The sequence below is a fragment of the Amblyomma maculatum genome, unplaced genomic scaffold, assembly GCF_055883805.1.
Source record: "Amblyomma maculatum isolate TAMU_Amacu unplaced genomic scaffold, ASM5588380v1 scaffold_15, whole genome shotgun sequence".
Lineage (NCBI taxonomy): Eukaryota > Metazoa > Arthropoda > Arachnida > Ixodida > Ixodidae > Amblyomma > Amblyomma maculatum.
In genome coordinates, this window is record NW_028146740.1 from 7,007,853 (window position 1) to 7,071,487 (window position 63,635).

The window sequence follows — 63,635 nt, forward strand, 5'->3', positions numbered from 1 at the left end:
CCCTGGTAGGCGACACGTTTCTTTTTATTTTCCTGTGAAACCTTTACCTCCCACTTCTTCCACCTTTCCTGACACACTGTGTTCCGTTATTCAGTAGCCAGTTGACGTGGTGTCGTTGGTTTTTCATGTCCTTACTTTACTGTATCTCTACTTCCATTCCAGACGGCCACTGACGTCCGACGGACAACCGAACTCGGCCGCAACTCGGCGGCCGATTTCGGACGTCCGCCGGAATTCCGGCGTACGTACGAAAGCGGATGGTCGAATCCGTTCGCCCAGCGGACAGCCGCCGTACGTCCGCCACTGGATTTGCTTTTACACAGCTATGATATAGTTTGTAGTCGTCGTGCTCGTCTGAACTGCGTATAAATCAGTAATGCCGTCAAGTCTGCAATATATGATACCAGAGCGAATCGATGCGATAGAAAGCGTTTCCATTAAACAGTTTTTTTTATTTTCCGCATGTTTCATCGTTGAATTCTTCCATCAAAAATTTTTGATTAAAAGTTAAATGACCATTAAACATTTTTCTATCATGATGCTTCGGTGAAATTTTAATCAGTGGCTGAATAGACGCAGCAAGCAGCAAGCTCAAAAAGAACGAAACCGAACCTATCCTCAAAAAAATCTGAAATGAGCCAATCCAATCCACCTGACAAGTTGAAGCTTAGTCATAGAAGATGGCTTCACGTTTCCGTGTTCTGCGTTTTCTGCGCAGTTACAAATACCTACGGCTGTAATGCACTGCTAGCATCGTTTTTGCTGTGGCTTGGTGCGGCTGGCACACTTTGTTCACCCGCCGATCCCAAAGTAAGTATTTCACCGAACTTTTGTTTCTTTAGTGGAACTTTTCGATGCACCGATAGAGGTGAGCTTTTGGGTAAGGAAACAGCTCTGTACAGCTGCCGAACGGTCGAGTGTTTTAGGCGAGACTGACAGGATGGCTCCGCGCCGACTAACTAAAGTGCAGCCTCAAGTCTGAGGGCCATCTTTCTCGGCATTACTGGACGCTGCGCCAGTAAGCCGCGCAACTTCTCTGTCTCTGATAAAGTAGTGCCTGCCCGAGCTTTAAAGGAGTTAATTTGTTAACCATGCGCAACGTGCTGAGTTGTAAAAGCTATACGAGAAAACTTTTGCACTCCTCAAGCCTATCGTGCGACATGCCTACACTTGTGAAAACGTCGCGTTTTTTTTTTGTTTTTTTTTTTATGGACAGCCGCTGATCTTTCTCTCTCGAGCTTTACGGCAACTACAGTTTCTAGAAGGAACGGCTGCAGCTACTAAGTAACTAAAGGTTTAGTACTCTCCTTCAGCTTTGACAAACCAGGACAGCACCTTGCGCATGTTGGTTAGGCATGTGGGACCGAACCGCGCAGAACAACCGGACAAGGAGATGAAAGAAAAAAAAAAGTCAGCACTTGTCTTTTTCTTGACCCGTTGTTCTGCGATGTTCTGGCACGAATTTGACATACCGCCGCCGCGATACAGTTGGGCTGTGAGCTCTGGTGCCTGCAACGCCTTCTTTTATGCAAAACAGGCATACTGGGAGGCCATGCAAGCCGCGGGCTCAAAAAAAAAAAAAACACGAGTTGAGCAAAAGTGAGATGAAAACAAAATTGTTGTTGCTTTGTCCTTACAGATATTAAAAGGCTCCTCAGAACTTCACTGCATTATTGACAGCGAGATAATGCCAAAGCTACACTAGAGCCATGCAGCACCTTATAGTGCATGATACTGAGCTTATGTCTCGCACTGAAAGCTCTTACCATGTTCTTAGATTATCATATTAAAGTAGCTTTAAACCCATGCTTGTTAATACAGTGATAGCCATAAATTGAATCTAGAGCATCATGCTCACATACAAGGCTTCTGATAACCGCTGGTCACATGATGTGGGCTATAGCAGAAACCTGTACCTGGTCATCTTACAAGCATTTGTGCAATTGATGCTTTTAATGTGTTGTAAAAGTTTTTGTGTTCTGTTTCTGTATGGGAATGCTTTCCTTATTGAAGGCTAACATTTGGCTTGCTACAGCAAAACCTCTACCTAGTCATCCTAAAAACAGCACCGCAGTTGGTGATTTTAGTGTGTTGTAAAAGTATTTGTGTTCTGCTTCTGTATGGCAATGCTTTTCTCGCTGAAGACTAGCATAAGGCTTCCAAAAATTTTTCAGATGCCATTTGCTGTAGCCGATTTCGTAGGCCAACAGGAAGCAGCATTTTGAACGTGGAAAACTGTCATCCACGGGGGAAAAACAGCAACATCACTTTGCATTCTCATTTCTTTGGTATGGCTAAAAGTGAGTATTGTATCATTATCTATATTATTAATATTGAATCATGATTGTCAGTGTTGAAGTTGTTTGAGCGTGATGATTTTAAACACACAGGACATCCCTTCAACATTAAGGTTTTAGATTGTTTACATGTAGGATGTAGAACTGGTTTCAACAAACTTTATGCAGCAAATTATTTTTACATTGTCCACCATGTTACTTTTTGTCATTGTCCATTGAAGTAAATAACCAGTATTTTAAGTTTACACAGTCGTCCACTCTTAGCTTGAATGGGAATGTGTGGCATGCAGTTTGCAAAATAGCAATGCATCCGTCACAGCCATGCATCAAGGCTAAGTGGCTTGTGCGTAGAGGGACCAGCCGCTCCAGATTCACGTCATCTGCCTCTTTGCTCCGGTGTGCAGACGTGCATTGAGGCAAAGTGGTTTATGTGTAGAGAAACCAGGAGCTTCTTTGTCACATCTGGCTGTTTGTTACGGTGTGCAGATGCGCATCGAGGCAAAATGGCTGATGTGTAGAGGGACCAGGAGCTGCTGCTTAACGTCCTTCGCCTCTTTACTACAGTGCACAGCCGTGCATTGATGCTAAGTGGCTTGTGCATGGAGGGCCCAGGAGCTATAGCTTCACGTCTGCCTCTTCGCTCAGGTACGCAGGTGCGTATTGAGGCAAGATGGCTTATGCATAGAGGGACCAGGAGCTGCTGTGTGGCGTAGTCTGTATATTTGCTATGGTGCGTATCGAAGTACAATGGGGGGGCTCATGTGTAAAGGTACCATGAGCTGCTGCGTCATGTCGTCTGCCTATTTACTATGGTGCGCAAGCATGCATCAAGGCAAAGTGGCTTATGCATAGGAGGACCAGGAGCTGTTGCTTCACATCTGCTATGATGCGCAGCTGCGTATTGTGGGTGGTGGTGGAAAACATTGCCATCAGATACAAATACAGGAGGTTACTCACTAGCTGACCCTGAGGGGGCCTGTCCTGACAAAAACAAGGGGTCCCTAGTTTGGGACCCCAGTGGTGGTGGAGGGACTAGAGGCTGGTACTTCACGCTGTCTGCCTCTTCGCTACGGTGTGCAGCTGCGATGGATGCAGTGGCATCTCAAAACGTGCATGCCACGCACTCGCATGTTCAGCCTGAGTGGACGACTGTGTACCTGCTATAGCTTTGCTATTCATAGAATAAACCTAGGCCAAGTTGGATAAATTATAGCTCACCTCATATGTGGTCAGAAAAGAAAAGCCACTCCAGAAAATCTGATGCATTTACTGTCATAGGATTCTTATTCATATACATGCTACTGACAAGTCAGATTCTTCACCCTCAGAAATGCCAGAAAAATAATCAAGGGTGCGTCTGTAATAGTCTAGCTTGCTCTTTCTCTGCAGACTTGTGTCAGATGTGTGTTCCATTGCTGTGGGTGGGACAGGTGTGAATCTTTGATTTTAAGCTTGCAACAAGTATGTTATTGTAGTTTAAAGGCAAAACTGTACTAATAATCGTAGCTCCCCGTGGCCTTTATCCCCTTTTAATAGTGTTGCTAGACACTGAATTATTAGTTTACTCTGCACTGTTTCTGTCTAGTTAATGTGCGGAGATGTACAGCCTCGTCCACTTCTAGCTATAACACGCTCACCGCCTTCAAAACGCTGTTGCGTTCGAACCGGCCACACAATAAAGCTAAGTGGCAGGCCATGTGAAGCAGCACATCCGGGTCCCTGTGTGTGTGCATCGATTTGCATCGATATGTGGCTGTTTCATACGTAATGTTGATTTGAAAGCAGTGTCTGTGTTATAGCTAGAAGTGGACGACCCTGTACATATATTTATATGACTTGGAGTTGTCGACTTTGCACTTAGAAACATTGTAGCGTTATCTGATGTGTTGCTTTCATTTCTTTAATGATTTCTGTAAGGGATCGGTGGGTATGCTAGGCACCATTATTAGTCTGCTCTTTTTGGGTCACCTGTTCAATGCCCAGCTGCGGCCGTCTCCCACTTGCCCTCGGACAGGAGGCAGAGAGACTCGCACAGAGAGGCAGCTACAGCAGCTACAGTGCTTAACGGAAACGTAGGCAGAGAGGGAAAGAAGTCCCCTCTTCCGAGGACTTTGCTGTCGCACTCGAAGACGCGGGGACAGGCAGTTTGTTCTCGTTGCTGTGTCATGTAGGGGGCTCATTTTTATTTAAGGAGCTTTACGAACAGTATACAACTAAGGGGTCCTTAGTACTAAGCGTACTAAGGGGTCCTTAGTACTCTGACTGGACCCATCACCCGGAGGCAGCTCAGCTTTGAAACGAGCACCTCTTTCGGAAGAACTGCTTATCGTTCAAAGAAAAAACACTGTCAGGTTGAAGCGTGTAAGGCCCTCTTCCTTGTTGGGGAGCCCATAAAAGTGACAATTATTCAGTGCGGGCGCGCTGAGTGGGGTCTCGTTGAGAATTCCAACCCTGGATGTCAACAATAGTGGGAGATGGCGGCGTTGAAAAAGGGCAAGTGTGTAACAGTGACGGTATGATGCGGAGCGGGAGGATGTGGGTTGGCTCTTCTGATGTGGTCCGCAATGGTGCTGACTCGGACGCCAATAATTGCAATAATTGCCCTGTAAAAGGAGCCGCCAAGGATGCAAGCTTTGGGCAATGGTTGCGCACGTGGGACACCGTTTTGACGGGTTCTAATTTTTTTATCATTTTCTTTTTCCTAGGGGAGAGAGTTTGGCATGTGACCTAGTGAGCCAATCATTCCGAGGTCCATTCTCTAAATTCCGTTTGTTGTGAAACGAATTTGTTGTCCCTTTTGCATTGCTTGTATTAGGGAGAGGATGAAGAACTTATGAAAGTGGAAAGACATGCCAAAATGTTTGTTAGCCAGTCAGGTGTGAGTTCGTTGTCATTGGGGATGAGAAATGTGGGCGGAGTCCCGAAGTTAATGAAACGGCCCCGCGGCCTGGAGAACTCGTTCTGAGCTAGATTTTGATCTCTTTCCTTTTCGGCATAGATCATGGTCATTGTTTCACCTGTTGTAAATACGTACATTCATGTATAAAATTTTCAGTTCATCTTCCTCTCCGTGTGCAAGTTGTTGTGGCCAGATGCAGTAAATTCACTATTTTCATTTCTATATAACGTGCCTTTCTGAAGATGGTGAGCTCTTTTGTCCAATCCTGTAAGAAAGCAGCAAAGCGCTCCCAAATCTTCCACAAAACTGTGTGATATCTTTAATACTAACTGCGGCTTGGTGTCACTCAAAACATGTAGTTGAGGTAGATTTCTTCCCCCTCCCCTCTTTTTGTTCGTTCAAATGAGGACCAGTGGACACTAACTCTTGCTTTTGTAATGCCCTAGGCCCCGCCGTAAGGCAGTACTCCAATGTCAATACCATTTTTATAGCTATGGCTGTCCAACAGCACTAATGTCTTTTATACACTTCTTTTACTAATCTCTTACCCAAGTGGTGGCTTATACTGCGGGGGCGAAAGTCTCTGGACAGTATGTCTGGAGATTTTGGACTAGAATCGCGATGTAAACGAATTGTGACCTTATTTCTCTTGCACACATGAAAGAACTAACATTCAACTTTCACATCGATAAGTATGGCCAGTTTCCTGGTCGATGTGAAAGTTATGTGCTTTGATTACAGTTTGTGTAGTCCACACACTTTTGTCCCCGATATTACATAGGGGCAAAAGTTATGTGCTTTGATTGCAGTTTGTGTAGTCCACACACTTGTCCCCGATATTACATAGGGGCAAATTAGGTGCCTTTACAGGGGCAGTTTCTTTGGCGCCCACTACCTTCCCCATAAAAAAGCTACAGTGTTTCTTGTGAACAGCTGGCTGCATTTATAAATACCATTATTTTTTTGTAATTTGTTGTGCGCAGTTGAGAAATCCATAACATACATGCACAGCTGGTTGCCAGAACTATGCAACCATATTTCAGTAACTAACATCCATGCTGCATGCTGCCAGTAATACATCAGGAGCTTGTGGTTGTCAGCTTTTTGTGTTTTGTGTAACTATAAGCCTTGCTATTGTAATGTCACATATAGCGCTGTGGGTAAACAAATAACTACTTTTAGCTCTTGTAGAAGCATGAACACTGCGCAATCACTGCGGCGGGCTATGCTTCCACATTGGGCTTTAGCCACATGTCAAATGTCTATCTTTATTCTGCTGCAGCAGCTTGCATGTTATCAGATAAGTTACTTCGTCGCAGCTGCTCTAAGGAGACGCTTTCTAGACGCTTGTAGCCTAGATGTTGATGTCGATATACCCCCGACACGCCCAGGGAATGTCTTTGGTAGAGGGTACATGGAAACCAGTGAAATGTGCAGTTTACAGAACAAAAAGGTAACAATTTTAAATGATGTTATTATTGATCACTTCTTTTCAGAGCAGGAACAATGACTTTAGAAATCTGCCTGTTAAACCGCTCAAAATGCAGGTTTCTGCCGCCAATGCGTACCTGTGTAATACTGCAATGCTCTGGCTGTGCTTTATGTTCATATACAGCATCCTTTATGCTTAGTTTCTCTGCATGTGCACTCCATGTCTTGGGCACTGCTGAGGGCGCATAGCAGCAAGCATAACATGCCATGTTTGGTCAGAGTGGCATGTTCAAAGAGACGACATAAAAACATAAAAATACTGAATGCCAGGTTCTGGTCAAACTATGTTTGTATCTTTTGTTATTCTGCATGGGTTTTGCTGCAGTTATATGACCTTTCTATATAGTATGTGACAGTTCTGAATGGAGATGCATGTGTACAGTGCCATCTGGAAAAAGCGATTGAGAGAAACTGGCAGTTGCCCTTGGAGATGTGTAATCAAAGTTCAGCACAGATAACTTGAATTTCATTTTCCCTTCTATTGCAGGAGGAGCCCAGCCTGCTCTTTCCATCTTAGGCCTGAAAGACCAGCAATAGCTGATCGAGCAAATGCACAGGATAGTAACTGCTCCTGGAATCCCGGCATGCGGAGGCGCCCACAGAGAACTTGATCATCTACTCGCTAATTCCGAAATATTAGGTTTCAATAAATACCTTTTCCTTCACCACCTCCCCAAGGGAAAAGCTGTCACAGCCAAGGATAATTAAAAAAAAATTATTCAAGTAGATTCTTAATACTCCAGTTGGCCTGCATTTTACCATGCCATTCCTTAACATCGATTTTTAGTGTAGACTATTTATGCATGCAGTTTTGCAATAACGCTAAAAAAATGCTTTTTTTTACAACCTCGCATGCTGGTATGCCTATGCACTTAGCATGTTTTCAGGAATGGTGCATTTGTGTAAAGCTCAGCTAGCATATGTGCCTCTTTGATGGAAGTTTTAATTACACACTACTGTTCAGTGCTTTGTGTGTGAAAGTAAAGCAGACAACAGGAAACTTGAACCTGTTGCATATTCTGTTGTCTGCTTTACTCTCACGACAAAGGCATTGAGCACTAGTATGTGACTGAAATTTGCATGGCACATGCTTGCTGAGCTTTACACGAATGTTATTGCCAAGTTTTTACACCAATAGCGGGCCCTGCAAGCATGTTCCGGGAAACGTCCGAATGGCCGCCTCCGGCTGCCCGTCGGACGTCCGTGGGACGCGATCCGGATCCACGAACGATAGTCCGACGGACGTCCGCTGTACGTATATCGAACATAACCGGACTTCCGTCGGATGTCCGAAGGTCCGAAAACGGACGTCCGTCGGTCGACCGTCGGACGTCTATGGCCGTCTGGGCATGCGGGGTAGTCCACATTTAATTCATATCCAACTGAATGCCGAATTCTCTAGTGGCTTCAGTGACGTGCTGTAGTCGGCATAGTTGGCATGAAAAACAACGGAATATACCATTTTGGACTGTTTTGATAATGGGGTGACTGTGACCAGTTTTAGACAGCGCTCAAACGCACGTGTTGTATGTTTCACTTCTTCATACATCCTGCCACCACACAGCCCTCTTTTCAAAACGACTACATTTCTGGACGTGAATTATGTGCTTTAGGAATGCTAAAGCAAGTTGTACGGCGAGTGAAGCGTGCTGTGCGAGTCGTACGCCGGCCCTCTCCAAGCTTTTTTCTTCGGAGCCAACTCCTGTCATGTTACTTCCCCGAGGTGTTGCCGACGGCCAAAATGGAAAATAAATTAGGTGATTGCTAAGAGTACTGAGCACCGGTAACCAGCATATTTGTAAAATCTTGGCGCGAACAGCTCGAGACGACGCACAAGCAAACAAGAACGTACAGTCCGCGCGGTATCCGCCCCGCCGCACAGCGCGCATACGCATGGAGGAAGAACGCATACGCGGGCGCCCGGACGGCTGACACACCAGTTGCTGGTGGCGTCCTCTGCGCTGCGGCGCCTCCGTCATCGCAAAAGCGGCCCCTCGCTCCCATGCATTTCGCGGCGCGGTCGACACACTGCCCAATCTTCTAGAGCACTATAGCATCATTCTCACAGCCGGCTTTTCTCTCCTCCGTCGCCTCCGTCGCGCCGGCGCTCGCCCGAGAAGGGGAGTTGTGCCAGTACTCCCCGAAATCGGGTGGCCGGCGCCTTGGGGTTGTGCTCCAAGGCCTCATTCTCACAGCCAGCGCTCCTCTCCGTCGTGGCGGCACCGGCGGGGGACACCGCACGACGGATGGAGCGGCGCGATGTTCAAACAGAAAGGGGTGCCGGACGCCGTCAAACTTGTTTGGGCGGGGCCTCGCCACTCACACGCGAGCGGTTTTTTTTTCTCCTGCAAAAAAAAATGCGGAGGGCGGCTGCCCTCCCTGCAGCGGTGGAAGTCGTGTGCTCCGCGTCTGTACAGAAAAAAGAAAAAAAAAAGAAGCGTGCGGTCTCACGTGCTCTAACAGCAGTTTGGAGCTAGAGCGCGTTTTCATCTCAGCTTCGGCAACGGTACAAACACCACGCGTACTGCGCCAAAGCAATGAGTGTAATTATAGCAACCATGTATTAAACCGCAGAAAATTATGCTCACTCCAATAACATTATTCTTCACAATCAGCGAAATTATTCTTCTCAATCAGCACAATCATAGAAAGCATAATGAACTATTCTATCAATAAAAGAATTGTTCGCGACAACATGGCAATATGGTTTCGATACAAACATAAAAAATCAAGTTAGAATGGCACCGACTGAAATAATATTTCACGCAAATCTGTCGGAAGTCGGCGTTAGCTGTGCCGTCCTGCATATTGCAAAATGAAATAAAATCGGCATTTGTTGTCTGTCTCTTGTGCTTTGGGGCTAAAAGGCATTGCCATCTTAGCTTCAGTAGCTGTACGCAACTCCACAGTTTACTGCAAAGCGCCGCGCGTACAGCACGGAAGCAAATGGGTACGAATATAAGCAGCGAGTACTAAAACGTAGTGTAAATGCACACTCTAGTTATATTACTTTTGATAAGCAGTTTCGTCAACTTTCATAAAAGGGGTCCTCTGCCTGGCAGGTAGACTGCGGCTTTTTCTTGAATTTTTAATTTTTTTTCCCATTGGTATGTTTTTTCTTTATTTCTTTCCTTAGACCTCCTCCCATTCATGATGTTTTCTTGCCGCGCCATTCACCCATTGTTTGCTTTTTTTTTCTCCTTTTTGTGTTCCGTTTTCTCCTCTGCTCCTTTCCTCACCTCACCCATTACCTTTCTCTTTTCCTTCACCTGTGCGGCAGTCATTTTGACTTCTTCGCCTGCCTAGCCAATAGATTTTCCGCCCGTCCGAATCTTTACTGTCCCTCCGAACCTTGTTTGCTATGCCGTACTTGTTTTTGTTTCTGGTGGTGTCTATATAATGGATCTTAGCTCAAATTATGAGCCACATACTTTATATGATTTAAGCTTGCCAAGCACCTGTTCTGCGTTTTGATCGGCTTAGGTTTGCGAGAAAAACTACCCGCTTAACTGTTTGCAACGAGGTATCGTTTGCGTAGCTCCGGAATGGAAGGGAGTGAAATTCCAAATATACTACTTGAGAATAGTACTGTTACTTCAGCACCCCTGATAAAAAAAAAAATTCCCGTCTCTTATGTTCCACATTTAGTGTCGCGACTTCTCGCAGCAGTTCGGAGTTGGAACGCCTTCTTATCTCAGCCTCAGTACAAACACCCCGCGTACTACGAAACAACAAATGGGTACGAATATATATCAAGGCAGTATCCAAGCTCAGCATAAATGCGCACTCCTATAATATTTATAATATTATTCATGGCAGTCAGCGAAATCGAAGAAATCTATAGGTACATATAAATAACTCTGTCATCAATAAAGGAATGGGTCGCCAGAACTTGCAAGATTTCATTTGATAAACCCATTCAAATATACAACTGAAACATCGTAAAGTTTTGCAGAAGGTCATGTTTAGCTGCGACACCCGGTGCATTGAGAAATGAAAAAAAAAAGGAACAGCATTTGTTGTCTCTTGTCAGAGCGCGCTTCGCGGGGCACCGGACGGGAGGGCAACCCCCGCTTTTTTTTTTCTCTGTGCTCGCGCACCGCCGTCTGCTCGCGCGGCCGCTCCGCCAGCGCTCGCTTGGTCGCGACACGCAAGCCGTGACGTAGAGTCACGTGAGAGAAGCGAGCGCGCTCACTGGTCCGTCTTTCGTGGGGCGGAGTCCGCCGCTCGCCGGACCGGCGGCGCCTTGGAGCAAACCCCACGGCGCCGGCCACCCGATTTCGGGGAGTACTGGCACCATTAACTCCCCTTCTGAGCATGATAGCTACTGCTACCATCCCGTTTCAAAGGGGACGCTCCTATATTCCATCTATCCATGCATACAGTGACATCAAAACATATTTGATCGGTTGCGCTGACACGTGCACGATGCCACGGCGGCGAGGGAATTTGCCAGCGACGTCGTCCGAAGCTAAGTGCGCTTTTATATTTATTGTTTAGTTTTGAAAGCGTATTCTCCTGCATGCGTTAAAGCACTAATTTCAAATCATAGGACCAGGGAAAGCGGAGGTAACCGATTTTCCCTAGATAGGTGGGCGGGCTGCCTATGGGTCGTAAAGTTAAGGAAGACATGGGGGCGAGGAGCCGGTGCAATGTGACGAGTGCAGGCGCTGGTGCTACATGGATGAAACTGGTTTTGATAGCTTAGATGACGCGGGGGAAACTAGTTTCTCGTGCAAGTTGTGCGTTAGGTTTAAGGAGACCATTCTGAGGCTGGAGGGTGAATGGGCCGTAAAGATTCAGGAGCTCGGGAGGGACCTGAAGGTTGAGAGGGAGAAAAGTATGGCGCTGGAGGCACAGGCAGTAGAGCTGGTTAGGATGGAAGGGGCAAAGACCGACCAGCTAGAGGAGATAGGGTCTCAGTTCAGGGAAGAACAAAAAAAGCGAGCCGAGCTGGAAGGTCAGGTGAAGGCGCTTATGGCGCGGGCAGCTAAAGACCCCGGGTCGGAGCAAAGTCAGGGGGTGGATGAGACCAGCGTGAAGTCCCCTCAGGATGAAGGAGATGGAAAGGAGGCGGGCAGAGAAAATCACCCGGTGGCGGTGGAGTCGCAAGAGGCGGCTACACGATGCTACAGCGAAGTAGCAAAACAGTTCGCGGGAGGGCTAGCGACAAGCCCGGAATCGCGCGAGAAAGGTGAAACGCCGCTACGACAAGAGAACCAACGAGAGCGAACCGGGCGGCAGTTGGCGTAAGCTGGAGATGAAAGGCTAGATCGTAGGAGAGTCCTGGTGGTGGGGGACTCAAATGTAGCAAGGTTTGAGAGGCTGTCCTAGCAACAGTGAAGGGTGACAGGCGTTTGAAGGTGGAGGCCCAATCGGGGAAAGGTATGGTTAAAGCGATGACCAAAGCCCGGGAGGTGGTAGGGAACAACAGGGATGTAGAAACCCTGGTCATCATCCATGCTGGACTCAATGATGTCTTGAAGGGGACGAGCCGGAATCTCGGGAGGCAGTTAGAAGTAGGTATATATAACATAAAGGAGGCCTCTGAGAAAGTACACGTGACTGTATGCACAATCCCAGAAGTAGAAGGGCAGTCCAGCAGAACAGAGGGGAGAGTAGTCGAGGCCAACCGGGTTATTAGGAGCCTAAGCCGACGACTTTGGTAAACCGCAATGGAGGTTAACAGGGATGTGTACGAGGTCGGCCTCCACCCGTTTGCACGAGAAGGCATCCACTACAGCCGGGCCACCGGTAGGAGGGTAGGAGGCAGGATAGGCCGCCAGGCAACAGCTTTTTTAGGAGGGCCCAGGGCCCTGAAGCCACCAGTGTAAACAAAAACGACCAAGAGGACGAACATAGACTAGGGAAACATATAAGCCATAGGAGAAGCAATAGGCATAAGCGCAAGAGCCAGATTAATTCAGACATAGGGTATATTAACATGCAAGGAGGCAGGAATAGGCTCCTTGCATGGTCACGACGTCGCAGCCGCCATGCGCTCACCGCTGTTTCTTGCTCAGGTGCTGTCCTGCGTCCTCTTCTCTTGGTCTCCCGTGCATTCATCATCACTGGATGAGGCATTCAAGCATGCGCCTATCCATTTCAACCTCAGCTCGATTGTTGCCGATGATGCTTCGATAGCAAGTTGCTGCGTCCCGCCTCTGCATCTGCCTCCCAGTTTGACTCCGATTGCGCTGGTGATCTGGCAACACGGATGCACGTGCAGCACTATCTTCGAGGGGCGGCTATTTATTCGTCAGTTTCAAGCCAGCCAGCTGGGGCACGACATCGCAGCCGCCATGCGCTCACCGCTGTTTCTTGCTCAGGTTGGTTACCGATTTCCCGCTGTATGCTACTGCAGTTCCAATCGATGTATTATTGCGGTGTCGTGCCCCGACGGCCTGCTTTGCGGTATGAAAAAGTGTGCTTCTATGTGGAAGTATGGTCATGGTCTCCTATGTCAAATTTTACTGTTATTATCTGGTGACGTTGAGAGCAACCCCGGTCCCGATTACGATGCTCCTCAGTTTAGTTCGGATAGCGAAGCTATTGCTGGGATTTACGCAGTATTGAAACGTCTAGAACTACGTCAGACGCAGTTTCTTCAGGAACTCCACATGCTCAAACAACAGCAGAGCGCTACAAGTGCGTCTTTGCAAAGCTTCCTGGGCAGTGTGTCTGCACTATAGAGACCGACTTGCATTCCTTACGGCAGACTGCAAATGCTCGTACTCCGAATGCATTACCCTGTGTTGACACCTTATCCAGCGCTATTGCGCATCTTAAGGCTTGTTTTGAAGATGTGTCCAATAGGTCCCGCAGAAATAACCTGCTTATTCTAGGTCTAAAAGATTCCGCAACAGAGAGTTGGTCTGAATCTGAAAAAAATGTGCGCGCTTTCTTTTCCTCTTTTCTTCTCCAAGATGTTCCTTCTGAAAGTATCGAAAGGGCTCAACGAATAGGTCGCTTTGTTGAAGGCAAAACCCGACCTATTGTCGTTAAATTTTGCAGTTATAAGGTCAAGGACAATATCTTATGTGGTTTTAGGCTCAAGGATACTAAGTTCGCCTTGCGCGAAGACTTCACGCCTGCGGTTAGAAAGGCACGTTTCAAGCTTTCACAATACGCTCGTGATCAGGCTTTTCCTTCGAAGTTGCGATTTGATAAGCTTTTCGTAAATAAAAAGTGCTTTGTCTATGATTGTGAACATGACCGAGTTGTTGAGCTTAGGGAATAGCAAAAAGGGAGGCAACTGCCCGCTCACCAGCATGGGCCTGATCTTCATTCTACGCCTTTGGCATCATCAAATTTTGAATTGACAATTCTCATCGTGAATTGCAGGAGTATAAAAAATAAAACTGATGAATTTGCTGCCCATGTTTCCTCCGTTAAGCCTCATGTTATAATTGGCACTGAATCGTGGCTGTATGATTCCGTTCTGAGCCCGGAAGTTTTCCCAACTGGTTATAACGTGTATCGTCGAGACCGACACTTGCATGGTGGAGGGGTATTTCTGCTGGTTGAGGTATGCTTTCGCTCTTCAGCAATAACAGCGCCCCTAGTTGGCTGCGAATCAGTGTGGTGTAACCTACGCCTAAGCAATGGAAGGGACCTGACTATTGGTTCCGTCTACCGTCCCCCTTCCGCTACCAACCCTGACATTTTCAGGTCACTGTCTGATTTCTTGCTTGGCTTAAAAAATGACTTTTTGTTTGGCGGGGATTTCAATATGCCTGATTTCAAATGGGTTGACTACAAGCCTCTTCGTACGAATCAATCTTCATTGTCTTTGGCTTTTTGTGAATTAATTACTACTAATGATCTATATCAGTACGTCACTGAGCCTACTCGGGAAACTCAGCACTCATATTCAGTGTTAGATTCACTCTTCTGTAACCGACCATCGGTAGTGCGCGGCACTGTTATCATACCAGGAATAAGTGATCACAGTTGTGTTGTTGCTAATGTTAGGCATTTTCCTTATTTAATTCCAAAAGGTCTCCCTAGGAAAGTCTTTGTCTTTACCAGGGGCGATTATACATCAATGAATAAAGAACTTGCTTCCTTCCTTCCCAATTTTATTACTCTAAGTCAGAGTTTAGACTGCATTTCACTCTGGGAGGTATTCAAAAATAAATTGGGCAGCCTAATTGATAAATACATCCCAACAAAACTTCTTTCTGGTAAGCGGCGCCGCGACAAACCATGGATCACGCGACAAATCAGACGGCTTGTCAGGAAAAAACATCGCCTTCTTCAATCGTATAAAAAGAATCGTTGCCCTGCTGTATTGCAGTCAATTCGGGCCCTTGGCAGTACACTAAAAACTGAAATTAAAGCTCATAAGGATAACTTCTTTAATAATCTGGGTTCTAAACTGCGTAGTAATCCCAAGGAATTGTGGAAGTTTCTGAAACACAACGGACGCGAACCAGTCGGAATCCCAAACTTAGACGTCGATGGTTACCTTGTTAGTACTAATGGTGATAAAGCCTGCCGCTTTTATGCATATTTTCAGTCTGCCTTTGCGCCAGCGTACATCGGTGAACTTCCGAACACTCGTGAATCTATTACCGAAACCATGCCTGAAATTGTTTTTACTTACCAGGATGTTTTAAAACTGCTTAATAACAACAGGGCCGCCTCCGCCAGCGGCCCTGATTTGTTTTAAAATCATGTGCGAACGAAATTGCTCAATATTTAGTCACCTTGTTCCAAACATCGCTTAACTCGGCATGTTTGCCAAATGACTGGAAAAATGCTAATGTTGTCCCAGTGCATAAAAGCGGTTCGAAAATGTCTGTTGTTAATTACCGACCCATTTCTCTGACTAGCGTGTGTTGTAAAACATTTGAACATATAATTTACAGTGCAGTCATGAAACACCTTGACTCTCATGACTTCTTTACGCCAGTTCAGCATGGCTTTAGAATGGATTTTTCCTGTACCACCCAGTTACTTGAGTTCAGTAATGATCTGTTTTCCTCTTTTGACCACGGATATCAAATTGATTGTGTATTTCTGGATTTTAAAAAAGCCTTTGATTCTGTACCTCATGTGCTATTATTACATAAGTTACGTTGTCTTGGTCTGCATCCCAATATCCTCGACTGGCTTCATTCGTATCTCTAGGACCGCATGCAGCGTGTTGTAATTAACGGTTGTCGCTCCGATTCCGTAAACGTCTCCTGAGGTGTGCCGCAGGGGTCTGTCCTTGGAGCCCTTCTTTTTCTCATTTTTATTAATGATATTGTTCTTGACCTCACCTGCCAAGTTCGGCTATATGCTGACGACTGTGTGCTTTACCATGTTGTGGAAAGTTCTTCTGACGCATTAAAACTTCAGCGAGACTTAAATTTTATCCAGTACTGGTGCTCAAAATGGCAAATGTCTTTGAACATTTCAAAATGCAAACTTGTCTAGTTCACTCGTAAGCGTTCCCCTCTACCGACCTGCTACTCAATAAATAATGTTCCCCTGAAAAAAGTTTCTGAATATAAGTATCTCGGCGTATATTTCAACTCTAACCTTACGTGGACGAGACAAGTTGAGCATATTACATCGAAAGCCTGCAGAATCTTTAATTTTTTAAAGCGTAATTTCAGCAAAGCGCAGTCAAATGTCAAGCAGCTCCTGTATTTCACTTACATAAGGCCAATACTTGAATATGCATGCACTGTAGGGATCCCCAGTTTATATACTTATCAGACATGCTCGAACGCGTCCAAAATAATGCTGCCAGATTTGTGTCTAACAATTATAATTTTTTATCTAGTGTCACGTCTATTAAACATCATCTTGGTTGGGTGGTGGTGGTGAACTCTTTTATTGCGCCCAAAAACAGGGAACCAGTCAAAGGGCCGGTTGCGCTGACTTAGAGGAGGTCGGCGGGGATCCTTTGGGATGCCGCGGCCTCCACCGCGCGTTGGATAAGCCAGCGTTGGTCTGCTGGCTCGGAAGTACACAGGAGAGACTCCCACGTCTGGGTGTTTGTGTTGTCTGTGTTGTAATGTGTACAAGTCCACACCATGTGTATGAGTGTGGCCGGAGTTGAGCAGTGTTTACACATGGGGGCTATCTGATCCGGAAAATCCTGCTGTATAAGAGGGGGTGTGGAAAGCTGCCAGTTTGTAATTTGCGCCATTGGATGGCCTCGCGTCTTGTTAGATCGCGGTGTGCGGGAGGATATGTGCACCTTTGGAGTCGGTAGTGCTGGAGTATGTCCGTGTAAGTGGTGAGTAGAGAAGTGCGTGATATATTAGTGTCAGCGGAAGCAGGGTGGCTGATGATACTCTCGGCTCGGCAGCTGAGATCTCGAGCGAGAGTGTTTGCCTGGGCGTTTCCGCTGAGCTACTCGTGGGCTGGAGCCCAAAGAAATAAGCGAGGTGTGGAAGAGGGTGCTGTAGAACGTAGAATGTGTAACGTAACGCCTGGCAAGAGATACGGCCAGCATCGTAATCGCGAATAGCCTGTTGAGAGTCACTGATGACGACTTTGGTATTAGGGTCGGCTAGCGCAATGGCAACCTCCTCAGCTGCGGTGACTGTTTCTGCATTGCGAACGCTGCAGGCTGTGTACCAGCTGCGGCGAGGGGCTACCGCCACCATCGCTGGCCTCGATAGGTGGTAAGAGGCGTTCGTATAAGTGACGGACGTCCACTGAAGCGTTTCTCGAATTGACGAGCCCGGTCGTGGTGTTCCGGGTGCATCCGTTTGGGAATGGGAGGAATGCGGAGATTTAGGCGATATTCCGGTGTAAGTTCAGCGTAACACGGGGCCGATCTCGGCGGGGAGATCCCAACTTGCTGCAGTACTGCTCGGCCAGCGTGTGTGAGTGAGAGCCGCTCATACTGGGCGATGAGGGTTGCCTCGACCAGTTCGCTCACGGTATTGGAGATTCCGAGAGCCATGAGCTTATGGGTAGCTGTGGACATGGGAAGACCTAGGGCCGTCTTGTATGCTTTTCGAAGTGATGCCTCCAGCCGTTCGCTTTCGGCACGAGTGAGACGTAAGTAGGGTCCAGAGTAGGTGATGCGGGAGCAGATGAAAGCTTGAACGAGGCGCAGGAGGTTGGACTCTCGCATGCCATGATGTTTGTTGGAGATTCGATTAAGGAGGCGTCCGATCTGTACAACCGACTGGTCGATGCGTTGGATCGTGATGTTGTTGCTGCCGTTGGCCTGTAGATGCAAGCCCAAGATCCTGATGTTGTCTGTTCGAGGAACCGGGTTTCCTTGCACCTGGAGGTTGATGTCAGGAAGTATATTTGAAGGGCGTCGTCCCGGGGATGGGATGATGATATACTCGGACTTTGTCGCCGAGCAAGTGAGGCCAACTGTACTTAGATAATCTCCAATCCGTTCGATCACGGTCTGTAAAGTCTCTTCAATCTGGCCGTCACTGCCGCGCGTGATCCAAAGTGTGAGGTCGTCAGCATAAATGCTGTGATGCAGGTGGGGGATGTCGGCCAGTAGCTTCAGCAGGCCTATCAGTGCGACGTTAAAAAGCATCGGCGAAAGTACGGCGCCTTGCGGCGTGCCACGGTTTGCCGGAGAGATGATGGAAGGATCTCCAGTGCCGGCTTTAAGTTGCACTGTGTGGTCGGTGAGAAAGTTTCGGATGTACGCATACATGCGATGTCCAACACCGAGAGCCTGAAGTTGTTGAAGAATCGCTTCATGGAGGACGTTGTCGAATGCCTTGGCAACATCGAGGCCGACGATGACTTTGGTGTATAGTGTACGTCTCATGACTACCTGATGATGGAGAAGAAGCATAATGTCCGGGGCCGCTAAATGAGGGCGGAAGCCGAACATTGTGTCTGGTAGAAGATGGTTGTCTACAAGGTATCGTGAGAGTCTGGTCTGGATAACGTGTCCCATCAGCTTCCCAACGCAGGACGTGAGAGAGATGGGACGGAGGTTGGCCAAGGTTGGTGGTTTGCCCGGCTTGGGGATGAGGACTAGATTGGCGCATTTCCACTCTTGAGGGATGGTACCGCTGGCCCAACATTCTTCAAAATAGTCGGTAAGAGCTTGAATGGATGCGTCGTCTAGATTTCTAAGCATTTTATTTGAAATGCGGTCAGGGCCGGCCGCCGAAGTCGTCTTGAGGCGATTGAGTTCTGCTCGGACCTCCGCAAAAGTGATTGGAGCGTCTAGACAGAGATTGTCCGCGCCCTGATAGAAGGGGAGGTTGGTTGTTGGTTCAGGGCGGATGTAAGTATTTATAAGCTCTTGTTTGAGCTCATCAGACGTGCCAGGATACTGGTGGAAGATTCGCTCGAGCTGTTGGCGTGTCTGGAGCTTGCCTCCTGCTGGGTCGAGTAAATGTCGAAGGAGGTTCCACGTCTTACGAGCGTTTGGAGTCTTGTTCGTCTGGTCACATATGTTGTGCCAGCTCTGTCGAGTGAGTTCTATTGCATAGTTCTCGATATTCGTATGTGCGCGCGGCAGTCTACGCCGAACATTGCGGTCCCATTTCCGAGTGGCAAGTAGAGCTTCGAGCGACTTCTTGCGCTCCCACAGATGGGCGTAGTAGCGGTCGCAGTGTGGGATACTGTCCTCTAACTCGACGGTTTGAGTGGCGTCGGCCACTTGTTTGACAATTTCGGTTGTCCACACCTTGATATCAGTAATAGCGGGAGGTTTGTCTTGCTGTTTCCTGTGCGTCCGGAAGGAGTCCCAGTCAATCACCTGAGCCGGCCGCGTACATTGCCTGGTGGGCTCGTGTACTACGATTTCGAGTACGAAGTGATCACTCCCAAAGTTTTCGTGAGTGTGACACCAAGTCGCTTTAACTCCGGAGGTCGTAAAGGCAAGATCCGGCGTTGTATCACGCTGTAGGCCCGTACCGTGTCTAGTGGGGTAGGACACGTCCGTGATAAGGGTCAGCTGGTGCGTATGCCAGTCATTCCAAAGGCGTCGACCTTTAGCAGAGTCATAGTGGTAGCCCCAAGCGCGGTGATGCGCATTAAAGTCACCGAGAATGAGGAGGGGTTGCCTCTCCGCCAGCTGCTGGGCTTTGAGGAAAAGCAAACTTTAGCTCACCGCAGAAAACATTTCAGACTGCAGATCATGTATCGCATTTATTTTGGAAAGTTCAGCCTTGACAAAGACCGGTACCTGCTTCAACCTCACTTTTTGTCTAGACGACTTGATCATCAGTGGAAGATTCGCGAAATAAAATGCCGGACAGATGTGTATGAAACCTCGGTTTTTCCACTGACGATCAATGAGTGGAACCGGCTGCCAGCTGGCATCACTGAGTGTTGCACTGAAAATTTATTTCGGGCTTTTTTATCGGATGTGTGACGTGGCGCCCAGTTCTCTTGCGTGTGTTTCCTTCATTACTTTGTTTTTGAGTGTTTTCATCACTTTGTTCGTCGCGCTGTTGCCCCCTTTAGATGCATGTTTTTCATTCTGCATTATCACTTGTGTCGTGTTAGTTTCTTCATTTTTATGTTTTTGGCACTGGCGTTCCCAGCAAGATTACTTGTCATCTCCCCCCTGCAATAATGCCTTCGGGCGCCGCAGGAACTTGTAATAAATAAATAAATAATAAATAAAATGGGAGGAAATAAAAGAGCAGCTTAGGCAGGAGAAGTTAATGGTTTATGGATTTGTGGAGACGCATCTTTGGGACATGGAGCAACCACCCTGTAACCCTGATTATGCATGGGAATACTGCAACAGAACAGAGGGCAGCAGAAAGGGAGGGGGAATTGGGGCATTCATTCATAAAAGTACAAATTGGCAAAGAGTCAAACAGGAATGTAAGGAACATTTATGGCTAAAAGGAAAAGTGGCAGGGGAGCAAACACTCCTTGGCTTTGTATACCTGTGGACAGGTATACAAAGAGGAAAAAAAAAATGGTAGAATGTATAGCAAGTGACATTAATGAGCTAGGAAAAGGATGCGAAATAATTATAGTAGGGGACATGAATGCTCATATAGAAGATATAGATGGATACACAGCAAAGATACACAGACTCGACAGGTACCATGCTGCTGGATATGTGTGAAAGACACGGCTTAGTTGTCTGTAACAGTACTGAGAAGTGTGACGGGGTCATAGCGTGGGAGGCAGGGAGTCTGCATTCAACAATAGATTATGCGATAATGTCACACAGGATGTACGATAGGCTAAGGGTCATGAACATAGATGAACATGGTGCCAGGAGTCTAGGCAGTGATCATAAACGTATCAAGATGAGTTTTGGAATAAAAACTAATTCAGGAATGAAACATGATGACCAGCCCGATGGGATCTTTTACTCAGAGCAGCAAATATAAACAGCCAGCACCCAAATTGAAGCAGTAATCTCTAAGGATAATAAAGCAGAGTGGACATAACAAAGTTAATGGGACTGTTTGGGCTAGAGTTGGCTAAGGTGCGAGTCAAGAAAAAAAGGACAAGACGAAAACCAAAGAGCTGGTGGGATGGGGAGGTGAAGGAGGCCATAGAGAAACGTCAGGAAGCCTCCAGGGAACACAGATATTCTAAGCATAGGGGAGACCCAAAAGCAGACATTGAGAGAAAATGGGATAAATACATAAATTGTAGAAGGGAGGCATCCTACTTAATCAATGAGACAATTAGAAGACAAGGGTCCCAGTGGCTGTCAGAAGTAAACAAAAGGGATAAAAATGCAGCTAAGAAATTCTGGCAAACATCTGAATTTCCTTAGTAATCAGACTAGCCTAGAGCAGGTCTATTGTTACAGATCAAGGTATTCGGCTAGAAGGGGAAAAGGCAATAGAGCATATACGACTAACGGTATGTCACAAATGTTTAAAGAACAAAGAAATGTCGTAGGTTCCTTAGTAGAGGACGATAGACCGGTTAGTGCAATTGTTCCAATTGGACAAAGCGAGTGGGAAAGGGCTGAGAAGAGAGTACCAAGTAGCACATCAGCAGGCCCAGATCGTATTCCTATTAGGTTATTAAAGATGTTGGGCCCAAAGTCTAAGGAAACGTTAAGAGAGGTGGTGAGCAAAATGTTAATGGATGGCAAGGTTCCTGATGAATGGAGACTAAGTGGAATGAGCATGATATATAAAGGAAAGGGGGACAAAGCTGACATAGGCAACTACCGTCCCATAACAGTAGCATCAGTGGTCTACAGGGTGGTGATGCAGATTATAAAGAGCAGACTGCAGGCATGGGTAGAGAGCAAGGGGGTGCTGGGAGAGCTGCAGAATGGCTTCCGGAAACAAAGGAGGTTAGAGGACAATCTGTTCTCATTGACACAGTGTATCGAGGTTGCAGAAAAGGAACACAGACCCCTATGGCTAGCTTTTCTAGATATCAAAGGAGCCTATGACAGTGTACTTCAAGAAGACTTATGGAGTATTCTGGATGTGTTAGGTGTGGAAAGCGGAGTAACCAATCTTTTAAAAGATATTTATAAGGATAACCAGGTGCTAATAAAATGGGAAAAAAGGTATCAAAGCCTGTAGAGGTAAAGAAGGGGCTTAGACAAGGATGTCCCCACACCTTTGTTGTTCATGCTGTACCTGCAAGGATTAGAGGCTAAACTAGAGGGGAGTGGACTTGGCTTCAACCTTTCTTTATTCAAGCAAGGAGAATTTATCCCACAGTCATTACCAGGACTAATGTATGCAGATGATATAGTACTGATGGCTGACAACAGGGTAGATTTGCAGGACTTGATGGATATCTGCGGTACAGAGGGAGATAAGTTAGGTATGCAGTTTAGCAAGGAAAAATCGGCAGTCATGATTTTTAATGATAATGAGGCCGGCGAACATAGGATACAGGAGGACATGCTGGAAGTAGTGGATAAGTACAAGTATCTTGGGGTGTGGATAAATACTAGAGCTGAATACCTAACGGAGCATGAAAAATATGTGGCAGCTAAGGGAAGTAGAAACGCAGCCGTCATGAAAAACAGGGCGCTGTGGAATTACAATAGGTATGAAGTGGTGCGAGGGATTTGGAAAGAGGTGATGGTTCCTAATCTGACTTTTGCCAATGCAGTCCTGTGTATGAGATCAGAGGTCCGAGCACGGTTGGAAATTAAGCAGCGCAGGGTGGGTAGGCTTGCTTTGGGAGCTCATGGGAATACGCCAAACCAGGGTGTGCAGGGTGACCTGGGATGGTCTTCTTTTGAGAGCAGGGAAGCTGGCAGCAAGATAGCGTTTGAGCAACGATTGAGAAAAATGGGATAAACGCGGTGGGCTAGGAAAGTCTTCAGCTACCTCTACATGAGGAATGTTGACCCAAGATTGAGAAGGTTGACAAGAAAATTGGCAAGCAAATATTTGGACAGCAGTAGGGGGACCAGCCAGGAATTATCAATTAAGAAAAAGGTTAAGGAAACAGTGAGGGGTCTGTGGAAAACAGTTATGGAGACTAAATCAGCATTAGAAACGTACCGAACTTTCAAGCAGGAAATAGCCAAAGAAAACATCTACGATAATTCTAGGGGCAGCCCATTGTTGTTCGAGGCTAGGACAGGAGTATTGCGGACTAAGACGTACCGAGTCAAGTACCAAGAGATAGACACGCTGTGCAGGGTGTGTGGGGAGGATGAGGGAACGCCTGAACACTTAATAATTTCCTGTAAAGGGCTCCGCCCTATAGTTCAAGGCAATGGGCCAGATTTAGCCAATACATTGGGGTTTAAGGATAATGAAGGGAAAATAGACTTTAAAAGGGTTGAAATAACCAAACGAAGGATGGCTGATTGGTGGCTGAAAGGAAGGCAAGAATAGGTCCACACTATATATTACTATTCACAACTAGGCGGCCTGTGGCGCCGCCGCCCGATTCAAAGGGTTGAGCCTTATCCATCCATCCATCCATCCATCGCAGCGCCGCCCAGCGATGCTTTGGGAGCCTATAAGCAAAATACGAGACAATTTTGCGCAATTTATACTTACCTTGACGGTGCTTGCGAACTCCCGCAGGTCGTCGCCATTATCAACGTCATTCCGCCCAACGTACAGCACGGATCGGTGTGCCGAAAGCGCATTCAAGCAAACGCGCAGACCCGCCATCGTCGAGCACCTCGGAGACCGAACGCGCCGCAATATTCTAGTTCACTGTACCGCAACTATGCAGCAGCGAGATCAACGAACCGAATGCCGGAATCGCGAGCGTTGCCAGAGCAGGGGGGCACCTAGCGATTCCCTAGAGTACAGTGAACTAGTAGATCTAGATAAAGAAAAAGCAATTAAACTGTGATTTCCCCAGCAATTCGTGTGGTGTGACAAGCTGGTTCGGAAACCTCTTCGCGGCTCGAAGCGTGCATATGTTATTTGACGTCGCTGCCGTTTCCACGGTGTCCGCACCGCACGCAAGCTAGGCCTCGCGCCTCTCCGCCGACGGCCATCGGCTGGGCAGGTGCCGTTTGCTTGAGGCACTCTAGGGAGGCACTCAAGCAAACGGCACTTGAGGTGCCGTTTGCTTGAGGCTTGAGGCGCGCTAGGGACTCTAGCACCGCCGACACCGCCGGCCATGCCATAGAGCCATGCCGCCGGGTCGCGTCCGGGCGCTCTGAAAAGCATGGGGAATCCAGGGACAGTCTAGGGAAAACACGGGCGCCCTACATCCGGGCATGACATCATAAAATATCACGTGACCCATGTGAAATGTGGATTTAATAGATGGCCTGAACGTCTAGCGCTGGCAGTAACTCGGGCACAGAGGGATCGGAATACCAGCCGCAGGGAACAGCTTCAGCGCGAGAGAGATGGGCGCCGGAGACCAGCGATGGTGGCGATGGTGATGCCGCAGGGTTGTTTCTTCTTCGTCTTCTTTACATTTCCCCCGCGTGAAGAAGTCGCCATCCTGGCGACTCACGGGGAAGGGACAACCAGAGGGTTGTAATACGGCTTGAGGCGGCTAACATGGACAACCTCACGGCCGCGGCGGCGGTGGTCGGAAGAAGGGGTGACTGGCTCGATGATGTAATTAACAGGGGATGTGCGTTCCAAGACGCGATAAGGTCCGTGGTACTTCGTTTCTAGTTTGCTGGTGGCAGGAACGCATAGCCAAACGAAGCTGTCGGCCAGGAACGTCGGAACAGGGGTATCGCTATCATGCTGATCTTTGCGATAGCCTTGAGTGTTGGAGGTAAACGTGCGAGCTAGCTGACGGCAGTCCTCAGCCTTCTGTACAATATCGGACAAAGCACTGTACTCAGAGGCATCTGGATGGTATGGCAAAATTGTGTCCAGAGTACAAGATGGTTCGCGGCCGTATAAGAGAAAGAAGGGCGAAAAACCAGTTGTTGCCTGGGTGGCAGTGTTGTACGCGAATGTTACGAATGGCAGTACCTGGTCCCAGTTGGAGCTCCCAGATTCGGATGTAACATACATTGCGAGCATGTCCCCAAGCGTACGGTTGAAACGCTCCGTGAGGCCGTTGGTTTGCGGGTGGTACGCGGCTGTAGTCCGATGTATCGATTTGCAAGGCGACAGAAGCTCTTGGACTACTTCGGAAAGAAAGGCACGACCTCTATCGCTCAGTAGTTCGCAAGGGGCGCCGTGTCGAAGAATGAAGTCGTGCAGGAGAAAATGGGCTACCTCTCGGGCTGTCGCCGCGGGAAGTGCAGCAGTCTCCGCATAACGGGTCAGGTGGTCGACGGCGGAGATGACCCATCGATTACCAGCGGCACTGCATGGTAGTGGACCACAGAGGTCGATTCCCACACGATCAAACGGGCGAGCTGGACACGGTAAAGGCTGGAGAGGGCCAGCGGGGTGGCGAGAAATCTTGCGTTGTTGGCAGGCGGTACAAGAGCGAATGTAACGACGTACGAAATTGTACATTGCCCGCCAGATACCTCTGACGAATTCGATCATAGGTTTTTAGGAGGCCGGCATGAGCGCTTTGTGGGTCAGTGTGATGGTGGGCACAAACCTCGGAGCGGAGGTGGCGCGGAATGACAAGAAGCCATTTTCTGCCATCTGAGTTGTAGTTCTTGCGGTAGAGCAGGCCGTCCCGAATGGTAAAATGGGAGGCCTGTCGGTGGAGTGCCCGAGGATGCATAGCCGCGGAAGGAGTGCCAAGGACATCTAGCAGGTCAGAAACCCAAGGATCTTGTCGTTGCTCGAAAGGCATATCCTCAATGGTGAGTGCTGACAAAGAGGCTTCAGGAGGGGATGATGAGTTAGGCGAACACACCGGTGACCGAGAAAGAGCATCGGCGTCAGAGTGCTTGCGGCCAGAGCGGTACACAACACGGATGTCGTATTCCTGAAGCCTGAGAGCCCAGCGCCCGAGACGGCCAGACGGATCCTTGAGAGACGCGAGCCAGCAGAGCGCGTGGTGATCTGTAACTACATCGAAAGAGTGGCCATATAAGCAAGGGCGGAACTTCGTTATAGCCCACACGATTGCTAAGCACTCCTTTTCGGTAACGGAGTAGTTGGTCTCGGCTTTGGTAAGAGCACGGCTTGCGTAGGCGACAACGTATTCGGAGAAGCCAGGCTTGCGCTGGGCGAGGACGGCGCCGAGGCCGACACCACTGGCATCGGTGTGAAGTTCTGTACGTGCAGTAGGGTCGTAATGGCGAAGGATTGGCGGTGACGTCAGAACATTGCGCAGCGTCGCGAATGCATCATCGCAGGCTGGCGACCAAGAGGGGAGGTTAGGGGCGCCTTTCAAGAGCTGTGTAAGGGGGGCTATGATGGTCGCGAAATTGCGAACAAAACGACGAAAGTACGAGCAGAGGCCCACGAAGCTTCGCAGTTGTTTCAAAGTGGTCGGTTTCGGAAAGTCAGCAACGGCGCGGAGCTTCTCAGGATCAGGCAGAACTCCATCTTTGCACACAACATGTCCGAGTATTGTGAGCTGGCGGGCACCGAAGCGGCACTTTTTGAGGTTCAGTTGAAGACCGGCGCGGGTTAGGCAGGTGAAGACCTGGCGAAGTCGAGTCAGGTGGGTCGGGAAGTCTGTTGAAAATACGACGATATCATCGAGGTAGCATAAACAGATGTTCCATTTCAGGCCGCGCAGTACAGTGTCCATCATTCTTTCAAATGTGGCTGGGGCGTTACAGAGTCCGAACGGCATAACATTAAATTCGTATAGTCCGTCTGGAGTAATAAAGGCGGTCTTAGCGCGATACTCCTCTGCCATGGGCACCTGCCAATATCCAGAGCGCAAATCGAGTGAGGAAAAGAATTCTGCGCCTTGCAAGCAGTCTAGAGCATCGTCGATTCTTGGCAGGGGATACACATCACGACGAGTAATTTTGTTTAGGCGGCGATAATCAACACAAAATCGTATGGATCCATCCTTCTTCTTAACTAGGACCACAGGAGACGACCATGGACTACAGGGTTCTCTAATTACTCCGCGTTGCAGCATGTCATCGACTTGTTGGGCAATAACACGGCGCTCAGTCGGGGACACCCAATACGGCCGCTGATGGAGAGGTGGGTGAGCGCCAGTGTCAATGAGGTGAGTAACGGTCGTCGTGCGGCCCAAGGAAGATTGCGGGATGTCGAAGGAGGAGCGGAATTGGTGTAGAAGGTCAAGAAGTTGTTCTCGGTGGCGCGGCTCTAGAGCGCTGTCCACAGAATGGTCAAAAAGATCCCGCTGTAGCGGATCTGAAGCCACACGAGTTGGAGTCAAGGCGTCAACTTGGCAGACAGGGAATGACAAATCATCAAAGGCGAACAGAAGGTCCACGGGCTCGATGCGGCCGAGGCACTCCCCTTCGATCAACATAGCGGGAGACGCAAGAGGATTGGCTACCAGAAGTGTGCTAGCGCCGTTGTTCATGTCAAGGACGGCAAACGGCAGCGGTAAGTGCGGCGGCGGCAGACAACGTTAGAGGGCACAAAGAGGACTGTCGCGGCGGTGGTAAAAGGGGCAGTGAGGGGAACCAGAACAGCGCTAACGGGTGGGATGGTTGTGTCATGAGCTGCGAGGAGTTTGGCCGCAAAACGAGGACGCGGCTCGTGGAGCAGGGCATCAGACGGTGCATCACTCGATTCAATGAGCTCTACTTGATGACTGGCGCAGTCAATGATAGCATGATACTTGGGCAGGAAATCCCAGCCGAGAATGACGTCATGAGAACATGTGGGGAGGACGACGAATTCGATGATGTACAAGGCTGCAGCAATGACGACGCGAGCAGTGCAGACAGCTGTCGGCTGTATACTGTGAGCGGATGCGGTACAAAGCGATAGTCCCTCGAGGGGCGTAGTCACTTTTCGGAGGGAGCGGCAGAGTTTTTGGCTGATAACTGATACAGCGGCACCGGTGTCGACGAGCGCAAGAGTATAAACACCTTCAACGATGACAGCAGTAACATTCGCGGGATTAAGACGAGGACTTTGAAATTCTGTCGAATACGCAGTTCGTGCCTCGCGAACTGCGGCGGTTAGTTTTCCGGCTGAGTAGCGGGTCGTCGGCGCATTGGCGAAATGGAGCGGCGACGTGGTGATGGCGAACGACGAGGCAGGAAGTCCGGAGGATCGGGGGATGCTGTTGGAGGACACGATGGAACGGGGAACTGAGGGGCCAAATAAGGTGGCGCAGGCCGTGCAGCAAAGGCCCTATTTATTCGGCGCCGGCAGTAGCGTGTAGTGTGTCCAGAGATGCCGCAGTGGTAGCAAATAGGCCTGTTGTCTGAAGTGCGCCATGGAGATCGTGTCTGAAGCAAGGGGGGAGCGAAAGCTGTTGGTGCCGACCGCATGGGGGGCGAAGCATAGGCATATGCTGGCTCAGGGGGTGAACTTGAAGTGACTTCGGCATACGTGTGACGCAATACTTGAGGAGGAGCCGGCGCGAATGCTGGAGCGTAGCTCAGTGGCGCAACGCCGGACGATGACATTGTGGGCGTGGGGAACGGCATTGAGGGTGCGACCGGAGCTGATTGAGGGACAGGATTAGGGACGACTTCAAACACATGCTGCTGGATTGCACGGCGAAGCTCCGGAACAAGGCCAGTTGGTGCCGACTCCTTAATATATGGCTGCAGAGACAGTTGTCGCGCGACCTCCTGATGTACAAAAGCCTTGATGTCTTCAGAGAGGCTAGATGACTCCCTCTCCGCGGCAAGTTCAGCAAGTGATGCTTGAGACTGGCGAATCAAAACACGCTCCTTGCGGAGTTCGTCGTAGCTTTGACAGAGGTCGTATATTTCCTTGACCGTAGTGGGGCTTTTGGCGACGAGCATGTTGAAAGCGCCGTCATTAACTCCTGTGAGGGCATGACGTATTTTAACGGCCTCGGTCATGGTCGGGTCAACGCAGCGACACAAATCAACAATGTCCTCAATGTAACTGGTGAACGATTCACCGGGCAGCTGTAGTCGCGATCGAAGACGCTGTTCCGCGCGGAGTTTTCGGACGGTGGGGCGGCCAAAGACATCAGAAAATTTCGTCTTGAAATGCGCCCAGGTGGTAAAGTCGGACTCGCGGTTTCGAAACCACAGATTAGCGACGTCGCTCAAGTAAAAAATGACATTATTAAGCTTACGATTGTCGTCCCAGTTATTGTGGCGGCTGACCCGTTCGTAAGTGGACAGCCAATCGTCGACGTCGTCATCACTGCTTCCACTGAAGGTAGCGGGGTCCCGTTGGCGAAGGGAACCTGTGCAGGTGACTGGCGGATGTAGGTGCGATGAAGTAGGCTCCGTCATTGGGGTACTCAACGTTCTGCTTCGAAGTTCCAGGGCGAGATGGGTACAGGGAACCTCAGCTTGACCTCCACCAAGTGAAATGTGGGTTTAATAGATGGCCTGAACTTCTAGCGCTGGCAGTAACTCGGGCACAGAGGGATCGGAATACCAGCCGCAGGGAACAGCTTCAGCGCGAGAGAGATGGGCGCCGGAGACCAGCGATGGTGGCGATGGTGATGCCGCAGGGTTGTTTCTTCTTCGTCTTCTTTACACATGACGTTGTTTGTGACGTCATATATGACGTCACCAATTTTGGGTTAATCAGCGTTTCCACCCGAGCTACCCCGAATCGCTTGTCTCTAGCTAGCCCTAAAGTCCAGTGACTTCAGCTAGCCCGTCTCTCGCTCCTGGTATGACGTCAGAGGTCTAGCGCGCAGCGCCTATAGCGGAAGGAGCGCGGCGCACCGTGGCTGCCGGCCGCCGCTACGCGACGACTGGACTTGCAAACACGTCTCTCGCCTTGGTATGACGTCAAGGTCATTCTAAAGGTCAAACGTGGCTATCGGCCGCCACTACGCGAAAAGCCGTTCATGAGCATAATAAAAGAAGACAGTACTCAGCGGCAGTCTGCGGTCGCGCGCGTATTCCAAACAGAAAGAAGAATTTACGATTTATGAGCGTTTCCATTAAGTTGCATTGACGGAAGCGACTTGCTTGACACAGCGAACAGGAACTGCGAAACAAACCGTGAACACTACTCTTGTACACGCCGCACGCGTGCACGTAAATCACTGCTGGCTGGCACACGACGCGAACGCGCATCCACACCGAGTAGGGTTCGCCGCTGCGCCACAAGGTGGCGACTCTGCTCGATCTCGAGGACAGTGCAACTACGGACGGTGCGTGCCGATGCCGACCGCTCTTGAGAGTATCTGGCGATATCCCGGCTGCGACTACCTAGTTGAAGCAGCCGTCTGGATGCATAACAGATCATCCGCATTTACTGCAGATGCTTCTTCATCATGGACTGCTCGTCGAGAATACAAGGTAAGAACCTTGAATGGAAGGCGACATAGCTTTAACAAGCGGAAAAAGCAGCGCACCTGCACAGCAAACTTGAGGGAGGAAAAGACGAGGCACAGCGCTAACAACTGAATATTTTATTCACAGCGACTCAGTTTAAGTACAACTAGCCACTTCTGAAAACCGGAGCTGAAAAAACTCGCCCATCAATCTACGCTTTCCAACAAGCGACCGCCTGTTTTTCATTTTCTTGAGCAAGAAGCGCTGTAGTCAAAACTATTGTTCAGAGCAGCGCTAATAAACGAAGGCTTCCCCTTTAACGTTACCTGCTTGCTGAGATCTACACTGTCTCTTAGGAAAATGTGAAAAGAAAAAACGCTGATATTCTGTTTACGCTGTGTTTCAGTGTCGAGTCGACATTGCGCCACGTTAGCGTGAACCATGTGAACACAACATCGCTGGTTTTCTTATTTTTCTTGATTTCGTAGGTATGCATGAGCACATTCACCATGCAGATTACTGGTTTGCTTAATTTCATGCACGAGTAAACGAGAAAACACGCATCTTCTGACAGTGTGAACTTGCTAAGTGAGAAGGGCATGCACATTGATGTGAAGTAATGGCAAAAAAATGCTGTCCAGACACATTTGCTTGTTTTATTAGCCAGGTATGACTGTCAGCAAACGCAACACTTCAAAACTGGAATACATAAGGAAGGCCACAAGAAATACAGTAAATAAGTACAAAAACAGTCGCATTTCGGAGGAGTCTGCTAAGTGAAATTGCATGTAGCGAAGTAGCCCGTCCTCTGCAGAAGCCGTGGGAAAATGCATCAAAAAACGACAGAGAAGATAAAAACACACAGAGTAGGACTGGATTCTGCAGACGATCACTAACTAGCCCGACAACTCTTGTTATAGCCTGCCCCACTTGCTACCAAAACAATCACCATACCACTCAAAGCTTTAATTGCTAGTTGTTGTTTTTTTACCCACTTGAATTAGGTGACAGTGTTGTATAGTGTGCAAATATAATTTTAAAAAATTACCTGACTTCATTGATACCATCATCAACACTTCTACTGATCTGTGGATGGTTTTGGCAGAGCATGGTACATATGTACCATGCTCTGCCAAAACCATCCAGCTGCAGCTGAGCAGCCACATAGTAAATCTCAACAAAATGCTCTGAGACTGACATCTTAGGTGTGCTGAAGTGTGGGAACTAAAAAAAAGACATTCTTTCAAAGGCCAGTACAACCTAAGCAAACTTCCACAGCTTGAGTAAGTGCTGGACATTTTAAATTTAGCAAATGAAGTTGACAAAAAATAACATCATAGAGTAGTTCTACAGTACTTGCAGAAATTTGGCACCATAAACTAGCACTTTCACTGCTGCCTCCTTATGTGGTGGTGATGTTTTGTCTAATCAAGTCAGTACGGTGCGTTGCGGGGAAACAACTGAGAGCCGTTGACACATGTGGAGAGAGAGAGAGAGAGAGAAAACTTTATTGTTCACTGGTGTGGGCCACAAGCCCGGGCCAGGCACGGCCTAACTGCACTAGATGTGTGACAGTCCATGTCGCTGTAGAACATCCGCGGCCCGCATGATGGCGGTCTTCTGCCGATGGAGGTCTGTCGCACGCAGTAAGGCCTCCCATTTCTCCCAGGTGGAAAGCCCAGAGCCCGGCGGGGGAGGATCACCCGGGCCCTCCATCAGGATATGTGTTAATGTAGCGGTGGATGAAAGCACAAGGCACAAAATGGGGTTAACGCACCAGGGTGCATGCACCTGGGGATAGTAGGTGGGGCGTGGGAAGGGTTCGGGTCTGCAGATGGCGCCATAAGATTTGGTGGTGCATAGTAAGGGATGGGTGGGGTGGGGAAGAGCTTACGTTCGACTCGATAGGCCTGCGTCAGCTCACTGAAGGTATGCATATACGCTCTCTCGAGTCGTCCAGGCCCGAGTCCGCCGCCGCCCGGTTTAAAAGTTCTCGGGCGTGGACATTGGCGGCTTTGTTGCCAGGATTTCCCGAGTGCGCAGGCACCCTGATCAGCTCCATTTGGCGGGATGGTTCAGGAGAAACCGATTCTAGCATGCCAATGCGGTTTCATTGATCCTGCCTCTGACGAAATTTAGCAACGCAGTTTTAGAATCGGAAATAATGTACCGAACTTCATTGTGGGCAATGGCAGCAGCTATTGCAGCCTTTTCTGCTGATTCCGGAGTGGAGCAGGGTGGAAGGGATACAGAGATTAGTGGGCGCCCCGTGTTGTCCACAACCGCCACTGCAGAGCACGTATAAGCTGCGTCCACACATAGGGCGTCCTCCTCGGAACCGTATTTGTGGAGGGTGCTTGCGCGGGCCGCTCTGCGTGCGGTGTGGTAATCGGGATGTGTTGCGTGGGAGGGATTTGACTAGGAAGCTACAGAAATATGGGTTTAGGTTTAATACCGTAGCAGTCTGGGCGTGTTGGTTATTCATGATGGAAAAATACAGCGCAGAGAAGGACGAGGACAAAATGAAGACACATACGACACACGAGCGCTGACTTGCAACAGTTTATTTCGAGCCTCAGAGCCTTATTATACAGATGAGACCCCCAATATCATACATGCGCAGTAGGCGATACATTCATATCTTGTCTTAAGTATATCAACTCCTTACGAGTAAGAGCGATAGAAGGCTTGACTACGCAAAACCCACCCAACCGATCTATCATTTCAGCTTCTATAATCTCACGAGTCAGTTGACATCGGTTTTTTGCGATAACATGGCATTGTTGGTGGTCAGGATGGCACACGGACATTTCATCTGGATCGTGTTGGTTTACATTTTCGTCATTACAGTTTAGTTTACATTTCCTGCAGTGTACATCCAAGTTTTTATAGAAGCTGAAATGATAGATCGGTTGGGTGGGTCTTGCGTAGCCAAGCCTTCTATCGCTGTTACTCGTAAGGAGTTGATATACTTAAGACAAGATATGAATGTATCGCCTACTGCGCATGTGTGATGTTGGGGGTTTCATCTTTATAATAAGGCTCTGAGGCTCGAAATAAACTGCTGCAAGTCAGCGCTCGTGTGTCCTATGTGTCTTCATTTTGTCCTCGTCCTTCTCTGCGCTGTATTTTTCCATCATGTTTAGGGAGGGGAGAAGCTGGGGGTTGTTGGCGGGTATTCGGATACGCAGTCAAGTATGTGCCTACCCGTAGCAGTTTTAGTGAGCCGTAGGTATTGAACTTGTCTGTGAGCTTCAACTATCTCATGTGCAGTGTTGTGGAGTCCTAGTTGTAGGAGTTTTGAGGTTTGTGTATGAGGGAGAAGTTGGAGAGCGGTTGTGTATGCTTTCCTGAGGAGGGCTTCTAAGGTGTCTACTTCCCTACGGTATAGTTTTAGGTATGGAACCGTATACAAAAAGCGGCTCAGTAAGAAGGCATGGATGAGGCGGCAGATGTCATCTTCTTTAAGCCCACAATGTTTAGTGGAGACGCGCCAGATGAGATGTACCAATGCAGTTTTTTGATAGTGAAACTATTGTGTCCGGTGTTTTGCAAATGAAGTCCAAGGATGCGTATGGTGTTTACCTCTGGTATATGCTGGTCCTCCAAGTGGTCTGTTGATGGATGTTGTAGGGAGGGTGCGAGGTTTTAGGCGTATAATTAGGAGTTCTGATGTGGTTAGGGAGCAGGTGAGGCCAATAGTGCGAGCGTAGTGTTGTATGTGGGTGGCTGCCTGATGGAAAGTGTCTTCTATTTGCCCATCGTTTCTCGTGGTGATCCATATAGGGTGATGTCATCGGCGTATAGTGTGTCGGAGGTTGAGAGAAGCAGCGAGTGGAATGAGGGCGGCGTTGAATACAAATGGCGATAGTACAGAGCCTTGCAGGGTACCGATTCCTTGAAGGCTGTAGGGGGAGGAAGAGTGGGGGCCTATGTGAACCTCTGCGGCACGGTTGGTAAGGAAGGCGCGGATTAAGAATACATATTTATGTCCATATATATAATACATATTATGCAGTGTGGTGGATGTTGTCAAAGGTCTCGGAGACGTCTAAGGCGAGCATAGCATTAGTGTGGGCTGGGATAGTGGGGTCGAGGACGTCGTGCGTGATATGCAGCACGGCTTCTTGTGAGTTTAGGTGGGGACGGAAACCGATCATGGTGTGTGGATAGAGGTTGCGCTCGGTCATGTGATCTTTAAGTCGGTTCAGTGCTACGTGTTCCAGAAGTTTACCCAGGCAAGAGGTGAGGGAGATGGATCTGAGGTTTGCAATTGAGACAGGTTTGTTAGATTTGAGGATGAAAATAATTTTATCATCCCGCCATGACTGGGGGAGTGTGCCTGTCTGCCAGCAATCATTGAAATATTCTGTAATCTGCGCGATGGATACATCGTCTAGATTGCGTATCATTGTGTTAGTGATTTTGTCGACACACGGTGCGAGGATTTGTGCAGGGATTGTATGGCGGAGCGAACTTCTTGTTCTGTGATATCTGCGTCGAGGTCCACGTTATGTGTACCTGTATATGCTGGGAGGGGGTTGTTGGTACCCGGTACACTATCTGTAATTTTGAGTTAATAGATCAAGTCCGTGGGTGTGAGTGGTGTGTTGTGAATGAGCGGAGTGATGTGTTGCTGTGTGGCTAATCTGGATTTACTAGGGTCGAGAAGGTGGCGGAGGAGCTGCCAATGTTTTTTGTTGCGAAGCTTACCAAACAATCCGTTGCAGATATGGCCCCATTTAAAGCAGTTAAGAGTTTCCCAGTGAGAGTTGAGTTGAGCTCGTAGTGCCACGAGATGTTCACGCAGTTTCCGGTTGTGTTTCCCTCTCTTCCACCGGGTTTGGAGGCTGTTGTGTGCCTCCCAGATGTGTGTCAGTCGACTGGAGGCACTTTATTTTTCCTTACTTTTCGCCTGCCTCACCATAGTCGTCATCATCATCACCCTGACTATACCCACTGCAAGGCGAAGGCCTCTCCCATATTGCTCCAATTAAATCGTTTCTGTGCTAGCTGCATCCACTTGACCCCTGCGAACTCCTTAACCTCATCCGCCCACCTAATTTTCTGCCGCCCCCTGCTATGCTTTCCTTCCCTTAGAATCCAGTTTGTTACCCTTAGCGACCATCGGTTATCCACTCTTCGCACTACATGTCCTAGCCATGCCCATTTCTTCCTAGTTTCCACTAGAATGTAAGTAACGTGAGTTATTGCTCTGACCCACTCTGCACGCTTCCTATCTCTTAATGTTACCCCTACCATTTTTCGTTCCATAGCCCTCTGAGTTGTCCTGAACTTAAGTAGAACACTCTTGGTTAGCCTCCACGTTTCAGCCCCGTAGGTGAGTACAGGTAAGATGAAACTGTTGCATACTTTCCTCTTGAGCGATACCAGTAAGCTGCTAGTCATAATCTGCGAGTGCTTACCAAATGCGCTCCATCCCAATCTTATTCTTGTTATTTCCTTTTCATGGTCCGGACCTGCGGTTACTACCTGTCCTAAGTAGACATATTCGCCAACTACTTTCAGTGCTTCGCTACCTAACGTAAACTGCTGTTCCTTCCCGAGGCTGTTGCACATTACCTTAGTCTTTTGCATATTTATTTTTAAGCCTACCTTTCTACTTTCCCTGTCTAGGTCATCAATCATTATTTGCAGTTTATCCCCCGAGTTACTTAGCAAGGCAATGTCATCAGCAAATCGCAAATTACTGAGGTATTCTCCATCTACCCTTATCCCTAACTGCTCCCATTCCAAGTCTCTAAATACTTCCTCTAAGCAAGCTGTGAATAGTACTGGGGAGATCTTGTCCCCTTGCCTAACACCTTTCTTTATGAGAATTTTGTTACTTTCTTTATGCAGAACTACGGTTACTGCGCAGCCACTAGGTATATCTTCCAGCGCTTTCACGTACGGCTCGTCTACCCCCTGATTTCGCAATGCCTGCATCACCACCGAGGTTTCAAATGAATCAAATGCTTTTTTGTAATCAATGAATGCTATGTATAAGGGCTGGTTATATTCCGAGCACTTTTCTATCACCTGGTTGATGATATGGATATGATCGATAGTAGAGTACCATTTCCGAAAACCTGCTTTATCCTTTGCTTGAATGCAGTCTAAGGTTGTCCTGATTCTATTAGCGATTACTTTAGCAAATACCTTATATGTAACAGACAGTAAGCTGATTGGTCTATAATTTTTGAGGTCCTTATGAAGGAGGATAATGTTTGCATTCTTCCATGGTTCCGGTACCATCGATGACACCAGGCACTGCGTATACAGGGTGGCCAGTTTTTCTAGCATGATATCCCCCCGTCCTTTAACAAATCTGTAGTTATCTGCTCCTCTCCAGCTGATTTCCCCCTTTTCATAGTTCCTAACGCTTTCTTGACCTCGCCCTTCGTCACTGGTGGAATGTCTGACTCTTTTTCCCTACCGCCAATCTCATTACCGTCCTGACTACTTTGGCTACTGTAGAGATCTGTATAGAACTCCTCGGCTACTTTGACTATTTTGTCCATGTTCGTGATGGCGTTGCCCGCCTTGTCCCTTATCGCATACATCTGGTTGTTGTTGCTTTTCCTATGCCCAATTTACTTTTTACCGCTTTAAGGCTTCCCCCGTTCTTTACAGCATGCTCAATTTTCTCCATGTTATGCTTCCTTATATCGGCCACCTTGCGCTTATTGATTAGCTTTGATATCTCGGCCAATTCTATCTGGTTTGTTGGATTGGAAGCTTTTATACTCTGGCGTTTCTTAATCAAATCTTTCGTCTTCTTAGACAGCTTCTTAGACAGATATATGTCTCACCATAGTATATGTCTGTTTTGTGTGGCACACCTCTGGGAACCCACAACAGCCTCCAAACCAAATCGACTGTCTATTTCGTGTACCCGCGATACATTAGTGGTGCGGGAGGAGTTTGTCTTTGAACTCCATCTTACCCTATGTCTATTTCGTGTATGAACGGATGTGTGTCTATGTTCTGTGCGACATCGTTGAGGAGGGTCGAATCCATCCGTCGATGTCCTGAATGTGCATGTTGGGGAGGTTCCCTCTCGTAATTAATTCGAAGGTCATCCCATTTGTTTTGTAAATGTCTGCGGGTGATTTTGCGTGGTGCGTGAGAGGGAAGTGTGATCAGAATGAGGTAATGATCACTTCCCATGGTTTGGGTGGTACGTTCCCATGTCACGTTTCGAATGGCATGGCTTAGCGTGAGGTCGGGAGTGGTGTCCAGTTGCACACTGGTACCGATGCGCATGGGAAAAAGGAAGTTGTATGTAATGAGCTGGAGAGCCAGAGACGCCTGCTCCTGGGTGTCATGTAGCGGTATCCCCAGTCAATGTGCTGTGAATTTAGATCGCCGCCAATAAGTAGAGAGTGTGAGCCTGCTGCTTGGCGAATGTGGCATAGGAGGGCAATGAGCGTGTGTATGGGTTGTATAGTGGGTGTTGTGCCTCTGTTGTGCATCTCTTGTGTGTTTCGTCTTTTCGCGCTTTTCCACCCACTATGCAATTGTACCAACTCGCCCAACTGTCCACCCTACTTTTATGGGATGTGACGGGGTGTGATGAATATTGGCGATGTAGAGGAGCTATTGCTGGGGTGAACGGGGTATGAGTTGTGTTATTATACACGGTACTGGAGAAGTGATGGAAATTTGCTGTGCAGCGAGTGTTCTGTGGACGAGTGTTGTGATGCGTGGATTGTCCGTGTCATCGGAGTGTTGGGCGTTATAGCTGGGGAAGTTGGCTTTGCACAGCGTATCCTGGAGGAGGATAATGGGGGGCGGGGGGTTAGGGTAGGTAAGAATTGCTGCAGCTGCGCTCGCTTACCCCTGAAGCCGCGGCAATTCGTTTGTAGTAGCGTGAGATTGGTGTGATCATTGCCCCGTCCCGCCATATTGAAGCATGAGTGGGCTGAGGATAAGAGGTGCAGGAGCTTGGGGGGGGGGGGGGGGTCCTGAAGGTATTGTGAAGATGAAGTTGGGTATATGACAGTGCAGGGCAGGGATGAGGGCCTCCTTTGTTTGTTTCGTGCACTGAAGGCGGAGGCCAAGCTGTGTGATTTTAGTTTCCAGAGAGCTCATGATTCTAGTGAAGATGGACTCCATTTGAATCTCGAGGCACTTTATCATTGTTTCTGCAAATTTCGCGAGTTTGGCGTCAATTCGCGACTCGAATTCGACTACCTTAGTCTCCAACTGAGCCTCGGATTTGGCATCGAGTTTTGCCTCCAGCGCTGGGAGGTCATCAGAGGTAACGGAGGATTGCGTGACGCAGTGGATGCGAGGGTAAGAGGAGGTAGGGTAGAGGCGGCAGTAGGTAATGTGGGTCGGGGAGATGGCGTAAGGTAGGGTTAGTAAGCATGGTGGTGAGCCGACTTACCTCCTCCATAAGGGCCGGGAGCTCCACGTCCCGGGGGATCTGGGTCCCTGACTCGGTCCGACCATGTGAGGTTGGTAGCTGGCTTTTCTGCAGCATGGCGGTTTCTGGATCTGCTTGACGACCGGCCTCATCTGTCCGATGTTTCCTTGGTAGGCTTGTGCGAAGTGCGGCTGTCTATTTTCCTTGGTTGTCGATTGATGAAGCGGTACTTTCAGGTTCGGTACCCAGTTTGATGAAGGCCATTGCAGATGCATGAGGGTATGCAAGCTTGCAAGGCATCCTTGGGGTGTTGGGTGCCACACTTCGGGCATCGGTGGGTTCTGGCTTCAGGGCAAATATCAGTTTGGTGGCCGACCTTCCTACAATTGGTGCATGTCTCAAGTTTAGGCCTATACGGGGTGCAAGTGTGGAGTCCACCGCCATATACAATCTGACGTGGGACGTATGGTTGACCGAAGGTGATGAGGGGCAGCCCAGTCAAAGAAGGCCCTTGGAACCAATTGGAATTTCCAACTGGAACCAATTGTGTTTTCGGACACAATTCCATCCAATGGGTCACACCAATTGCGTGCAATGGGTCCAACAGAATATACCAATGGGGTTCAATAGGCCACACCTATTGCGTACAATCAGTCCAATTGGGACAAAAGAAAGACTGACTGAGGATTTGCATGTTTACTAGGCATGTGGAAACTGATAATTACATGCTTGATGGAAATGGAGCACAGGCAAGCACACATCTCGCATAAGAACAATATATACAGTTGCATATAACAAAATGCATACCATTGTTGTTAAGAGCTGTAGTTTTCGAACGATGTAGGGGGCCCCTACTCCCCGCCCCCGGCACGCAGGCCTATAGGACGGAGGCCTGGACCTCCGCGACTAAATGCCAGGTTTCGTTGATGACGCACGCTACAACCGCACAGTGCTTGCACACCACGACATCCGTAGCGGGTACCGCACCATGCCTCCTGTAACCTCCGCAGCACTGTCGAAAGCTGCACCACGAAGAAAAGTGTTCGTCATGGAGTCGCTGGAGAAAGATTTGATGTTGGGAAAGGTTGAGGGTCGCCGGAGAAGGGGTAGACAGCGAACGCGTTGGTTAGATGGCATCCTCGAGGCACTGCAGATGAAGTTATGTGATGTTAGGAAGATAGTGAGAGACCGGAAAGCGTGGCGTGACATGGTCCATAGGGTCACGAAGAGTCGGACACGACTGAACGACTAAACTGAACTGAATCAAACAGCAAGAACAAAAAAGAATTAACTGCGATCAATCTCTTCTGCAGGCTCTCTCTGCGCTTTGAATGTTTGGGTATGAGGTGTGAACACAACAGATAAATGAAAAGCTACGTTTACAACATTTTTCATTCATTTAATGATTTCTTAATTCATCATCACATATCCGACTGATGCCCTGAGACAATGAATTTCGTTACAAAAAAAATTGTCTACTCACGCGAAATTCAAAGTTGTGCGTGCGGGTGTTCTGTCGCGAGCGGCGGGGACTTCGCGGTGACATCGACACCGTTCACGTTCTAAACATGACCATTCTCAAACAGGCGGTGTCCTTTCGCCGGTATTGGTTTTCGGAAGTAGCTCTGAAGACATTTGATTGCCTTAAAACCGCAGAAAATGAGAGCCGAGATGCTTCCCGCCGTACAACGTGAACGTAACCCGACCGCGCCGGCCGCCTCAGATTACTCAGCGCCGCCGTTGGCGGCACTGAACGCTGCAGTCCACTACGCCGCCGGGCCACTGCAGGTTGCCTATAGAGTTTGCACAAGTAGCAGATCGAATTGGCCTATCCAACTGGAACCAATTGGAATGCTAGAATTCCAAATGGAACCAACTTAACTATCCATTTGGAATGTGGCTTTCAAATGGACTTTGCAATGGGTTCCAGATGGAATGGGAATTCCATCAAGCTCCAGCTGGAAAATTTCCTCCTGGAATAACTCCAGCTAGAAAATCCTTTCTTTCCAGCTGGAAAAGACAATCCAGCGAGAAATTCAGCTGAAAATGTGCTTTTCCAGCTGAAATGGGTATGCAAGCATGTATTCTCATGAAGGTGCCCATTTGGAAAAAATTTCCAATAGGAACCTATTGAGTCCAATTGGTACCCACTGAGATTCCAATTGGTTCCAACGGTTTTTTTTTTTTTTTGGCTGGGGACGATACCGACGCCGCTTCTAACAGCCATCGCCCAGGCTGCAGGCACGACCGATCTGTCCCGAAATCAGTTACACCTCAGAACGCACCCTAACAACATGTGCACCGTCTTCACGGAAAAACAAGAACTTGCTCTCTGGCTGGTGCAGCTCACAAGCATTACGCACGAGCAAAAAGCATACGATATGGCTGCATACATCGCTCCCCCGGACGGGTAATCTCGGGGAGTCATCACGAACGCCTTCTGGAATGATGCGCTACAAGAAATCATTGCAGATCTCATACATCCAAAAGCCAACGTCATCGACGCACGACGAATGGGCCTCTCCGGTAGAAAGAGTCCTCCTCGGGATTGAAAAATCACCTTATACCCTCCTAGTGGTAAAGCTGGAATTTGTTTAATCTTGTAGGCAGTTGCACGAAGTTCTTGTAGCTGTGCGGATCATGGTTGAGGAACACAGGTGTTGACTTGCGACGCAGTGACTGTCGCTGGCGTCTGCGAGACTTGTGCGTTCTGATGGTTGCCTGCGGCGGCGTTCGGTGAGCATCGTGGCGGCGTTCAGGTTGCAAATGACGAGTCAGCGCCCGACGACGTGGTTCTTCTTTTGCAAGGACGTGAGTCCAGTCCCTGAGTTTGTAGTCTCGAGGGTTCAAGTCTCTTCCGGGCATGGTTACCGCCATAGTTATTCTTGCGAGGCGGGAGACCTGCGCAGACCTAGCGCTGGGCGGCGCAAGGCCTAGCGTGGCGGGGGCTCGGCGAAATCCGTGTTAGGTCCGGGTGGCCCTATCAGGGGCAGTCCTGGCTCAAAAGTGGACTTGAGATGAAGCGCACACCTTAACGGGTTCGGCGATGGTGATTTCGGCGCTGTGGAGGCTGGTGATCGGCATAAAAAACAGCCTTGGTGAGGAGCCGATGTGAAGTACCGATACAAGTGGACTTGTCGTTTATGGCTCCTTCAAATAGAACGACTCCATGCACACGGCTGCTTAACGGATAAGTCGCATGCTTAACATCTTCATGTTATGCCGATGTCAGCGTGCACATTGACATGGGCCACAACACTAGTGTACGGGGTGTGAGACGACTAAAAGGTTTCATCAGTCAAAAGATGCATTGCCTTCAGGTATTATCCTGCTGCAGTAGCGAATTGTGATTGCACTGCAGTTCTAATATTTGGTGGGTCTCATTCTCTCAATCACGTGCAGCAGAATTCAACGTTCGTCATACTTCCAGGGAGAATTAATTGTACAGATACTGGCAACAGAAATAACTTTCAGATTTGTAAAATAATCAAACCACATTTTCGTTTTGCTACGCTGAAGAGTTAATATTACTCTTTCTCTTGTTAACAGGAGGCACCGCTACATCAGCTACAGCCAGCTTGCGCACTGGCTTTGAGAATGCCTCGGCAGACATCACAGTAAAGCCTCATTTGCATCTGTTTGTGCTGTAAGCCAAATAAGGGAAAGGCTTCCACCTGACAGTACATTGGTTTCCAGAGAGAGAGAGAGAGAGTAAACTTTAATTGTTTAACGGAATAGCGTGGGTGGTTTCCTCAGTCCAGGATACCATTGGCCTGGGCTGTCTCCCGGGCCCTGGTTAGCAGGCTGCGCTGCTAAGAGAGACCCGTGTGGGCCAGCTCTGGCTCCCACTCCGCTTGGCTGAGCGCTCGAGCTTTATATTTCTCTAATTGCTCTTTGCAGTTCTATATCATGTGAAGGATGTCCGAGACTTCACCGCATGCAGTGCATCTGTTTTAAAATTTTTCAGACCAGATTTTATGGTACTTTGCTAGGTTTGGGAATGTCCTAGCCTGTATGTTCCTCCAGGTTACTGCCTCCTGTCTGCTGAAATCTTTGTGCGGTTCTGCGTATCGTTTTCTTTATAACTTGAAGTACTGTATTAGTTCTGCGTATGTGAGAGGGGTTGAAGGCTCTGGGGCGGCTGACGCAGGTGCCCGGAAAGTATCCCCTCGGCACTTTCCACAAGGTTTGCAGTCATCACCTGAGAAGAGAAGAGAGAACAGCAACACAAAAGTGGACTAACAACTGAAATTTTACTGAAGGAAACAGGCAAGACGTGCACAGAGATTCGCATGTAAAAATGGCCCCAAAAGACTGTTGACTGACTGCTTAGTCAAACACACGTCCTTAGCCTTTGCGATATAGGGCGCCTTTGTATTTGAATATGTGGCTTCCGTGTTGTAATGGGTGGTCCTTCACTGTAAGGAATCTGCTTTTTTAAATATTCAGTAGCACAATGGCGACTTGCACAGAGATTCGCATGTAAAAATGGCTCCAAAAGACTGTTTGTTGACTGACTGCTCAGTCACACACACGTCTTAAGCTTTGCGATGTGTGCCTTTGGATTTGGATATGTGGCTTCCTTCTTTGTAATGGGTGGTCCTTCACTGTAATGAATTTGCTTTTTAAATTGATTCAATAGCACAATGGCGACTTTTGGTTGTTTTCGACCTTTCCTGCTTTCCACGCTTTCACTACTTTGGGGTTTTTCGTGCACATGCATTCCTGTGTGAATCTTCATTTGCATCTTTCCTTCAACATTTCATTTGTTACTCAAGCTTTGTCTTGTGCTCCTCTCTTCTCATGTGCTTCGTATTCTGGCTGGTGTTAAGATGAATCAGTACCAACTCATCCTGTTGTCAGTCTTGTTGATATCACTAGACTACACCCACTGCTGGGCAAATGCCTCTCTCATGTCCATCCGAATAACCCGATCCTGTGTCAGGTGCAACCATCTGATTCCTGCAAACTTCCTACTCACATCTGCCTGCCTAAGTTTCTGCCGTCCCCTGCTACACTTGCCTTCCCTTGGAATCTACAAGACATTGGTAGGCTAACTTAGAATCAATATTCTGTACTCAATCCCTACCTATACCTCTGACAGGTGCAAATTGTTTTTAACACCGAGTTCAATACATCATGATTGTGAAGCTGTATATACTACATACCCATTTTAATATTTAGGAGTGAGGAAGACAGCAAAGAAGCGCGAATAAAAGATGTCTTTCTTCAGGTCAACTGCCTTCTAGCCTGAAAATTTTTAATGCACCGATTAACCGCGTCCAACCTTAGCTAGTAAAGAACGGGGGAAGCCTTAAAGCGGTAAAGAATAAATTGGGCATAGGCAAAAACCAGATGTATGCCATAAAGGACAAGGCGGGCAACGTCATCACAAATATGGAAAAGATAGTCAAAGTAGCCGAGGAGTTCTATACAGATCTCTACAGTAGCCAAACTAGTCAGGACCGTAATGAGATTGGCGGTAGGGAAAAACAGTCAGACGTTCCACCAGTGACGAAGGACGAGGTCAAGGAAGCATTAGAAACTATGAAAAGGGGGAAATCAGCTGGAGAGGATCAGATAACTACAGATTTGCTGAAGGATGGGGGGATATCGTGCTAGAAAAACTGGCCACCCTGTATTCACAGTGCCTTGTCATCGACAGTACCGGAACCATGGAAGAATGCAACCATCATCCTTTCGTAAGAAACGGGACTCTAAGGACCTTAAAAACTACAGACCAATCAGCTTACTGTCTGTTACGTATAAGGTATCTACTAAGGTAATTGCTAATAGAATCAGGACAACCTTAGACTTCAATCGAGCAAAGGATCAAGCAGGGTGTCGGAAATGGTACTCTACTATTGATCATATCCATACCATCAATCAAGTGATAGAAAAATGCTCGGAGTATAACCAGCCCTTATACATAGCACTCATTGATTACGAAAAAGCATTTGACTCAGTTGAAGCCTCGGCGGTGATGCAGGCATTGCGAAATCAGGGGGTAGACGAGCCGTACGTGAAAGTGCTGGAAGATATATATAGTGGTTGCACAGCAACCATAGTTCTGCATAAAGAAAGTAACAAAATTCTCATAAAGAAAGGTGTTAGGCAAGGAGACGCAATCTCCCCAGTACTATTCACAGCTTGCTTAGAGGAAGTATTCAGATATTTGGAATGGGAGCAGTTAGGGATAAGGGTAGATGGAGAATACCTCAGTAATCTGCGATTTGCTGATGACATTGCCTTGCTAAGCAACTTGGAGGATGAACTGCAAATAATGATTGATGACGTATACAGGAAAATTAGAGAGGTAGGTTTGAAAATCAATGTGCAGAAGACTAAGGTAATGTTCAACAGCCTCGGGAAGGAACAGCAGTTTACATTAGGTAGCGAGGTACTGGAAGTAGTAGGCGAATATGTCTACTTAGGACAGGTAGCAACCGCAGATCCGGACCATGAAAAGGAAATAACCAGAAGAATAAGATTGGGATGGAGCGCATTTGGCAAGCACTCGCAGATTATGACTAGCGGCTTACCGGTATCGCTAAAGAGGAAAGTACATAACAGTTGCATCTTACTTGTACTCACCTATGGCGCTGAAATGTGGAGGCTAACCAAGAGAGTTCTACTTAAGTTGAGGACCACCCAGAGGGCTATGGAACGAAAAATGGTAGGGGTAACATTAAGAGATTTGAAGGGTGCGGAGTGGGTCAGAGAAATAACTCAAGTTACCGCTATTCTAGTGGATATTAAGAAGAAGAAATGGACATGGGCAGGACATGTAGTGCGAAGAGAGGATAACCGATGGTCGCTTAGGGCAACAAACTGGATTCTTAGGGAAGGAAAGCGTAGCAGGGGGCGGCAGAAAGTTAGGTGGGCGGATGAGATTAAGAAGTTCGCAGGGGTCAAGTGGATGCAGCTAGCACAGAACCGGGTTAAGTGGAGAAATATGGGAGAGGCCTTAGCCCTGCAGTGGGTATAGTCAGGTTGATGATGATGATGAACCAATAAAATGTTTTGAAAGCAACAGGTCTCTCAACACTCATTTGGTAATATTAGAGAATGCCCAAATGTACTACAGTGGTGGTCCTTGTGGAACTGACAAACCTAGATCTTCTAGTTTTCAGCCAAAAGGTTTCCTGCGAAAGATGCTTTGAAAGGTAACCGCTGTTTGCAGCATTTTGCAGACTCATTCAGAAGCAGGCAAACATAATCTGCAATAATGTAGACATGCATACAACAGTATGAGCCTTATCCTTTGAAATGTACCAGACATTAACCAGTCATAAAACAGCGTGCTGAAAAGGTATGTATGATCATACACAACCGTATACTTTGCATGGAAACATCTGCACTAGAACTTGCATATGAAATTGATTTAATTGGCCAGCTGGTCGAATACGCCCCCAAAAACATTGGTAATACAATGAACCTCCTATCATTCTGAGGAAGGACTTCCTCGGTGCTGGAGTCAAGTCTGAAATATAAAGTTGAGATGGTTAAATTGTGAAATCTTTTGCTGCTGAATTCACTGCAAGCTAGAATGTAACAGGATTAAAGGGCAGCCCACACTGTCACTGCAACTTGTGTGTCCTAGTGCACATATCTGCATACTGTGCATGTTTTGCTAGTACACAATTATTATCCCCGCTTCCATAAGTCTATCCAACTCCTGTGAAACTTTTTCTTTGTACGCAAAAGGAACCTTCCTTGCCTTGAAGAACTTGGGGGTTGCTCCGCTCTTGAGATGAATCCGTGCTGGTGGGCCTTTCAAGAGTCCGGTGCTCTCGCTGAAAAGATCGGCATAGCTGTTCAGCAGTTCCCAGGCCGGATGATGGGCAGCTGGCGGAACCTTGCTGACCATGTTAGTCTGCGCCTTTACGTGCAGGAGAGTCATTCCGGTGTCCTCCAGTTTCTGCAATAAATCCCGGCCACAAAGACTGGGGTCTTTCAATTTAACACCACCAGCTTGCATTCCACTGTAGCTGCTTGATAACACACGTCCATGTTCATGACGCCAAGCACTGGTAGCTTTCCGAGATAGCACGATAACATTATCGGCGATTTCATTGCGATGTTTGTCATATATAGCTTTTGAAATGACGCAGACTGGGGATCCCGTATCAATGCCCATTTTTAGGTCAACGCCGTTCCATGTGAATGTTTTCTGAATGGGCAGCACTGGCTTATCAAGATACTTTGTTGGGCGAGTTGGTACTTATTCATTATTGATATAAACAGCTTTCGTGTTTCTTGTCCCTTGTTTTCGTGTTCGCGCTGTTTATATCAATAATGAATAAGCAGCACTGGCATTGCGTTCGTGGTTTAAACTTCGCCTTTGTTATCTCTGGTTGGTGCCGATGAGTTATCTTGAACACGTTTGGATCCCGAGCCTCCACGGTTATGCCTCGCGAATCAATTTCGGCGCTTTCTGCATATGCATCTAGTGCTAGAGCCTCGGCTTCCTTTAGCGACAGGTCTTTTATCGCCAGAAGCTGCTTTTGTAAACTTTTTGATCTGACGCCACACAAGACGCGGTCTCTGATCATTCTGTCTAGCATAGACGAAAAATTGCAGTTCTGTGCTATTTGTCGTATAGCCACAATAAATTCCTGCACGGATTCTTCTTTCTGATAGCGGTTGAAGAACTTGAAACTTTCTGCTATTTCGTTTGGTGTAGGATCATAGTAGCTGTTAAAGGTATCGACTACCTCGTTGTAGCTCAACTAACTTGTTTTTGTTGGCGCTACCTTACTGCATAAAACTTGAACTGTCTTTGTCCCAAGGGCGGCTACGAGTAAAGCCCTCTTCTTTGCGTCAGCTGAGATTTCATTGGCCTCAAAGTACGCTTCTACTCTCAGCAGGTAAGCTTGCCACTTATCTTTTTCCTCATCGAAGTCCGGTAGCTTGTGACCCATGTCTGGCGCTGTCCTGGGCCCGATATCCTTGCTTCAGCCTCGTCGCCACTGTTGTGAAAGCGTTGTCAATGGGCACGCCGCTCCCGGGTGATGCATCAGACAGCGTAGTCAGGCCAAAGAATGCTGGTTTATTTTCGGATCAATGGGTATTATATAGCCAGAGGGGTGAGGGAAAGAAGGAAAGAAAGAATGAAAAGATCGGTGCCGTCACCGGTTCATAGCTGGCGATTTATTGCTTCTGCTGTCAGCAGCATCTTACGGAAGCGGCTTACGGAAGCGGGGATAATATCGCCTGTACCATATTCGGAATGGGCTACACACATTTTTCCCGTCTTGAAGAAGGACGGCTCAGTGCGCTTTTGCGGAGATTTTAAAGCCACATTAAATCCTGTGTGTGAGATTGAGCAATACCCGCTACCAGTTATTGACGACATGTTTGCCAATTTAGCGGGAGGAGAACGGTTCAGTGTGCTAGACCTACGAGATGCCTATAGCCAGGTCGCGTTGGACGAGGAGTCGCGGAAGCTGGCCGTCATCAACACTCAAAAAGGGCTATATGCTACAATCGGCTACCATTTGGAATCTCTTCTGCGCCAGCAATCTTTCAGCGGAAAATTGAATCCGTGCTCAAAGGGTTAACCGGCGTGCAGGTCTATCTTGACGATGTGCTGATAGCTGACAAGAGCCAAGATGACTCAAACCTGAAAGCAGTACTGCAACGCTTCAGGGAAAATGGCATTAAGCTACGCGCTGACAAATGTCGCTTCGCCGAGCAAGCAGTAACATATCTCGGTCACCGCATTGATAAAAACGGGTTGCACCCGGTTGAAAAGAACATCGATGCTATCAGACTAGCCCCTTCTCCGCGTAATGTTACAGAGTTGCGTGCTTTTCTTGGGTTTATCACCTAAGTTTCTCCTTAACCTGTCCACATTACTTGCGCCTTTGTACAAGCTACTGACGAAAGGAGCCAGATCGAACGTGAAGCGTTGGCTCTCGTTTTAGGTGTTTCACGTTTCCGGGACCAACGTTACTAGATCCTTTCCAGTTCTCAAACTCCCTCCGCGGCGGCCGTCGATGCATAGCCCCTTTGCGTCTCCTCTCGCCAGATGGCGCGGCGGCCACGGGTCTTGGGTAGCACGTGAACCTGTTGTCGTGAGCCCGTCATGTCATGTTTTTGCATCTAGCGTAAAGCTACGCCCGCATCACCACCTACGCGGCAACTGCGCCGAAGCCTGTGATGACAACAAGCGGACAACGGTGACCACAAGCGCTGGGTACGTACTGCATCTTCTCGTCTCGCTAGTGCCCGCAGGCGTAGGCCTAAGCTCACTGACAGAGCGAGCAGATGAAGGGTGCAATTGCCGTTCACGATCACAGAGGGCGCCAGCAGACCGAATGACCTAGGGTGCCTCGATGCGCGCGCCCTCTCCGCCGCTCCGTGCAGGGTGGAGCCATCCTTTGACAGGGTCAGTGCCGCCGCCGCGGAAGAGGGCAGCCATATTTGAGCCCACTCCTCGCTTCCCCACGGGCCGGTTGCACGTGCGTGGTCGCGCGTCCGCCCGGTCGCAGTTTTCTTCGGTTTCAAAACTCGCAAGATGCCTGGCTGTTGCGTGCCACTGTGCTCAAACCACTCCAGAAATGGCTGGAGAATGTTTTCATTCCCAAGAGACCCTAAAAGAAGGCTCCTCTGTACGGTGAAGATAAAGCGGGACAAATGGCAGCCTGCAAACTCTTCGCGCATATGCAATGTAAGTACAGTGATTATTTGGACGGTTGCGATTTTTTGTAGTTATGTCTGTCGCTGCAGGTTTACATTTAATATGTGCGCTGGAAGTTGTGTTAGTGTTCCTGGAAAGGCTGTAACTACGCACGCTACGTGACTACATCTTTTATGAAACATATATAAGGAGGAATTATACAGCAGATGAGTGGCGGAAAATCATTTTCATAACTCGCAGGTGTGGACATGGATTTTGTATTTCTGTGCACAGGCTAATAAACACAACTAACGGTAATATTAGTTATATACAGTGAAGCGTTGCAGAAGCACTCGGCATTTATGCAATAACAGACTGCTTGCTTGTAGTCGGTTAGCTTAGAGCCGACAGGTTCTTGATTAATTTTTCAAATGGCCCTAAAAGCAAACGCATCAAGAGACATGCTTCAGAAGCGTCAGAAACTTTGACAATAGTTTTGTAGAGTTTTTATTTGTTCCAAGGCTGTTTGACGAAGCCAGGAATTAGTTACTTTTGGTAAAACTCCCGTGAATGTGAGCTTACGTATATAGTAGCTTCGCTAAGAACTTGTTGCTTCTATCTGGCATTTCTAACGTTGGCGCAGTTATTGTGCAGTGCCGGCTATTTCCCTTGTGCGCAGCCATTATTAGTCTGACTTTTAGGATTTGATAAATGCAGCTGCCGAGTGTGCGCGACTCCTTAACATCGCTGGAGCAGTGCCAGAACTTGTGTATCTTTCAAAAGGGGCATTTCTTTCTGTTTGTACTACATACTGGACGCCTGAATTAATTTTCTTATGCAGGCCCATTTCGAAGACAACTGCTACGAGAATCACCGCGCGGATGGAAGGAAGCTGCTAAAGTCAAACGCTGTTCCAAACATTTTTTCGTTCAGACGTAAGTTGCACTATATTTTATTATTGATGGCAAATATGATGTGCATCACTGTTGTGACTCATGAGTTAGAATAATAGCGCTTAAAATCTGGCCTTCTAAATGCAGTACCAATTGCATTACCAATTGCAATTTTAAAACTTTGTCATTGAAATTGTGCCTGTTGCCAAATGTTTGGGAGTGCTCTTTGAACAGCACACGTCTTGGGATCTGCAAGTAGATACAATCATTAGGAAAATATCAAGAGTATCCGGAGTACTTTCTAAATTGAGACATTGCCTCCCTACATGTGTAAAACGCTTTATATATAACTCTCTTTTTATGTCAATAATAAACTACTGTTATTTAGTCTGGGGGACAACCACTTTATCAAACATTAATCAGTTACATATAATACAAAATAAGGCTGTTCGAGCGATCATGAATGTCCCATACCTTGCTCATTCCGAACCACTATTCAGGGAGTTAAAATTAGTGCCGCTTCCTGAACTTTATCACCATACTCTCAGAAAGCGTTATCAAACAGGTATCAGAACGAAAAACAAAACTCTTGAAATTATATCGAGTCTAACACTAAACAGAAATGTTCGGGACACTCGCTATCACGAGACTTGGGAGGTTCCGTGTAACCGCGCAAAATATGGTGACCAGATGCTGCGATTTCAACTGCCGAAATTACTTAACTGATTACGCACACATATATATATATATATATATATATATATATATATATATATATATATATATATATATATATATATATATATATATATTTCAAGTTACAACGCGTTCGCCTCTGTGTTTTTTGCACTTATTTATTGACTGTTTGTTCAGATGTGTGGTGATATTGTTACTTTCCTATCATTATTTTTTGTATGCAAAGTGTTACCTGCCTAGTTTTTTTGCACAAGTTCTTTTCATTGATTTCATGTCTTGCTCATATCTAATGTATATTTGCACTGCTGTGTCGCTGTCAAGAAGACGGTCAGTGGGCGCTGCCAAGCCCTATTTTTGTGGCTTTTTGCCCACTGTCCGTGACATCAGTGTCTGTGGGTATTGACGTTGAAATAAATTGGAATTGAATTGGAATTGGAACTTTTCAAGCTTAAAATTTTCGCTTTTAGGTTATGGTTCGCGCAGCTATGAAATAACTGCCGACACTGAGCAATTCTGACGAACTTCACTCATTTCTGCTCTTGCATTTCCTTTTGTTTGTGCAGCTATGGTCCACCACCAAAGAAAGGCTCCTAAGGAGAGAGGCACACCCGCTCTACCAACTACATCAAACTCAACAGTGCAGGAACAAGGACCTGGCGTTTTTGCGGATTGCGATGAGCCTAGGGGAACGAACTTAAGAGGTTGTCTATCAGCCTAGCGATGGACAAACAGAGCAAAATGAAGGCTGCGATGCACATTCATCCAGTAGTTGTTGCGCTCAACTGAGAAAACAACTGGAAGATGTGAGAAAGAACCACAGACAACTTCAAGAAGTGCATAAAAAAGCCAACTTGACTATTAACTCTCTTAGAAAGAAGGTGCGAAAGCTAAAAAGCGCCGTAGAGCACTTTGAAAAAAGGATAAAATTTTTAAATAAAGATCAATTTCGTGCACTTTCCCGAAAAAGCAACAAGGGAAGCATCTGGTCGCCGCAGACTATTAAACAGGGGCTTCAACTGAAGTTTTCTTGTGGGAAGTCTGGTTACAGAACTCTCAGACAGCTCGGCTATCCACTTCCGGCAGAAAGAACTCTATCTCGTCGCCTCCACTGGCTCAAGTTCTCACCAGGAATTCTTACAGACGTTGTAGAACTTCTCCAAGCGAAGGCACAAGGCATGAAAGATGTAGAAAAAGACTGCGTCCTCTTTATCGATGAGATGGAGATTGCCAGAGGGTTTCAGCTTGACCGCGCTGAAGACATTGTGTATGGGGGAGTGACATTGCCACAAAAGCCAGATGAGCCTGCTAATCACGCTCTGGTGTTTATGGTTGGAGGTCTCAACCAGCGATGGAAGCAGGTGATAGCTTATCATTTCACTGGAAGCCATGTGGATGGCCGCACGCTCAAGGACATTGTTCTGCAAGTTGTCCAACTCTGCGCCGATATTTCCCTCAGAGTTCGGGTTGTAACGTCCGACATGGGCGCCTCAAATCGAGCGATGTGGCGTGAGCTGGGATTTTCTAGCCACCGAAATTCGAAGACAACCTGCTCAATACCACACCCTTCGCTCAATGATATGGAGTTGTTCTTCAACGCAGACGCTGCTCATGTTTTGAAGAATATTAAAGGTCAGTTGATAACATCTCATGCATTTACATTAAGTGAAGCAACAGCCAGCCAGTGCGATCTTCCCTCACGTGAAGTGAAACTGGATCATGTGCATGCTGTGCTGGAGTTTGACAAGGAAAGGGAGCTAAAGCTCGCACCGAAGCTCTCTGAAGCCCATGTCTCATCTGGACATTTTACGAAAATGAAAGTCGGACTTGCCGTGCAATTTTTCAGAGAAGCTCCCAGTGCAATCCGATACCTCATCAAGGAAAAAGTGCTGGACATAGAGGCAGAAACAACAGCTTGGTTTTTAGAGCTGGTATCAAGATGGTACGCATTAATGTCGTCGCGTCATCCATCTGTTGCCCTAAGTCTGCACGATGTGGCGAAGCATCATAGAGCTCTGGAAACTCTAAACCTGGCTCTAAACACCTTTCAAGGGATGAGCATGGCCAGCACGTCTCAGTGGAAGCCATCGCAGGCGGGCCTCCTGATCTCCACAACGGTCGTGCTTCGCCTGCAAGACATTCTTTTGAACTCGGAGGGCTACAGCTTCTTACTCACCAGCAGGCTGCTACAAGATTGCCTTGAGAATCTTTTCTCTGTGGTTCGTCTCAGGAAGCCTGTCCCAGACGCCTACGATATGAAATGCGCACTGAAACTTGTATGCATAAGTCAATTTTTGCACACGCCGTCTACCACCAGCTACAGTGTTGACGATTCTGAGTACCTGGTTGACCTTCTGTCAAACGGGAAACGTGAACTCGCTGAAGCCGAGGTAAAGGAAATCGATGACTCGGAGGTTCTTTTCATTGAAGCGCTAACATCGACTGAATGCAGCATTCTGTTCCATATTGCCGGATTCCTCGTTAAAGGTATTCTGAAAGCCATAAATAATTGCGAGCAGTGCAAAGCTACTCTGCTCGGTTCTAGTGACGCTGAAAATGCATATCTCACAAGGCTGAAGGAGTACCTCGAAAATGGCGACAACCTGCATTATCCCAGTCCTGAAGTGATGAAAGTGCTGAAGTCGTGCGAGGAGCATTTTAAGGGCATCACAGAATGGGCGGAAAGCCTTCTAACTATGAAATCTCCAGTGCAGGCTGTGATAACATACCTAAGACAAATGGTTCCGTTTAATGTTGAAACATGCCAGGTTCACAACGAAATCATTCAGAAGTTGTTATACTCGACCTACGCTCGAACGAGGCTGCGAATTCACCTGCGACAACTGGAAGAAAAAAAAGTCAATGGACATGCAAGCAAAACGTGTGCTGGCGTCAGCTTGCCGTGAAGAGATTTGTAAATATTGTGTATAAATGTCAAATTCACCATAGTTCACTTGTCTCCTATTTTTTGACAGTAGCTTTAATAATTTACAACATAAATAAACTGCATTATTACAACTCCTAAGTAAGTGAAATTTATGCACTTACGTTTCTCATTAACTCTTCACACTATATAAGAAAAACTTCCTCAGTCGATGAGACACGCGCATTTTCCCAATATAGGCTCTGTTGATAGACGTTATTTTTTTGCCTTTTCATGAGAGTATTTTTCACAGTCAAGTTTGCGTTCACTTAATGTTTTCGGTGAAGGTATGAAGGCGCCGAAGTTATCCCATGCTTTGTTAAAGTGGCTACTTTACATGAAAAAAAGCTGCACGAATTATGCAGCTGCATTGTATATTACAGCTACAGTGCAAACTCCTGTACCACAGCATTGTTTCTTTTTTTTTACCTGCACAAATTAACAAACAAAAACAAGCGATGCCAAGGATCAAACGACTACGAATGTCCAAGGGCCTACAGATTGCGTCCATATGATTCTGAGGGGGTAAAATGTTTCATTAATAAGCCTTATCATTCTCAGCATTTAATATTGACTAATACGTTGCGGCGAACGAGATAAACTCTGTTTTTGCGAGTCAGCGCACTGAGTCCCAGACAATTTACAAAACTCCGTAAGTCAGCTTTTCTGCATAAAAAAAAACACCTTTACGATTGCGACGCGAACTGTCCGAGGGAAAAGAGTTGGGTGCAGCGCAAACGACTTTTATTCCTTTATGTTATGGTGTGCACGGCCAGGCGAGCACCTTGGCACAGCTGCGTTTCAAATTTCCTTCAGGAATGCAGCCCGGGGAGGGTGCATTGTAACCGCAGCAATGGCTTGGGAGAGCGGCCCCTAATCTCTTTATTGTGAAAGCAACACAGGGCAGAAGCCTGTAGGAAAGGGTTCGGCAACAATAGATGTCCCCAGCGCTGCACCCTATTTCTGCCTCCAAAACCTGTTTCGCCGCGATGGTGAAGGGGCCTTCGCTGCGCAGAGAAGCTTACCTCCAGTGTTCTGAAACGAGTGGGCTCAAATATGGCGGACACTGCAGCAGACGACGCGGTTGTCCCCACCCTGCACGGAGCGGCGGGAGAGGGCGCACATCAAGGCACCCTAGAATGACCGCGCCGTAAGCCGCGCACTTCGCATCTCCCATCTCGTCTCTCCCGGGCTTTTTTCGCTGCCGGTCCCGTCCCATGCGCGACATGGCGAAGGGAGCGAAGTGACGTCATCTCACAGATGAAGAGCAGGTGCAATGTGACGGTTGCGGCAGGTGGGCTTACCTTGAGGAGACGGGGTTCGACGATCTGAAGGTGGCGGTGGCGGGTCTCTTGGAGTGTAGGCTCTGTAGCGCGCTGGAGGAGACGAAAAGAAAGTCGCAGGCTACGGATGCAAAGGTTGAGGCACTGCAGGGAGTGATTCACGAGCTACGGGATCAACTCCAGGCTCTTCGGAGCAGATATGCTCAGGGAGACTTCTCCGACACAGAGGCGGTCTCTGAGAACCAAGCGGCTACCCTCATGCGCGGCGCAGGGCCGCCTAACAGCCCACAGATAGAAGAACAGGCACGGCCCCCGGCCGCGATTGAGAGCCAAGGGGAAGAAAACTCGCGATCTGGGCAGTCGAACGCAGACCAGTCACTGCCCCCAGTAGACGAGCTCGACAAAGCCATGTCCGCCACCAATGGGAACGACAGTGCAGGGAGGGTCGTAAGGATGGCCAACGCTCAGCCCGTCGGTGCCAGCCAGTCGGGCCAGCTGCAAGAGGCCCATCTGGAGGCAGACAGCCAGAATGAGGGAAGAAAGGGAGGTCCATCACCGGGCACTGATGAAGCTAAAATGCGATCGCCGCCTGATAGCAAACCATCCGGCAAGAGGCAGTCTGGAGAAGCTCGTCAAGGGACGCGCCCGTCTTGCGCAATGCTGATAATCGGGGATGACAATGCGCAGCGAGTTGCTGGAGGACTCCGGCGTCAGCTGGGTAGGAGGGCGGAGGTGAAGTTCATCCCGGAGCGGCGCATGTCAGTGGCCAATGTGCACAGGGTATTGAACAAACATCAAGGCGCTTCAGTAAATACCAGTTGTCTGCTAGTATTGCACATGGCGATAGCCGACATATTAAAGGGCGTCCAGCCGGAAGGGATTGTGCAGGAGATCCGGGAGTTCATGGCCTCGTATAAGCAGCGCCTGGTAGTTTGCTCTGTCCCGGAGGTAGCGACACGCGGAAAGGAGATACAGGCAAGAGCAATGCTCCTTAACGCTCAGCTAAAAAAGCTGTGCACGGAGCAGGCCGCGTTTGTTGATGGATCACGGTTACTCGAGGGTGACAAACGACTGGCGAGGGACGGGTTGCACTACTGGGCTGCCACATCAAGGCAAGTAGCGAAAGAGGTGGCATCCGTGGCTCGGTCTTTTTTAGGGCTACAGCAGCCACCACGGAGAGAGTCTCGCAGTCCCACACTGACGAAAGTGCAGGCTCTAAAGGGTGCTGGAGGTACCCGAGGAAAGTATGGCTCACCTCAAAACAAAAAGAGCCTGGCCGACAGGAAGGGTGGTGCGCAAGAAAGTCTTGTGTCCGAGGAACTGAAGCAGATAGGAATACTGGGCAGTCATGTGGGAGTGGGCAAGGCGGGCTTCCCAGTAACACAGAGTCTTGCTCAAGCACAGCCCAACTCAGCTCAGTCACAACGGTGGGACCTACCACCCCCCGTAACGCAGATCATGGCACAGATACCTATTGCGTGGCCCCCGGGACCGGAGCGGATACCTGTGACGCCGCCACACAGGGCCCCTACCTCCCTCCGGACGGCCCAACCACTCCCAAGACGGCAGCAGCTTCAACAGTTCACGGGGCCCTTGTGGGAAACTCAGAGCAGCTCGGAACTCTACAGAATGGTAGCCGAGTTGGTTGACCACCACTTATCTCAACAGTGGCCCCTGTTGACCCAGTAGTGGGAGCACACCCTACGCAGCAAGCGCAAGATAACTCTGCACCACGTTCAGTACAGGAAGGTGGAATAGAGACAGCAGATGAGGGATGGGGGCAACAGCCTCACTTGGAAACCCATAAGCGTCACTGTAACCTTCGAAAACCAAAGCATCGGCGTGCTCGCCGCCGCGGCCAAGGCGGACGGAGTAGTTTCAGAATTGGGTTTTTGAACATGCACGTGGCTCGTCACGCCCAAACGTGGGCAGAACTATATCGTGTGCTGGAACTTGAACACATCGAGTTGTATGGCGTTGCTGAAACCCACCTCCGGAATATGGAGGAGCCCCCAGTTCACCCTGAAAGGTGCTGGATAGGGCGGAACAGAGCATGCCGGGAGCGTGGTGGGGGGTATTGGATTCCTTTGGCGGCGGGGCCTTGAATGGCGTCGCCTGGAGGGAGAATGTATGAACCACCTGTGGATTGAAGGCACCATCTTGGGAGTGCCGACAGCAGTGTGCGTGGTGTACCTTGGCGTGCATCACACACAGCAATCCGAAAATGCACAGCTGCTGGAGTGTGTGCGGGCCGACGCCCACAAGTGGGCTACTGGTAGGCAGATAATAATCCTCGGCGATTTCAACGCCCACGTAAGTGCCTTGGATGGATACACCGACGTCAATGGCCGATGGCTTCTAGGGCTGGTGGAACAACTTGATCAGTCGGTGATGAATCTGGACCCACAGTGCAAAGGACAATTTACGTGGTGCGCCCGCGGTATTGCCACATGCATTGATTATGTGTTGGTTTCTGCCCATCTCCATGCCCTTTCCCCAAAGCTTCACATTGATGAAGATGGGGCGGCCAGTATTGGGAGTGACCACAACCGCCTTCTACTACAGCTTTCGCGCCCAGGAACACATAATGCTCGCACACATCATCGACGAGCGAAGTGCCTATACCTGCCGAATCGGGCGCTGGAGGCGGTTTCCGAAGGGTTTGAACTCAGCTCGCAGCGTATGCAGGCCACAACCTATGAAGAGTATGTGGCTGCTCTGCGGGGTGTTATGGAGAGTCACATGGTGAAGGCAAGACAGCCGGCGCGGGGTACACGGAATGCGTGGTGGGACGTGGAAGTAGAGGCAGCATGGCGAGCACGCCGTCAGGCTAACCGAGTACACCGCCAAACCGTCACGTCACAAGACCCCAAGGCCTCTGAGGCGTGGACGCAATACATTGTACTCAAACAAAGAGTACAAGCTCTGGTGAAGGTGAAAGTGGCCGACCATAACTTGCGCCTGACGAAATCTTTGCGCCAAGACGGCAGGTCAGCGACGCAGAAGTTTCGGGAGTACATCAGCTCCTTGGACAGAAGCACCCAGCCCTCAGCTCAGCTCACAGACTCTGCAACGGGATTGCCAGTGACGAACATTACGGAATGTCTCACCGCCCATTTTGCCAAGCTGTATGGACGTACAAATACTCTGGAAGTCAAAGCCTTGAGTGGGCCGTCACCGTCGTGTATTGGCCCTATCGCAGACCTACCGGAAACGAGGGAGCCGGAGTGGGCCATCTCAGGGCGTACGCTAGATCGGGCCTTGACGCGTCTGAGTGCCAGCACTGCTACGGGGCCAGACGGACTGCCAGCACGGGTGGTCAAGATCCTCGGTCCTGAGGCTAAGGAACAACTAGCCGAGCTGCTGACGAGTGTCATTGCAGGGCGCAAATTCCTGATGACTGGTGGGCAGGGAATGTCATCCTTATCCCAAAACGAGGTGGGGACGCGGATCAATTGAAATCGTACAGGCCCCTTACAGTCACCAGCGTTATGTACAGAGTGTGCGCGCATCCTGAAGGATTGGCTGAGTGGCTGGGTAGAATCGGCTGGCCTCCTGACCGAGCTCCAAAACGGTTTTCACCCCGGTCGCCGCTTGGATGACAATCTTTTCATACTAACGGAGTGCGCGGAGATAGCGAGGAAGGAGGGCCGATCGCTGTGGTGTTGCTTTCTGGATGTTGAGCAGGCTTACGACAACGTGCCTCATGAGGAGCTGTTCAGCCGCTTAGGGGAACTGAAGCTTCCGGAGCGGCTGGTGCAGACCATCTGACGCCTCTACGAGGACAATAGGGTCGTCGTTCAGTTCGGTCCTGCTGTATCGGAGCTCATCACCGTGATGAGGGGCTTGAGGCAGGGGTGTCCCCTATCACCCCTCCTGTACATCCTGTACGCAGCAATCATCGAGCAAGAACTGCTCAGGTCAGGCATCGGTTTCTGGCTGAGGTACTCTCCCCTTGGCATGGACGACACTCGCCGACTACCGGGCTTGGCCTTCGCGGACGACCTTGTCTTGATGGCGGAGACACCCCAGGATCTGCAGTCTTCTGGATATCTGCCAAAATGAGATCGGTCGCCTGGGCTTGCGGTTCAACGCTAGAAAGACCACGGTTGTCCAGCTGGCAGGACTTGACGGTGCGGAGACTGAGCTGACGCTTGGAGGAGAGGTCCTTATCCGAAGCTCGGGAACCAAATACTTGGGAGTGGAGCTCTGCGACTCTGCAGCCATGTATTCCCGGCACGAGGCCAAGTTGCGACAGACTGCACTGCGAGCCCAATGCGTCCTGCGTCGTCGGTGCCTCTGGGGCTGCAACCGGTTCGTGATGGTGCGCGAGCTGTGGAAGATGGTCCATCTCCCAGGTCTAACGTTTGCGAACGCAGTTGTGTGCCTGGCAGCGGATACCCGTGAATGGCTGGAGCGACAACAGCGAGAGGTTGTCCGCACGGCGCTTGGATGTCATGGCCAGGTGGCAAACGAGGCAGTACAGGGAGACGTAGGTTGGTCCACCTTCGAGGCTCGAGAGGCGTACAGCAAGGTGGCGTTCTACGGGCGTCTTCGCTGCATGCTCGTGCGCGTTGGGCTCGCCAGGTGTTTGACTACCTGGCTGCCACCTGTCTCCGCACGCAGTGGACTAAGCGCTTGTACCAGCTGGAAAAGAAGTACGGCTCTTTCCAGAACCATATTGACACCGATTCCGCAACAAAATGGACAGCGGAGGTCCGTCGGCGTGTCGGGGCAGCTGAGAGCGAAATGTGGCGGGACGCAATGAGCAAGAAGACCACGCTCGCGTTGTACAGCCGCCATAAATTAGCTCCCAAGCCCGCAACACTGTATGACAACAGTGTCGGGAGTAGCCTCCTATTCGAGGCAAGAGCGGGGGCTTTGCGGACCCTGGTGTACAGAAGCCGGTTCGACACAACTATACACGACACGGCGTGCAGAGTGTGTGGTGCGGCGGACGAAAGCGCAGAGCACTTGGTTATGCACTGCCAGGGCCTCCAGCCGCCACAACAAGAGGGAGCCACGTTGCTGAAAGCGCTTGGCTTCTCGACCCCATCTACCAAGCAGCCGCAGGAAGAGGACGCGGGCGGCAGCGTCAGAGGGGGAGCTGTGGAGACCACCAAGAAGCGCCTAGCCGAGTGGTGGAAGACTGTGCGCCGCCGATAGGGGGTGTTTGGTGGCAGCCACTGCTTGTGTGTGTGCTTGTGTGAGTGACCGATGTGACCTATGTGCGCGTGTGTGTGTAACTGCGCAACTCAGTGTATGCGGAACTGTGTAACTTTCTTTTTTTTCACTCTGGCCGGATACTGTGTGAGTGTCCACCCGCTTCAAAGGGCATGGCCACCAGTTCATCATCATCATTCATCATCGACGCCCCGAGCAGCGCAACGCGAAGCGCTTACGGCTTGCCTGGCAAATCGCGTATTTTGCCTTAACATTGTGACATGCATTGCGTTGCGCATATTTTTGCTACTCATTAGGGCTCTATTCAGACATTGGGGAGAGGCTATAACTGAGCGGAATGAACTCGAGAAAGCATGAGCTTAACAAAACTTGATGTTGGGCTAGATGGTGCATTGTAACTTGACTGAAAATGCGCGTTTCCTGCGTCTTCCTGCGTTTAGCGCGTGTCATGTGTCTTCTTATCTTGTGTGTGTCTTCCCGTGCGCTTTATCTTCAGTCAAGTTACAAAGCATGAGCGGTGAAGCGGCCTGGAACAAACTTTCACTGCCACTCTTTGCGTGCAGTAATTGCTGAAAACAAGCAATAAGCAAAGGAAACTGCTTCTCTGAGTGGTGTAAGCGCATTTATTGTGAGGCACAAAGAACGCACAAACATATTTCACTTGGTCAACACCCCTTTACACAGACGGGCTTTCTTACTCATGATGGCGGCTTTCACAAATGCACGGTTTCTAGGCGGCGGTTCACATCCCACGCATAAAAGTGGATGCGCGTTACGATAAAAAAAAATACAAGAGTTGGAACGTGTACTTGTGCTGATAGCAAACCAGCCGTGTTAGACTACAGTCATCCAGGACCTTCTAAAATAGGTCGCCACAGAGGCCTTCCTCATCATGTGAAAGCAGAATTGGCTCATTTGCAGCTCTTATAAAGTACAGCATCTTCCTGCTGGGTTGCCTCAGGCTTCCTTCTTTGATGCGTCGATATGTGGCGAAATATGCATCGGTACCTACTACTGGAGCTTCTGAACTTATGTCGTCCTGCTGCCAAAACTGGCAATCTGCGCGCTTGCCGACTTTATATACTACATATCGAGCTAAGCAAAGCAGTATACAACACTGTGCTCTACAGAACCTCTGTAGTAGCTGTGTTCATCACTCGTTTGTTCAGGAAGGAACAATAGAAACGAAGTAATTTCTAACAACCTAGCCTCAGTTTCACTTTGCAATTGCAAAGCCTTTTCGAGCGATATGCCTTTTCAGCGGTCTTCAATATTTCTTCCACACCTACAAGTACAGCCCTATAGTGCCCCTTGAACACTTTCACGCAGTGCTGTTTTTATAGGTGTGTACAAGCTCAACAGGCGAAATATCTGCGATAAAGTCACGACAGTAGGATGGTATTCATCCCCTCAAGTGAACGTACCAGGCCAAAATACTGCTGAAAACGAAAACAAGCATTATAGAGTAAACGTGCGCATCAGTAACTTAAAGGCAAACTGAAACAAAGCCATTCTGTTACCCCAACGGGTCGTGGTTAAGCTTGACGGTCAATATGTCAATTGCGCCCTTGTCGAATAGGTAACTGATAATGTCTAGCGTCGATGACAATGTGACACGTACTCCGTTGTCATCTGCGAGGCAAACAGCTTCGTGCCCTTTTCGACTGCGTTTTTCTCAGTCGTGTTCGAAAGGTTTGGAAAGGTACTTCGGACAATTTGGGAACATGCTAGGTATGGCATCGTCTTTTATTGCCCATTTTTCACGTGGTATTGTCACCAAATTCCCACAAATTTTGCGCTTGAACACTTTCGAAATATCCGCATCGTGGAAATGGAGGTCGCCAATTGAACACGAGCTCAAAAGCTTTTTGTCCTGCCTTGGTACTGCGCGCTCCCATAGCTGCAGGCGTCCAGCGTTGCGGGGCGGCCTGAAAAAAAAATTATATTCTCTCCAACAGATTGCACAGAACCGTAGCCGTTTTTACAACCTGGCACAAAACAGCGCGGCATGATTCACTGTCACACACTGCGCGACAACCGCGCATACAAAAGCAAACGTTCCCAGACATGCACGCTGCCGCAGGATAAGCCCGGAACCCACCACAACGTGCTGTTCGCTGCGTTCGCTGCGCCTAGTAGCATGTTGGTGTCAAACAACGTTATGCTGCTATTCGCCAGGCCACGGCCCGTCTGAAGGCACGCACGCGCGCTTTGAAAAGAGCGCGCGCCGCTGCGTACAGTCCGGCCGTGTCCGGGCAGCGTGATTCCGTTCTCTCAACGGTAGGGTCTAGGGTGCCTCGATGTAGCGCGCGAGGCACCCTAGTAGGGTCCTCGGAGCAGCGTCACCTGGCGACAAATAGCGGAAACATTGTAAAAATGTGGGAGCTGCCCTCTACACTTGGCGCCTAGCCGAGTGTCCTTCAGGACACCTACTGTGGGACACCTACTGTGGGTGTGGGTTTTACCAAAACAAAAAAGAGCGCTTTTAAAGTCTGCTGTAGCAGGCCTAAGATCAACATTAAAGAAGTTAATAGCGCAGGAGTGTAAGGAGCCGGGGGTTTACAAAGAGGACATCAGAAAGATAAAAAAGAAAATAGAATTATTAGACGAGGACCGATATCGAGGAGCGCTCGTTCGCGCCAGGGCCGAAAGATGGGTCGCCGGCGAGACGCCCACTAAGGGCGCTCTGGGTCTTGGAAAAGCACAGGCTCATCGAAATGACATAACTGAAGTAGAATGGAACGGCAGCCTCGTGACAGATAAGAACGACATTTCACGTTCGTTCTTCGACTATTATCAGGAGCTGTTTGCTTTTCGGGACATGAAGTTGGAGACGTTTAAGCAGGTGTTTCTTTCCTCCTTGCCACGACTGGATGCCACCACAAGAGAAAAGTTAGAGCAGCCGATTTCCGAGGACGAGGTTGAACGCGCCATTGATAATCTGAACCCAGGAAAGCCGCCTGGGCCGGATGGTTTGAGCGCAGCCTTTTATAAAGCATTCAAGCTAGATCTGTCCCCATTGTTAGCTGCAGTATTTAACGATGCCTATGAACTTGGTGCACTCCCTCCTTCGTTCGCATCCTCACACACAGTGTTAATTCCTAAGTCAAGCCAAACAGAGAAACTAAAATTTGTGACGTCATACAGGCCTATTTCTTTAACAAATGTGGATTACGAAATACTGATGAAAGTTCTGGCAGCCAGGCTACAGACAGTGATAAAATATATCGTTGGCTCCCACCACACGTGTGGTATAAAGGGCCGGTCCATTACAACAAATATTCATAAGGCGAGGTGCGTGCTGGAATGTTGTGACGTTGCTTGCGCGAGGGTCGCGCT

General features: G+C 48.6%; 1 protein-coding gene, 1 long non-coding RNA gene and 1 pseudogene across 2 annotated transcripts; all 3 read left to right on the plus strand.

Annotated features, from left to right (window-relative positions):
• The first annotated feature begins 679 nt into the window (after nt 1-679).
• On the plus strand, nt 680-7,456 carry LOC146171991 (uncharacterized). The gene is made up of 3 exons (XR_014702717.1): nt 680-810; nt 2,175-2,300; nt 7,175-7,456. It is a non-coding gene; the product is annotated as an uncharacterized LOC146171991 (long non-coding RNA).
• A 3,911-nt stretch (nt 7,457-11,367) lies between these two features.
• Nucleotides 11,368-12,521, plus strand: LOC146171992 (uncharacterized; annotated as a pseudogene).
• Nucleotides 12,522-49,036: 36,515 nt separating this feature from the next.
• Nucleotides 49,037-53,812, plus strand: LOC146171993 (uncharacterized). The gene is made up of 2 exons (XM_084586230.1): nt 49,037-49,162; nt 51,611-53,812. The coding sequence occupies exons 1-2, from the start codon at nt 49,037-49,039 to the stop codon at nt 53,810-53,812; spliced, it is 2,328 nt and encodes a 775-aa protein (XP_084442356.1).
• Nucleotides 53,813-63,635: the final 9,823 nt, after the last annotated feature.

Coding starts and splice junctions, on each gene's coding strand:
- LOC146171993 (XM_084586230.1), top strand. CDS start 49,037: ATGCGCGCGCCCTCTCCGCCGCTCCGTGCAGGGTGGAGCCATCCTTTG. Junction 49,163..51,610: donor TCCCCACGGGCCGGTTGCAC/GTGCGTGGTCGC, acceptor CGAACTTAAGAG/GTTGTCTATCAGCCTAGCGA.